This window comes from Clytia hemisphaerica, unplaced genomic scaffold (assembly GCF_902728285.1).
Source record: "Clytia hemisphaerica strain Z4C2 unplaced genomic scaffold, Clytia hemisphaerica genome assembly, whole genome shotgun sequence".
NCBI classification, from domain to species: domain Eukaryota; kingdom Metazoa; phylum Cnidaria; class Hydrozoa; order Leptothecata; family Clytiidae; genus Clytia; species Clytia hemisphaerica.
The window spans coordinates 90,723-162,811 of record NW_027103656.1 but is presented as its reverse complement, the minus strand read 5'-3'; the positions used below and the strand labels follow the sequence as shown (position 1 = coordinate 162,811).

General features: G+C 35.4%; 2 protein-coding genes across 2 annotated transcripts; both read right to left on the bottom strand.

The window, feature by feature from the left end:
- Nucleotides 1-37,815: 37,815 nt before the first annotated feature.
- On the bottom strand, nucleotides 37,816-41,973 carry LOC136803178 (zinc transporter ZIP10-like). The gene is made up of 4 exons (XM_067059916.1): nucleotides 41,615-41,973; nucleotides 38,440-38,626; nucleotides 37,931-38,100; nucleotides 37,816-37,827 (listed from the first exon to the last, which is right to left on the bottom strand). The coding sequence occupies exons 1-4, from the start codon at nucleotides 41,939-41,941 to the stop codon at nucleotides 37,816-37,818; spliced, it is 696 nt and encodes a 231-aa protein (XP_066916017.1). The 5' UTR covers nucleotides 41,942-41,973.
- A 5,787-nt stretch (nucleotides 41,974-47,760) lies between these two features.
- Nucleotides 47,761-62,047, bottom strand: LOC136803181 (splicing factor 3A subunit 1-like). Its single transcript, XM_067059918.1, is given in 19 exon segments — nucleotides 47,761-48,047; nucleotides 49,670-49,741; nucleotides 50,033-50,247; nucleotides 50,467-50,924; nucleotides 51,244-51,380; nucleotides 51,383-51,486; nucleotides 52,283-52,431; nucleotides 53,387-53,535; nucleotides 53,718-53,828; nucleotides 55,669-55,745; nucleotides 56,013-56,084; nucleotides 57,664-57,754; nucleotides 58,040-58,102; nucleotides 58,370-58,529; nucleotides 58,808-58,905; nucleotides 59,108-59,157; nucleotides 60,452-60,589; nucleotides 60,763-60,801; nucleotides 61,859-62,047. Coding segments are annotated over 19 exon segments (2,424 nt in total). The 5' UTR covers nucleotides 61,998-62,047; the 3' UTR covers nucleotides 47,761-47,945.
- Between the last annotated feature and the right edge of the window lie 10,042 nt (nucleotides 62,048-72,089).

The window sequence follows — 72,089 nt, the reverse complement described above, 5'->3', positions numbered from 1 at the left end:
AAAAACGTGGTCTGCAAAAAAGCTAGTTTTTCGGGAATTGAAAAATTTGTGTGTTCATTCTTTAATCTCGATCAATGATTGATTCTTATTCATTCAGTTTAAACTATGAATAATATTTCAACTTTTCCTTTTTCATATAAATAGGCACTTCAGTCACGTGACTAAAACCTATTACCGAAATTTAGTTGAAGCACGATTTCAAAGTTGAGACGGGGTTTAGTTTATTTTGAAAAATGTTTGCATTTCTCAATCAAAAATTCAAAAAGTCTCCTTCTACCTTTTTAAAAAACCAAAAACTGCCTTGAAAGCCTTGATGATTGACTTAGTTTCTCCTGAGTGTCCTAAATTCACGTTGTCCTCCTTGACTTCCAAGCCCGAATGGCTACACTCAAGACTCCTGGATTAGAAATCCAGAACGCCCGTGCGTGGTTTTTAGACACCGGGTTGAAAGTAAAATCTATTGCTAGATTTAAAAAAATGCAGTCCTTCGTCATGATTTCGGTGCGTTCTGGATGGAAAATAAGTGCCTGGGAAAGGTTAGCGATTCTACTCTAGCCCTTCGGTCTTTAAACTCAATGGTTGTCCTTACACTATAAGTATTCAATCTTATATTTTAGTACGATGATGATTATAATGACTGTCTTCTCCTTAAAGAGGATACCCATTGAGTGGTCCAGAAGTCGTATTTTTAGAAAGGTTTTAAGCTGTAGTTTAAACTACCTGCCCGCCTGCAAAATAGAACACACAAAAATCGTACATTAAACTGAAATTGTGAAGTGCAAATTAAAGGGATTTTTTACAAAACTGGCAGTTTCTCTTTTGAAAGTTATTCATAATGATGTTAGATCGACCAGAGGGTGATTCCTTTTTAAACTTTGGTTTAACAAATGAAGAGCGTATTTCAATGAAATAGGAGATTAAAGCTCACTTTCACACGTGTAAAGTGGGCGCACGGGACTTCCAAATACTGATAAACACACATAAACATTCACCGATAAGCCGACAACATTTATCCTCTTCGTCGCCAACACCGACTTTTTACTCTTCCTTCAAAGGGTATATAACTTTCAATAAGGCAAACTGCATGCATCCCCGAAATTGTTAAAACAAAACTATCCCGTCAATTCCCAGTCTATGTAGGAAAATCATATTCGTAAATATTTTTGTGTATTTAATAAAACCAGTAGTGATTTGACTCTATGCTCTTGAGTTCGCAAACCATGAATTTGGTGTTTGTGCAATCGCAACCTCGTCTCCGTGTATCCCAGGCTTTATTTGCGTTACTGATTGACGTCAGAGAATATTATCTAGCGCTATCAGTAAGCATTAAAAAGCTGATAATATGCAGGGAACGAGGTTGGCGCAATCTTGTTAATTCTTTTAGCTCACCTTCATACACCATCGTACAATCGGCGTCGAAATATATTGGCACTTTTGCGTATTTTCAGAATTTAAATTTTGTTTCATTGGATTCTTCGATTAGTGAGGGGTTAATTGGCTTCTACGGAGGCCGAGGAGGGACAAACAAAATAAAAAAAGAAAAACAAAATAAAAAAAGGAGAAAACAGAAATTAATATTTCCAAAAACTATAAACACTTTATATCTAATGATCATTTAGCCCTGCGAAAGTTCACTTTTATGATTTTTAAATTTCCTACAGAGCCCCCGTCTTAGTTTTACTATCTTTTTGCTGCGGTATCTTTTGTGAATTTGGAGAGGCGGGAAAATCACAGTGGATAGGAACTGAGAAAGTGGTACTACAAACTGATGGCATCCGATCATGGTATCTTATTTGATAGAATTGTGAAGCTGTATGGTTGCATTTTTGGGGGTAGTTGAATGATAAGAATTTCACCATACATACATGATAATCTTGACCTATTTCTTTTGTTTATATTTACTGTACTTAGTTTGCCTCCTGTGCTGCTGCGTGCTGGTTCTTGATCACAGGAAAAAATTTTCGATTTCCAAGGTTGGAAATTCAATAGTTTTGGGTTTGAAATTTTGGTTTTATAATTGAAGGTTGGAAATTTGAGCGATTACCTTAAGCTGATTTGGAAAACGTAAATTACCCATAGGTTTTGTAGAATAAACCAATGCCCTTAAAAAATCAAGTGAAAAAAACCCATATAGAAATGACAATTTTCCATGGCTGGTTGGAAAACATGACTTTTTGGGTGGGAAATTTTTATTTTCCAAACAGTTTGGTAATTGAAAAAGAGGACAAAAATCGATGTGAAAATACTTATTTTTGTAAATTTGATACCTCGGGTCTCGGGTTGAAAAACTAGACTTTTTAAGTCGGAAATTTGTGTTTCTCCAAACAGTTCGGACATGAACTTGGTTCGAAAAACATTTAAAAATCCATTTGTAAATTACATTTTTGTGAAATTGAAACTCTTTTGATTGGAAAACTAGACTTTTTGGGTTGGAAACTTGTGTTTCTCCCAAACAGCTTGGAAAACGTTAAAAATCCATGTGGAAATTACATTTTTTTTGAATCGAGACTCTCTCTTAGAAAACTAGACTTTTGGGTTGGAAATTTGTGTTTCTCCAAACAGTTTGGAAAACATTTAAAAGTCCATTTGTAAATTACGCTTTTGTAACCATTTTCTGCTCATGTCCTTTGAGAAAACCACAAGCGATTTTTCGCTCAAAACTGTTTTGATGTATAGCTAACCTAGATATTAGGCTATAATGTGAGCATTCAAGCTGTAAGTTTCCGTCAGGCGAGGCGTCTCTTCGGAGCGGCCTCGGTCAATCGCAGTGAGCTTGCACAGTGAAGCACATAGGGTACTTGTGTCTTAGTTTCAAATAGTGGCATGCTGAGCTGTGTGAGTGATCTAAGATCAACCGCGTATCTGTGCGATCAATAGCGAGAGATTGACCGGAAGCCATCGAGCCTAGGCTAGCGAGTGACTGTTCACAAAAACAAAAACCTTTTTTAAGATCTCTTTTTCCACAACTCTGCCATCACTTTTTGGATTTTGGCTTTTTTCAACCTGAATTTTTGAAAATTCCAACCTTTTTTAGCTTGAATTTTGGCCTTATTCAATCTGGATTTTCGAAAATTCCAACCTTGTTAAATTTGGATTTTGGCTTTTTTCCAACTGAATTTTAAAAAATTACAACCTTGTTAAATTTGGATTTTGGCTTTTTTCAACGTGGATTTTTGAAAATTCCAAGCCATGGAAAATGCAAAATTTCCAACCTTGGAGAATGTCCCACATTTCCAGGTTGGATTTTATCTTTTTTCCAACTAAAAAAGTTGAAATTTCCAACCTTGGAAATCGAAAATTTTTTTCCTGTGGATCTTGTTTCATATATTCTTTCATTTTCTTCAATCTGTCAACCATATTGAAAAGTCAAAAACAAGGAGCCTATTTTGTTTTTTATCTTGACTACAAGCCTGGGTCTAATGTGCGTGTCTACTGTATGAGTATGAGGCATTTTTAGTTATAATATATAGTAATCTAATGAGACGTATTATTCTCCTTTTGACGTTAGTTACGTAATACCCTCAATCCAACCATCTTTAGAGGAATTATACGGTGTCAGCTGATGTCAGCAAATTTTAATGAAAGAGTCCTTTCAAATTTGTAAATAAAAGGTAGAAAAAAATCTTGCTCCACATTTTTCTTAATTCATTACAAAAGATTCTATTTATTTCAATCTGCTGAATCAATCAATCAATCAATCAAGGTCAATGGCTTTAACAACCGGGTGGGTTTTTGAACAATTTGGGTATCATATTACTGACATTAATTTATATGTCTCGATAAAGAGGTCTGGTTTCTTTGAAATAATTCAATACGCGCTGAATGAAATCAGGTCTGATTGGCTCAAAAACGACATGTCCTTTATATTCTAATCTCCTTTTGAATTTAACAAGACCAATCCATTACAAATGCTCTTCTTGGTAAAATATTAACAATATCTTCAACATCAATAGGTACATTACAAATAGAACCTTTCAGTTTGGGGAACTGACCTTTGGGCATGGTTGTAATTTTTGAATAATATTCTGCGAGAAATCAAAATTTTTTCAAGTCTACGAAGAGTACGAAATTCAGCAGGTATTTCATCAAGGATAAGTTTATTTTTGACAGATTAGCACTGCAACTTATTTTTTTAAGTTTGCTATGGCATGCTTTACAAATGTATAGTTGGCCGTCAAATGAAAAAACTTCAGAATAATAATGTTCTTGTGGGATATTATACTTTTCAGGTGAATATTTGACAACTGTTTTTCGATAGAGGCATCTGTTACAGCAAACACAAATGTAAAAAGGAGCTTCCTAAATAAGTTTCAAAAATGTTGACACTAGATCATTTTGCTCATTATTGCCCTTTTTGTTTGCAGTTGTGTTATTTTTCTCATAGCGTGATTTTTTTGTTGCACTTACCCGTTCTTTTTTTTTTTATTCTATTTGTTTTGAGAACAATAATCTTTTTGTTTTTCAGTTAATTCCTCTTTATTTTGGGAACGATAATCTTTATGTTTTGCAGTTAATTTCTTCATATTTTGGGAACTATAGGTTTTACTGTTTTCAATAACTGTTTCTTTGTTTTTTTGTAATATTTTTGATTGATTTTTTGACGCTTAATAAAATTGTTTTCATCACTGGCATCACTTTTACGCTTCTTATTTGAAGAATCTCTCATGAAGACTGAAATGTCTCTTTTGTAAAATTTCTTTAAGCTTTTATTTTTTTAGTTAATCCATAGCCTCGATATCCAAGCTCAAAATTTTAGAAAAAATAAGTTTTACCTCAACCAGGCAAAGTTCTAAAATTATAGAGCTTGGTTCACCTAGAAATCAGGTGAACCCATCCCACGGCTGCAAATAAATATAATGCGCATAATGACATGCATAATTTTAAGATGGTACCCCAGCAGTGATAAATCAATTTCGAATGGCAACCTGGACTATAAAATATAGACAGTGTGGTGGAAAGTCTGTTAGACAGAATAGAAACAGCACTACAAAATTGGCAGAAAAGAAAAATTTAAGCAAAATAAAGATATACCTTTAGTTCTTTACACGATGCAACTAAGTCATTAAGAAGATTAAAACAAGAATATCTAAGCAAGTATGAAAAGAAAACAACCAGAACATCTAAAAATTCCCATGTTTTAATATTCCCATGTTTTAATCTTCCCACTTCTTCCCTACCATTATTGTTATTTTTGTTTGGATGCGTGGTCAAACACCCAAGGGAGATTAGGCATTCTATTGTTATTTGCTTCGAAAAAGAAAAATCAAGGAGATTTGTAAAGCAGTATACGCGCCTTGCTGATCGCCCATGCGATCCATCCAAATATTTAGGTGGACACCTCATGTCGGCTTGCATAATTTCTTATACGCGCTCCACCATTCAGATCTCTGATTCGCTTGGACCCAACCAATCAGAATATATGCTATATCATCCTCAAATCAGAATGCAGACTATCTAGGTAAACCAGACCGTAAACATAAGAAATCAAAATCAAACAAAAAGTTTACGGGCTGGATATCCAGGCTAGTTCATCCACTTCAATAAATTGAATTAAAAAATTAGATATATTTCTCAAGTTCAAAAACGTTATCAAACTTTAAAAGACATGATTTTCCATTTGAGGTATCAAGTAATCCGAGTTCATTTCGACTATACGAGTCAAAGATAAAGTAACCCTTGAGGTCGACTCATAATGGCGATAGTAAAACCGTTTATGATCATTAAGGCGTTGAATTCTAGACTTTCACTCAGAGGGATTTGAAGGAAAGGATAATCATTGATCAGGTTCGCTTCGCCGTTTACCAAATTCAAAAAATTGAAATTAATTATGACACCGTTTATTTCAATGAAACGTAGCATTTCATCAACATAAAGATGAGAGTTTGTGACAAGCTGTCTGTATAACTAATCACCTTCGATTACGATTTTGTCAAGGTCGGTAGTCGCCAAAGATTAACGCGTCGAAAATTAGACCAAAAAATAGCATACAGGCAGTTAACGCTACATTAAGGGCCAGCAGTTTGGACCAATAATTCCTCGTTTGCTTGATTAAAAGAGCCTAAAACAAATTTTGAAACTTGGTACGTTGGCAAGTTTGTCATGTTTTTAAACTGAAATATTCTGCTTGTCTGATGTATATCACAGACAAGCCTAATGCTATCTTTTTTATATCTAGCAAATGAGGTGAATGTACCAGTGTACTTACCCTTGCTGCCATCTTTTTTGAAAATAACCTTGAAAAGGAATCAATAAATATTGAAATAAATCAGTAACTCTCACCTCAAGATAATGAAAGTTTAGATTACTTGGAATCTTCTTCTTGTCCCAAAAGTCAACTATCACATGACATGAATGAGATGTGAAAGAGCATAGCCAGCTACTAAAAAAATTTAAATCCAAATTTGAATTATAGCTAAAACATGCCAAAAATTGAGTTTTTTCTATTAAAAAATGGACGGGTACAAAATGCATAAAACATAATGCATAATGCATAATGCATAATGATAGTATTGTGTAATTTACAGAACGATTTTATAATTACTAAAACTCTCCTTTGTAGAGGCTAAAATGGGGAAAGTCTCTTTAGAAGAGTTTCGAAGTTTCTTAAAGTAAACATTCCAATCAGAGGGATTTCCCCGAGACATGATTTACTTTTCGAATCCGAACGAAAGAGAAAACATTCGAATCATAACAACAGAAAGGGTTTTCCCTCAGCATAAATAATTAAAAAAAGCAACAGATCAGAAAGATTTCCCCCTTCTTTCTTTCTCAAAAAAGGTAAACACACACAAACATGCGAATGTAAAAAGATTCCAAGTCTATTTTCTTTGATCTAGTTTTCACATGGTTAATGCTTTGTAAGGGAAAACCCGTCGAAATTCATTAGCAATATTGTTTGTTCGAAAAGATCTCTGAGAAAACCCAGAGCCAAAATAAAGATCTTGCTATAAGACTATAAAAATTACGTTTTCGAGTTAAAAAAATAATATACGGAGGAGATATTTTCGTGTCTTTTCTACACTATACTACGTTCTGTAAAATACAACTATGAAAATCAAAATGGCGACAAGCATTTTCAGTGGATCATATAATTTCTTCATCATCCAAAATTTCAATTTACAGCTTTCTAGCCTTTATTTTCTGGTAGAAAATGGTATATTTGATTTGTTGAAAGTATTATCTTTTAAATTATCCTTATTACAGCCTCTAAAATTGACATTTTTCAAAATTATGCATTATGCAATATGCATTATGCAATATGCATTATGTACCCGTCGATTAAAAAATGCCCTTTTTGGTCCACTTTTTGGAAGGCCCTCTGCAATTGTTGAAGTTGGCTAATTTTTGCTCCAATCAGCTTCACCAAAAATCCCATAACTCTTTTTCTATAAATGCTACATAGGTCAATGACCCCTCGTTGAAACGGGAAAAGATAGAGCTTTCAAATAAACCAAGTGTGATAGGGGGTTTGAAAGTTTGAAAATCGACCTAAAGTGCCTAATTCAAGAGAATCTTGCCGCGGTCTTTGGGCCAATATGCTTCACGTGGTTGAGCATGAACGTAAAGAAGCAATTCAGGACGGTGAGGAGGACCCGTTGGCTGAACTTTGTCGAATTTTTGACAAAGGAGTTATCCGACTTGCTCAGATATTTAACGGCATCTCATACCAGAGAATATAAGATTGTCACTGCTTTCAAAAATGATAACCAATCAACAGACTGTCAAAGATATCTTGAAGAAACAGTCTGAGACCATGGATAATCCAGGCAACCAGCAACTTTTTGGACCATCGTTTGATGAAACTTTGCAAGACCTGTCTATCCGAACCAAGGCAAGGTCAGCATTTACTGCTCTTAAACCAGATAGACCAAATGCACAAACAGAGTCAAGAGGTGGACGTGGAATGAATGAAAAAACATATTGGAGCTAAAGGCTGCACTACTGGCAATCCAAACCTTTCAAAAAATGTTTCCTCGTACCCGGTTTCCCCATCTCCAGATGGACAACATGAGAGCACTGTCCTTCCTACATACTTTAATCGTAGAAATTTTAGCGAGACTAATTTTAGCGTTTTAGCGAGTTTTCCCTATTTTCGCTAAAATAAATCTCGCTATACCACGCCGAATCGACAGATCGCTAAAATTTATCCGCGCGAAATTTCTGGTTATATTGCCTTGATACATTTTTATCAATTAGAAGGGTTTCAGTGCAAATAAATGCTAGAAAACGAATTCAGTCAATGATGTTATACAAGTATTCGCTAAAATTTATCCACGCAAAATCTTTTGAAATCGTCATTCGCTAAAATAAATCCAAAAAAAATCAAGATTTTCCTGACTCGCTAATATACACTAAAATTAGTCTCGTTAAAATTTCTACGATCAAAGTAGCCAAGATGGGGAGGACCCGGAATGCCGTGCTCTGTCAACTGAGCAGGGAGATTTGGGATTTTCTTTTTTCAAAGGGGATCACAACACATTTTCTTTTCTCACACGTTCCTTAAAAGGTAATTCATTAATCGAATAGAGAAGTGGCCAAGACTTTGAAGACGGGAGCTCTGTCTGTATTCCAAAGAAATGAAATTGATTCACGTTGCTTGAAAATTACTTATAAAGGAAGCCATCATAAATGTCACTTATTCCCGTTGAAATTCTTTGAAATCGATGGCTGAGCATTTCAAGCATGCCGGCTCTCTGAAATATGGACTTGATCTGATGCTGGATGTCAAATTCAAGAAAGTGTGACTTTTTGAAAGCAGTATCTGATGCTGGTGTTGATGATTGTTTACAATCAGGATTTATCGACTTTAATGAAACATTCTTTACAAAAGTAATGTAGTTTTGGAGACGGTGATAGGAGGGTGACCAATTTTTTAAAGTGGTAAAGTGATCGTGGTAGAAGATGGCCAGTAGGCAAAAAGATGTTCAACATTTCAATAAGCATTGATAACGCAGCCCAAGTACAAATGAAACAGCAGCCCCAAAAGTAATTTTTGCATTGTGATAAAGTGGTTTGACAAAATCAGAAACTGTGGATCATTTTCTAAATACCCTATAACAAAAGATTATGGACTGTGAAACAGCATTTTAACACCTATGTATATTATTTGCACTCTAGATGACAACTGTCAAAAAGCTAGTGCTGAATTTTTAGATACTTTGTACGTTGATTCTTAATACTGACTTTGACAATCAAAAAATCATTATTGAATGCCTATAATTTTGGCAAGAACTATAATTGAAAATTATTTTTAGGAATAAATTATAAAAAGAATTGGCTAAATTTGAAAGGAAAGAAATCGAATTTAGATGAAATTTTGAATTAAAGAGTTGATCAAGATTAGGATTAAACAGGAAAAATTACTTTAAGATTAGTAGCAGTAAAATTGGTATCGTAACTTTGTGTCATGCTGACACCTTAAATTAAATTTAAATTAAATTAAACCTTCTAAATAAGCTATTTGAAAAAATCACTCTCACTACTTTACAGACCAGATGGTTACTAGTGCAATGAGAAAAGGTATGTTAGTATTACATGAAGTAACTGTATAAAAGGGGTTGCACAAGCTCCATATTCTTGGGTACCTATATTAAGCCCCCTCTATAATAGTTGTTTTGACGAACGCAACTGTCTTTTGAATGATTTATTACTCTACAGCAGTTACCTAGAGACAAGATAATTTAGTATGCTTTTATTGGCTAAGGAAAAGTAATGTATGTAATGTATCTTTGTAACCCCCTGCTTATTAAATTTTGAGAATTTTTCCACCCACCCCGAATATAAACCTCCCGTGGGCCTATCTACATCTTGAAATGAGAGAATGACTGAACAAATTCCTTTAGCATTTTGATCCTTCTGATAAAAGATACCTTTACTTGACAGATCTTCACAATTAGAAAACTCATCATAATCAGCCAAAAAGTTATCTGTTGCATCGTCTTCTAACGACTGCAATGCTTACACTAGATCAATGTCAGCAGAAAATTGTGGGTCACGTAGAAGTTCTATGGATGGAAGAAATAAGGATGAAGTTGTATTAATTATATCCCAAAAATCAATTTTACTTAAATCTGATTGAAAAAGCCTGGTTCACACCCCTGCTCAGATTTAAAAAAAATATATAGCCATGAAGGGTTTACACCAGTGACAGACATTGAGACATATCAATGTGACAGACACGGACATTTGAATGTAAATTTTTTTGACCTACCGTACACAACCATCTTGCTTACTTACTTCTAAAGAATTCACTAAAATCATCCAAGTCATATTCATCGCTGTTGCTTTGCATGTCATAATCTGTATCCACCTCAACAGACTCACTGTTTTCGTCAAGTGGTGTAACTGGCAGTTCTTCTGGTTCAAATACAGTACATTCTTTGAAAAAATCACAATCCTCCAATGATGTATTACAAATTGTATCCCTTTTTCTGTAAAAAGAAGCTTTTGATTTGTAACTTTTGGCATCCATATTCTTTAATTGTTTTCCCGACTGTTCTTATACATGTCCATACATTTGTTGGGTGTTCAACAACATTCAAATATATCAAAAAATATTCAATTCATCAGCACTGGTCAATATTTGGTTTATAGTCCGATGCTCGCTTTTGTACCCAATAATAATGTCTGACTTTCATGACGTAACTTAAAAGGCGGATGCGGTCCAAAGGGAAAATTACGTCATCTTTAATTACGTCGAATTTATCACGTTCGAAAGTTTCCCGCTCTTTCAAAAAGCTTGGGTCCAGTCTTAAAACCGCATCGAATAAGAAGAATAACATTCGAAATCTTCGTCAAACACTTTCGGGATTTTGACTCAGAGGACAGACCAAAGAAAAGAGGCATCTTGTTATTTTCGTCAACAATTTAATAGAATTGACAAAATGGAACGTACCGCCGGCCAACGCAACAGGAAGCCTTCCAAACGATTCGCAATGTAAGACAGAATTGGTAAGGTTTACTCCCACCATAATTTATTATATAAAAACCTGAAGAGTTTCTTTTGAAAAAGAGCGTATGTTGCAAACAGGCGATTGAGAAATTACCCTTCTTTATTGTCCTGAGCAATAAGAACGTATTTTTCTACGACACTTCTAACTTATTTTCACAGACTCAGGAGTGTTTTATGGGAACCAACTAATTTCCTTAATTTTATCAGGCGAAGATGAAGGCCCGGTAATAATAGTCGTGTTTACTCAGGCCGAGCAAGATGGCTCGCACATGCAGATGGTGTTACCTTTCAAAAAGGCGCAGCCGAAGGATGTAGCCACAGGAGAAGCGCTGAGTGCAAACGAGGTCAAGGAGGGAAAGGCCTTTTTTTGCTACTACGAGCATCACAGAGCGTACTGTCAAGCGATAGTGAGCAAAGTAAACCGAAAGAGAAAACATAGAGGTAGAGGTTGAATTTTATATTGATTAAATACACTATTTTTTAAACATATATATTTCATATACCAAAGTTGAAATACTTTTGATGTGCCTTTTTTTTCAAATCCGATATTGGGCTCTTACAGAAGATTTTTGTACATGAGGGTTGGATCTGCAGTTGCTCTGATTAGGGGTGGTGATTTTGAATGTCCAGGGGGCCAACTAATGATTGTCCAAGGGGTGAGATCTGTTGGAAAGAAAGGTATGAATTTGTGAAATCAAATCAATCAAATCCAGTATTACAAACATACACACAGTGCATCTCCATTGTAAAGAGTTAGTATAAGTAAATTCCAGTCAATCGAAACTTTAAGAAGTTTTTTTATCATTTAGGATGGTGAAATTGGTAGAGAGTTATTCAGCACACCTAAATTTCAAAACCTAAACAAAGTATGATAATTTTAATTTTATTCAGAAGGAGTTTTGTTTTACATTGATTGAATCTGATTGAATTTTGAATTAAATTGAATAGTAGCAGAAAAACTTGACGATTTCTATAAAAAACACTTTTTGTTAAAAATAAACAACCCCATCTTGTGGCCACGTGATGTGAATTTACTTTTCTTTTCGAAACAAAATGTAAGATGTGAAGCAAAGAAGTCCCTAACGTTACATAGCTACAGTGATAAAAAAACGCCAGTAAGTGTAAATACTCAAAAATATTTCATAATTGTCTCAAAGTCTCAAAGTGCTGTAATAACCCAAAGTTAAACAAAACGAACACATACAGTGAAGGATTTGATTTGATTCAAGGTTCTCATATGCAAGATTCTGTAGACAACTTCGAAATGAGCTTTTTCAACAACAGTTGAGCAAAAACCATTACCAGCTGATAACTTCAAATAAAAGAGTACGAAAGAGATTCCGAATAGTGAATTCATTATCATAATCTTGATCAGAAAATTGACAACGAATTGATGTTTGATAAAATATCTATATTTCAAGCATAACTTCACTCATCTTTCAGGATTGTAAAATGTAAAATTACCAGAGGCGGATCTGGGGTTTTTCTGAGGGGGTTCAAAAATCTCTTTTCAAAAAAAAATTTTCGGAACAAACGTTTGGGGCGTGGATTTTGCACCCGCCCTGTTTGGGCGGTATCACCTTTTTTCCATTCAACATGGGGGACGTTAATGAGCGCCTGCACGTTTGCAGTTCCCATTACCTATGAACTCCAAACATAGGCCTCAGCGGGGGACCATTCAAAAAGTATGTTCGTAAAGTATGCTCGAAAATGGCAAATTTTTGACTCCCCCTCCCCCTTGTACGCTTTATGTGTACCCCCCTTCAGCGTACGTACGCTTTTTAGTACACCCCCCTAACCAAAGTCGAAACGTGTAACTCTTGTAACAGTAGAATATGTCCATCGTATTTATAACAAAGTCTCAAGAAATTAAAAGAATCTATAAGATGAACAAAAATACCAAGGGAGAAATGAAAAATAACAATCGCAAAAACCATTTTTTGATGTGAAAATATTGCGTTCTTCTCTCAAAAAAGACAGTTTAGGAAAAATTACGAGCGTACGTACTTCTCCTCAAGGACCCCCTCCCCCTCGTACGTTTTTAGGAGTACCACCCCCCCTCTCGAGCGTACGTACTTTTTGAATTGTCCCATGCGTTGAAAGGAAGGCGGCAGGCCAATTTTTTTTTGACCCGGCTTGAACAGCCAGATGCTGAACGTGTAATAATCGTTTGTGGTGATATTCATATATACATTGGGAAATTCCCTAACTGCAATTGCGCACATCTAGTTTCTTCTAAAGGATAAAAGCAAGTCCGAGAAAATTCATCAAGCCAAGATATTCAAAGCAAAAGATGAAAATTTTGATTTGAAAACAGCTATATTTCGTATAGTATCATATACATCATTCAGGCAAATGATTTCTGTAAAAGAAAGTTGAGCTTAAAAACGATTTCAAAATCTAAAACAATTAAATGACTAATTAAAATGCAGTAAAACTAAGAAAATAGATACAAATCTCTAGAGGCTTTAAGGCCACTATTCAAAATAGGAGAATGCCTTTTGATATAAATTGCTTCTTTTATTAAAAGAATATTCCATTTATCAGACCTATCAATAATACGAGTGTTATTTTCTATTGTGTTCAAAAAATATTCATTTTGTTCTTTTTTGTTCAATGGTTCTTGTTCAAACAAGAGCATTTTGTTGATGTCGTTATCGTTTGTCGTTTGTCGTTGATGTAGTTTCTTCTTTTCAATCTTATCACACAAAACGTTCATAGAACGCAAATATAGTTAGTATTATATTTCTTATAATTCTTTGGTTTAACTTTTTATTTTAATAAAACAGACACCCAGAGCATGCTCAGAACTGCTTGTTGGGTGTATATTCTTTTATATATTCATGGCTCTTGCAGAAAATGTTTTTGAGAAAGCCATAGATAAAAGAGCAAATAAATGGTTTTGAAGAAAAGTTTGAAGAAAAAATAAGACAATTTATAATATTAAATACTTTACACACTTCAGTTTCATTTCGTGAATATTTAAAACATAGTAAAAAAGTTCGATAATTTATTCTTATAACCATTTTTTATGGAATTTCTTTGTAGCGAATTAATTGGCTGACAATCAAGCAAAAACTCTTCATGTTGAGTATGTTTATATTATAAAACCAGAAATGGATAACATTTTGAAAACAGTGATCAAGTTAAAAAATAAAGGAGATTATTTATCTAATGCATATAATACAAGGGAATACAATAAGATAGAAAAATAAAAGATTGCCAAAAAGTGGAGTACACCATGAGTACTGATATAATGTGTTTTATGTGCAAATAGACTCAAGAAATTCGAGCTCTCAAATTAGATGAATAATCTCATAAAAAAGTACTTTTTACATTCAAAGTAAAAAGCTTGATGTTTTTAAGCATTATTAAAGGTACTAACAGTAATCATCAACAACCTGTAGGAAAGCACTTTTTCAACTTTCACAATTGTATGGAGTGTTGTTTATAATTATTTGGGTAGAGATTGTTGTTATATATCATTTCATAAATTCTGCATTCAATCGTACTCTTCTATGCTTATTTGTAGGGGGTGGAAGATGCAGGGGCAGTACTCTCAGAGAAAATTCATAAAATGGGAGGTCATTATTAACTGATTTTGGGGTGATTTTCCCAAAAAACTGAAGGAAAATGAAGGTTTGGCCCTTTATCAGGAAAATGCTAATTGGGTGATTTTTTCCAAAAAATTGCAAAATGTCCACCTAAAATTAAGCAAAAGAGGGTAATTTTTTCAGAGGCCACCAATGTCTCTTTTTGTATAAAAGTACACCATATTTTCATATGACCACGTAAAAGTAATCTTAGTTTTGTTTTGCAAGTATAAAGTGGTATGAACTCTCTCTTCTATGGTGGCCTACAGAGACATTAGCGATATAATGAATTAGCTGATCGAAAAACAATAAAAAAGCTCAATTAAATTTAATTTTACTTTCATTTTAATTCATTTCAATTTCGTTTCATTTTAATTTAATTACAATTTGACTTTCATTTCATTTTAATTTCATTTTAATTTCATTTCAATTTCATTTCAATTTCATTCTCAAGTGAGTTATGGCATGTCCGAAGTAAAAGTGAAGCAGTTTCACTCACTTTCAAAATGTCAATTATAGCTGAAAAGAAGCGCCTTATGATGTAGATTAACGCGATAGCTGTATGAAAAATTTAACTTGAAGCTATAAGAAGTTATAGCCCAAAAACCTCTATTATGACGTCATAAACATTACGTAACATTACGTCATTAAACTAAAAATTTGAATAACTCAAAAACTGTTTAAGATATCAATATGAAATTTTGACAGAACAAAGATATCGTAATTCTCTAGATTTGAAAATTTCCAAATCTCCTGAAAAATGATGACATCAGCGTTTTTAAGCTATTTTCGATTTTTGGCTCTAAAAAATGACGTCATCATTTTTTTTAAAAAATTTTCAATTCAAAATTTTTCTTACATCGATATCTATTTATGGTCAAAATTTGACGTGTATATGACTTTTAGTTCACGAGATATTAAGACAAACTTTGACTCAGCTGGAGAGCAATCCAAACAAAAATGTCTCTCTTCATTTTCAACAAATCTGTCATTTAAACATTTCAGATGAGAAACACTTCCACAAGTAAAACAAAACTCTGAAGCTTGATTCTTCCTGATAGTCTTTGTACAGGAATTGCAAACCAAAACAAGAAATAACAAAATAAAATCCAACAGCAAGCACACGTCTGACCGCACTGCTGCCATCTTTCATCGTTTCATATAAGCCAAAACAAGTGTATAAAAATCGTAGAATTTCCCAAAAATACAACGTATAAACCGTAAGAAACTAAGTTTAATTTCCTCAAAATAAAAAAAATAAATTCGATACGTTTCGTCTACGATTGAAATATCCATCAATTCGGGATTCTCGGTCGCGGTACTTACGGAATCTAACGGCTCAATGAGTGACATATCTATCACGTTGGCATTATCAGTCACGGTACTAAACGAATCGGTTATTTTGTCTGCAACTGAACAATCTATCTCATCAAGATTCTCGTTCGCGGTACTTACGGAATCCGCCGGCTCGATGATTGACATATCTATCGCGTCGGCATTTTCGGTCATGGAACTAAACGAATCCGTCTCAAAATCAACTTTTGAACTATCCGCATCTTTGGCGACAGTGTCACTATATTCACCAAGATCCAAATATTGCTTACAAATGAATTGTCTTCTTTTGGTAAAAACGTTTCTTTCGACAAGGACTGCGATTTTCACTTTCGAGCTTCTCTCAGTCACTATATCAATAACCCTAACCCGTGAATCGTTTGGTGTGTGCAAGTCACATTTGCATTTTCGTTCAAAGCGCTTCTTGACAGACTTTTTACCATGTCTTGTCAACATTTCATGGTGGTTTTCAGGATTTTTTCTTTTAACTCCTTTCGTTTTTTTAGCTCCCATTTTCCTTGAGCTAAACTGAACAGGCCAGCCTCTCACTTGAATCTACAATATTTGTAGTTGTGTTAAATCTGCAAATCTACAATATCTTTTGATTCGGGGTTATTAGAATCTACTTGTTTTGTAGATCGCTTCAAACTATAAAGTCTGTACTTTCGGTTAACTAAAATGGTAGACGAAGCAATGGCAGACTAGATTTCGTGAATTTTGATTTTGATTTGGATTGAAATTCAGGTACATTGGTTTTGTTTGGAAAGTGTCAGTAGACTGAAATCAGATTGCAACATGAACAATCTCTTGTCATACCTTGTACAATATACAATACAGCTGACAGTCTTTTTTATTAGCTTATAACACAGGCTGCTTTACTACTGGATTGCATCGCATCGTGTACTAGTCACAGCCACAGCACAGGCATTTACATTTAGGCAGTGGTGCGTGCACTCTAGGCTCCACACACAGCGCATCATAGGAGGCAGCAGGGCAGGGGTATGTACGTTTGTACGGTGGTGGTGCAGCATTCTTACCCAGCAAATATAGTGGTGGTATCAAGGTGAGGGGGAGGGTGTTGACAATATCTGGAGTATATATATAGTCTAGAAGTATAAAACCTTCAACTACTCAAAATGGAAACAATAAAGACAAAAACCCACAAAACAAAAAGACAATACAAATACAACAAAAATCTAGAATGAACATTCACAGAAAATCAATCAGGTTGGAATTGAAAAGGAAAAAAATGATGACATAGACATCCATCAATGCAAAACTAGTGATCTAAAGTGACTACAAGGAAGAAAGCGACTCAATATGAGTTAAGATGGAAAGAAGTAACTCAATATGAGTCAAAAAATATTTCAAGAAAACACATTATCTGTTCCTCAGTTTTCGACCTACACAGGATTTCGGCCATTTATGAAAATATCTTTGTTGTTTGTAGGTCTGACAGGAGAAAACATTTATATTTTCATACTATATATATTTGCCTAGTACATCAGGATGTGCGAGGATGTCCCCTGCCTGGTGTCTAGTGCAGTCGGCTCCAAAGGAGTCTAAGGTGTTTACACCTTTGTTGATTCATTTTTTGTTTTCTTCTCCTGTCAGTCTACCTGGAGTTTGTTGTCATCTTGTACAGGCCGCTGGGGTAATGTCGCCTGACTGTCTTAAATGACAGTCAGCCTGTCCCAAGCCAGGATAAAGACAGAGGGACCCAGAGAAGATTTGCTACCTTCTCATTGTAACATCGTCTCTCTAAGAGGAAAAAGAATTCGGCCACTCTTTGTTGTTTGTAGGTCTGACAGGAGAAAACATTTATATTTTCATACTATATATATACATTTCCTACTTTTCTTTTCCCTGTGCAGTCCTCCCGTCGCGGCACGCCGAACCGGGTTCGCGTCCAACTTACGATTCTGTTCTTTTCAGTTTTTGTGTGATTTTTTCCATTTTTGTTGTGAGATTGAGATTGTGTTTGTTACAAATGTTTGTTTTACCTGTAGTGTACGTCTTTCTGCCCTTTTGTACTGTATTTTGTTGTAGTGTCTGTTTGTTGTCTGTTATTGGTTTGGAAGCTGCTGGTCAGTTCCTTTTTCTATTTCTGAAGGTGACTGAGTGTGGGCCCTTAAACACGTGGAAAGTCACTATGCCAGTCACAAGTCTGGGACTTCGGGTTTTTGTTTTGTGTTTGTATCTTTTTTTAATTCATTTGATGTGTTTGCTTTTGTATTTGTCCCCATTTTATATGTATTTTGATGAACTTGTGTAAATGATTGTACGGAAGTGTGTTTGCAATTCATTGTTTCTCCACTATTACTTTTCTTCTATCTTCATTTGGATTAGGTTTTTCTTTCACATACCACTATTTAAATTCCCTTTAACATTTTGCTAAATTACCCTCTGTTTCGGAATGATTAAAAAATTAAAAAAACCAAAAAAATCGTAAATATACACAATTAACAAAAATATTCTTAACTTTTTTTCGTTTTTATATATCAATACTTTTCTTTTTCTAAAATGACAGATATTACATATCTTCACTATATATATAATATAATCGAGTCATTATATTGTTGTAATCTATCGAGGCAGGGGGGCTGCTCTCCTTCTCCTACTATTGGCGGCCTTCAGGCTGCATTTATTTGGCAGTACGTGTCTAGACTAGGCCGAGATCATAAATAGCTTGTGTTCACATCATTTTTGGCTCTGAAATATGGGTCGGTCGGTCGGTCGGTCGGCAATAAAAGTGTCGGAAAAACACACTCTGGCAATAGGCTTGTTCAGGCGGCAAGAATCATCTAGCGCGCAGTCTGCAGTATGTTTATTGTTACATGCGAAGCGGCAAAATCAGTTATTTAGCGCTCTAAAACGCAATAAATCTTTGAAAAATTGCGAGTAGAAATCGTTTTAAACGCTTGATGATTAAAAACTAACTAGCGCTAAATCTGCAAATGTTCTTTGGAAAATATCACTTAAAAATCCGACAGATTCCCCGACCTTCCAACTAAAAACTATCGGATTTTTCAGATCAAATGTGAGTCGGTCGGACGACGCGAACACAAGTTATTTGTGATCTCGGCCCTATACACGCTGATATTAGTGGATAGCAAGAAAGCTACCCTTGAACACCCTCGAACATTGTGTGATGGAGGTAAAATGGTGGTACTGTGGGTGGGATTCCAACCAGCTGGGCATTCATAGGTTAAAAGAGAACCTGCTGTACACTGTAATGTTAGGGCTCAGCCCCATTTTAGCCTTAAAATGCTTGCTTAAACTTTTGGGTTTGATTGTTTAAAAGTTTTGGATAGCGTTTTGAGCATCGTTGCACTTTTAAAACATTGACGTTCCCTATTAAAATGATACGTTTTTGACGAGTCATTATACCAGGCACGCGACAAAAAGTTGACTTAAAATTTTCTGTAGAGACAGGGGCATTTTTCTCAGATGTTAGTTTTTAGCGATCTTTAGAGCTTCAGCGTGTCGCGTTAAGAAAACTCCACAGCTGTTATGAGGTTAAACGGGTCAAGCTGGAGTTTTTACAAGTTCTTTGATGACTCTGTCGGTCGTAAAAATGTTGAGACAAACGATTTTATTACTTATTTTAAAGAACGCGACATCCCTATTGTTTAAAATAACCAATCAAATAAGCATCTTGTAAAAACTCCAGCTCATCCCGATTAAACCGGTCGTCCAAATTTTAAAGGACCAATCAAAGGAGAACAAAATGCAGGAAGAATGAGCTCTGCCATCAACTAGGAGTTCTGAGCCGTCATTATTATCAGATGTCAACTTCATAAAAAATAAGATTCAATTTATGTCCACATCTCTACACTCTATGAAGAAGAGACTTACACTAATATATATAAATGTCATGTATTAAAAAGTGTCACCTCATTAATGACCTGGTTATTAAAACCTACTTTAAGAAATTTGCATATTTATCTAATAAATAGCCATAAAAAACGAAATAATATTCTGTTTTTGAATTAAATTCTTCTTATTTTCTTCTTAGTTTAAAAATGACAATTAACAATTAAATATGGATGAATTAGAGATATTATTAGGTTTCAGGTGTTACCCGATTCCGCAATTCCCCCAATTTTTTCTCCGATTTCCATCAAACCGTCTTAAATTGAACAAAAATTCCGTCACCGAAAATTCCGCAAATTTTGAATATCTTTTACCAATTCCGAAATTCCGCAAATTTTTTTGCTAAATTCTGTTTTTCCGCACTAAATTTGTCAAATTTTCCGTCTCCGTCAGAGAACCCAATTTCCGTAATTCCGTCTAAATTTTCGCCACAAATTCCGCCACTCCGTCCGAAAAAAGGGCCGATTCCGCTCCTCCGCCAACCATGAAACCCCCCCCCATATTAGAGAGAGAAATAGAAGTTAAAAAGAAAGCAAAAGACTTTGAGGAATTCGAAAAGGAAGTGATAAATGACAAGAAAAGCAAGAGAAAAACAAAAGCAAGAAGAGCCACAACATTATAAACGTTGAGCAATAAACCTAAAAGGAGGAAGGAATATATTATATCTAATTGTGCTAATTTAAATTTAATTCCAGCTATTCATTATGATGACTTCTTACTCAAAACTATAGACGAACTCGAAAATATCGTTCCTGATTCATCTAAAAAACGATCATGGGCAAAAAGGATGGAAGTTGGGATGACACAATGGGGGCAAGCAAGGGGTGAATTGTTGGAACTTGTTCTTCAAAGGGAATCAAGTCCTTCACTTTGCATGACATGTAACCAACAAACAGCCTGCATTAGGTGCTTTTCTTGTTTTTGGAGAAAAGATTTGTGTGAAGTATGTGACAGAGACATCCATCAAAAATTTCCAACAGAAGCTATTGATGAGGGCGAACTTGTTGATATTGGTGAGTAGTAGAGTGTCAGTAATATAATACAATTTATACTGTTTCAAGAACGTTTTTGATATCTATTCTAACAGATTCACAAGCTTGTAGCACTGTCCTAAATCCAAAGAGGAAATTCAACTTATTAGTCTTGCTGTTACTATTTTTCAATTTATGATTATAGAGAAGTATCTCCCACTGCCTTCAGTTTGTCAAGAATGTAATCATAAATGCGAGAGCTGTCTTACCAAAATATCTACAGATTCAAATTCTTCGAGCAATTTCATTAATATTTTTTTCAGTTGAGTTATATTTCAAATGATATATATAATGTACTTGTTGGTTTATTCTAATACTACACTTTAGATTTTATTTTAAAGGACACAGTTAATGTGTTCGTTCCAAGTCAGCAAAACTTGTGCAAAGTTATACTGTCGTCGCCGGGATCAATTGTTACCCAACGTTCTGTGCGTATATGCACTACTAAAAACATTCGACCATATATTATGGCACTGGAGTATCAAAGATGCTGCGAGTATTTAGCCAAAGAAGGATACGGTCAATACTCTTCTGTGAAAAATGGGCATCGAATGACCCATGTGTTTTTAAAGAAGGCGCCTGAGCTTTTGGACGATTCTTTAACCACTGGTAATATAATTCCAATGGATTTATACGTGCAAAAGTACAACCAGAAGATACACTCAACCATCAACGCAAGAATTATCGAACACTGCTCACGAATGATTTGAATCGTTTCCATTTTAATGATATTGAACTTTGATGATCGGTTATGAAATTATTTAAGCATTACGCTATAATTCGGTTTTGGATGATTTACTATCTACAGTAATATAGACATTTCAGAATAAATATTTAATATATGATTTATAGTGGTTACATTGTTATAATCTAATTATTTTTGACATTGAAGGGGTCAGTTGTTATCAGTATCAAACTTAAATTCATTATTGTGTATTGTCATGAATTACAAATCTGAATACTTAGCCCGGGCTATTTTTTCTGTTTAGGGGATGGAACGTATTGCTGCAATACGTATCTAAGTAATAACTTTTTTTGACTAACTGAATGTTACATCATGCAATTTATTTATCTGATTCAAAGCATAAAAAGCAAATTTTCCTATAACGAGGTTAACCCTCCAATTTCAACTCCATTTTTTGGAAATCTCAATAAATTCTCATGAGTATTATTACGTTACCGGGTCCTCAACACATCATTGAGAGAGGAGTGTTTAGTTATTATAGGGCCTTGTATTAATCATATATTTTCCAGAACGTATTTTAACGTATTATTATCGTTTATTATCGAAATATATTTTTTATTTTGCCCTTGAATATCAAAGATACATCATTACTAAGAAAATTGGTTAATAGAACAATAATTCATATTTCTTTAGATCAGAATCATGTTAAAAAGAGAGCGATCTACTCAAGCTTCATACAGCAAACGACATTTTCGTTGGCTTCTTAACTTCCCAATACTTTTCTAGTTACATATATTACGTGGAGGCCTGATTTCACGTATCTTTCAAGTATGAAATTTCGACTTTTCCAGGTGCCCGTGGAGAAGCGTGATAGAAAGACATTATTACCGATTATTCAAAAATTCACAAAGCCAGGCACAACTATCATAAGTGATTACTGGAAAGCATACGACATCCTATCCAAAAAAGATTATAAACATCTCAAAGTAAGTACTTACTAAACTGAACGAAATATAAGTATATGACTGAAGCAGACCGAACAACTAAGTCTAAATAATTGATTAACTCGGAAGGTGTTCGATTTCCTTACGATCAATCTCAAATTCAACTGAAAAAGGTATGTCATTATGCTTAAATTGTTAAGCCAAACATTTGATAAGCATTTGTCAATGGGGCAGCGTAAGACACGGTTAGTGCAAGGATTTGTTTTGCTATTGAATTTTTTGGCTTTGCCATAATCTAAACTGTAAGAACAGTCTGTCTCGTCGATTTTGTAAAATACTTTCCCACTCTTTTTGGAGGACACTTTCATTTTTACCACACAAGTGTTTTTTCCGCAAAACCCAAAAATTTCACTTACAATTAGAGGCATCTCATGCCTGAAAGGGGGATCGATTTTCTGCAGTATGTACACCGCTTATGTCTGACAGAACTGCCAATAGTGGATGTCAGCGGCTCTTCTTGTTCTTGCAGCTGAAGGTGGACACCCATGTCTCTTAAGGTCGCTACCCACTCAGCATTTTATGGTCGTCGAACAAGGCGCGACTTAATTATTGCATAAATTACATAGATCAAGCCTTCAACGGCTGTCGCTTTGAGCGCAAAAAGAGTTGAAACTTTTCAACTTTTTTTTTGATTAGCCAATCAGAAAGAAAGAAAATGTTCAGACTGTGTGTATTTTTTAAAGGGAAAAATAAGTGTGTGAGAAAAATTTTTCATCACAAGAGAAAAAAATTGTGTTTTTAAAACGAGAAGAGTGTTGGCAAGTAATAAATGGATTCACATGAAAATGAATACAGAGAAGAAGATATGAATTCGGCATGGGATTGGATCATACATAAGAATGAAGTCACTGCATCTTTGGAACGTGGCGGTTCTGCATCTTTCAAGGCATCAACCTTCGATGGATCTGGTCGAACTCTATCTTTCTAGATAATCATTCCCCAGAATGGGATTTCTTGTTTGCCAAACACACATTTCTCCGGATTTAATGTTAGTCCCTTTTGTGTCAGTCTGGTGAGGACTGAATCGATTACTTCATAGTGTTGGGAGTCGGTCTCTGTAGCGATGATGACATCATCATGGAGGACATGTGTGTCTGCGAATATTGGTTGGAGCGCTCTATGTAGCTCACCAGAAGCTGATTTCGTACTCATTGTTAGGGGTTTGTACCGTATGAGTCTTCCATTTGCGTGGAACACTGTGATGTATCGACTTTCAGGTGATATCTCGAGCTGGTGGAATGCAGATTTGAAGTCTAGTTTGGTGAGAAAGTTACTGCCGGAGAGCTGGGCTCTGATGTCTTCCTCTCTGGGAATTGAGTTGGAACGTCGGTGTCGATGATTGCGTCATTGGCATTACACATGTAGACAGTCAGTCTAATTCCATCGTCATCTTTGGGAGCAAGGACAGCATTGGAGACCCATGGTGCAGGGCCAGTGTGTTCTTCGATTATCCCCTGTTCTTCATTTCTCTCGTTCTCGTTTTTAAATCTCTGGCGTAGATGGAACGGGATTGGACGGGCTGTTCGGCTATATTTTGAACATCCGTATTTATGTGTAGTTGTACTTGGTGGTCCTTCAATAAGCCTATCCCATCAAAGACAGTTTTGTGTGTACTGGTAACATGAGGGCGTTTCCTGTTCTTTTTGACACCTGCGCGGCGGACCAGGGTGGATTTGCTGATCGGTTTTGGAGTGGGATTAAATTTGATAACCCCAAGGTCCTCTGCGGCGATACCGCTCAATAAAAACTCTTCATTTTGCTTGACAACATATATTCTGACGTTTGCCACCCCTTCAACACACATGTATGTGCCTTGATATACACCAACACAGTTAATAGATTTCGAACCACATGGTTTAATTTTCATTTTAGTTTTTGAAAGGGGTAAAAGTTCATTGGCAAGTTCTTTGGACATTACACTGATGTCTGTACCTGAACAGAATTCTGAGGACAAAGATGAGTTTGTACTCAACATTGTGGGGACATTTTCTGTTGTGGGGACAAAAAATCTTGTCCCACAACTTTTTATCCTGCAATCGGTTAGATTTTTGCTGATTCATCTATTTTTAAGTAAAGTGTCCCCATTACTTGTGTTTTCACAGTTTTGTGTTTCAACATGTGACTTACCTAAGTGGGGACAAACTAAATATTTTCACCGTAAGCATTAAAAAAAATTGAAAATGAAAATCCAAATTTTCGTCAGGTGAATGAAATGGTGTAATTTTTTAAAAGCTGACAAGCTGGCATGTTGTTTCCCAGTCGTGTTATGTGGATATTTTGACGTCAATAGGCTGAAAATTTGTTACGCTTTTAGTGAGGACATACATTTATATTGATAACTGCCAGTTTTGTAATTTAAATTGGAGAGTATACAAAATATTTTCCCTCGCTTCATGCTCGCTCATCTCAAGGATTCTGGTACACCCGCATCTCTATTATCTATTCTTTGTTTGTTTCAACTAGAAAAGTTTGGTTTTTTAATAGTTGAATTATTGTCAGTTATAAAACATGATTCATTTTTGTGACTTGTTTCATCCAATTAGACTAAATGGTCATATAACCTTCATCTTTTGTCAAGGCCATACTAATTGACTGAATATACTAAACCCATCTACTGCCAATTAAGGCTATGAACCTGACGATACATGTTTTTTTTTACATTTTGGATACCTTAAAGGGAAGAAATTTTCGCTGGATTTAATTTCGCGGTTTAAGGCTCAAAATTCCCGAGTTTCGCAGAATTTAATTTCGCAGTTGAGGGGACTTTTTGTCTTATTTTGTCCTAAAAAGACCAATTTTAGGGGGTGATTTTTTTATTATGAAAATATTCGTACTTCGTGGAATTTAATACCGCGAAAATTTCTTCCCTTAACGCTTAAGGTACCTGATTTCTCATGCATCTAGAACTTCACATTGTTCTTTACCAAAATAGCAAAATTCAACGTCATTTCCTGAATGTCTTTTAACCCCCCCCCTCTAATTGAGAAATCGCACCTTCTTTTGTTATCAGTATGACCTGTTGGTGATCCTCTGAAAAAGAGTTTTTAAAATATGAAACTAGATATTGTCCCTATAACCAGTATTAACCTGTTGGTTGTCCTCTGAAAGAGTGTTTTTAAAACACGGAGCTAGATATTAGTCAAATAACCGGTGTTTAACCTATTGGTGGTCCTCGGAAAATCTTTTAAAAAACATAACGCTATATTTTCTTTCCATAATTAGTGTATGATTTTTTGTCCTCTGAAAAAGAGTTTTTAAACCATGAAGCGAAATATTGTCCCCATAACCAGTGTTTAACCTATTGGTGGTCCTCTGAAAAAGAGTGTTTTTAAAACATGAAACTAGATATTGTTTCCATAACCAGTGTTTAACCTGTTAGTGGTCCTCTGAAAAAGTGTTTTTAAACCGTAAAGCTAACGCTAGATTTTTTCTCCATTATTAGTGTGTGATTTGTTAGTCCTCTGAAAAAGAGTTTTTAAACCATGAAGCGAAATATTGTCCCCATAACCAGTGTTTAACCTGTTGGTGGTCCTCTGAAAAAGAGTGTTTTTAAAACATGAAACTAGATATTGTTTCCATAACCAGTGTTTAACCTGTTAGTGGTCCTCTGAAAAAGTGTTTGTAAATCATAAAGCTAACGCTACATTTTGTCCCGATAATTAGTGTTCGATTTGTTAGTCCTCTGAAAAAGTGTTTTTAAACCATGAAGCTAAATATTATCCCCATAACCAGTGTTTAACCTGTTAGTGGTCCTCTGAAAAAGTGTTTTTAAACCATAAACGCTAGATTTTGTCCCCATGATTTGTTGGTCCTCTGAAAAAGAGTGTTTTTAAAACATATTGAGCTACAATCGAGGACATAAATATTGGAATTTTCTTCTATGAACTAACACTTGCTACTTCCCTTCTTGCTACTTCCCTTCTTTACGCAACCAACGAAGTCCGTAAAGACGCTCCTGAGGATGAAACTGTTGATATTGGCGTGTCGATCGACGCATCCTGGCAGCGCCGTGGATATTCTTCACTAAATGGTGTAACAACTGTGATTTCCATTGAAAGTGGGAAAGTTATTGATACACATCCCCAAACCAAACACTGTCAACAATGTGCTCTCAAGGAAAAGCTCAGAAAGACTGATTATAAGGCTTACGAAGCCTGGAAAAGTACCCACATTTGCATAGTAAACCATGTTGGATCTTCCGGAGCCATGGAATGTGAGGGTGCTAAAGAATACAAACTTAGAAAACACAGAATTTTATGGAGATGGGGATTCGAAAAGCCACCCTACAGTTGAGAACACGTATCCTGGAATAAAATTTAAAAAACGAGAATGTATAGGCCACGTTCAAAGACGCGTTGGATATCGTCTTCGAGAATTGAAGAAACGCATGAAAGGTCTGGGTGGTAGAGGAAAGTTGACAAAGCGTGTTATTGATAAGCTCCAAAATTATTTTTGAATTGCTATTCGTTCCAACGATGGTAACCTTGATGGTATGAAAAAGTCGGTTTTGGCAAGCCCTTTCCATGTTGCGTCGTCTGAAAAAGCTTCATACCACAGCGCCTACTGTCCAAAGGGTCCAGACAGCTGGTGTGCTGCACAAAGAGACAAGGCTAATGGAACTCAGTTGTATAAACCAGGACATGGTTTGCCATTAGAAATTATTAAGCACGTAAAGCCAATTTACAAGAATCTCAGTGAGGAACACAGATATCTGTAAAGCCCGAAGGGCTAGATTTGCAGCTTTAAGCTTTCTTCAGCAAAAAAAAGTGAAGCACAATTTTGCGACTTTGTGATTTTGGCGCCAAAAGTATTTTCTCCGAACGATGGATTGAAAAGTACAAGTTAATCTTTTTCGAAGAAGGAGGCAGTGAAAGGATTTTTGGTTTTTGGCAGGTTCTTTATCAAAGTTCAATCTTTTTTATCAGGTCAAGCCATTGCAGCTAACCAAAATATAGTCGAAATGATCACAAGAGATAACTACTGGCTAGTGGATATAGGGTTTGAGAGAAAGGTGAGTAAATTTACCATGAATTTAAGGGTTATATGTTGTCACAATCACAACACAACAATACACAAACATTTTTTTTGTTTAGAAACCAAATTTACAAAGCTATAGATCCTACATCCTGTAATAAGTATAATTTACAAGGTGAAAATAGCCTGAAATAAGCCAGCACATTTATTTGCTCTTAAGAAATTGTTGTTTGAAAGCTTATTTCTTGTATACACGCCAAAACACAAAAACAAAACACAAAAAGGAATTTCATTGGCACTAGGCATATTATCATGAGCAAAACCTGGCAAGAAAATTCTCCTCAAAATTTTTAAGAAAAGTTGGAGTGTTTAGTAGACACTAGAGAAGAAAGGAATGCTTCGAAGATATACCAAGGCAAGGAAGGCAAGGTCTGAAAAAGACATGCTTGTCAGACAAGTCTGTATAATTTATATAAAATAGTAAAAAAATATCTGCATAAATTAAATTCAAATTGATTAAAAACGAAACTGTGTATAAAAAACTGTAATCTGGGATATGTATTAAAAAATTCAATAATTTGTGTTACATTTGTGAAAACTTCAATTTGTACATAGAGAAACAAAATTCATGTTCAAAGGCCTTGAAAAGTCAATAATTTTGTTGCTTGCTGGCGTTTACCAATGTTGTCCTTATGGAGCCCATCTTTGTTGTGTGTAGGGACGTAAGCAAAAAGTCTAATTTTCAAATGATATTCAATGATCTGCTTAATCAATTGTGTCGAATGGAGCTCTTCTGCAATAGCTTCATTTTGTGTATCATGTTCATTGAGATCATTGAAAAAATTTTGACCACTGACTTCTACATAAATTGAGTGGGCTAATGCCTTTTTGTTGATTTTTCTTGGATTGAGAAGAGCAACTCTTACATATCTTTCAGCTACTTTGACAATTCCAATAACAGATTGAGAGGGAGTTATCAATCCACCACGATCCTTTGAAGAAATCAGGGAAATACTGACTGTTGCATTTGAATAGTTATGGTCGTGAAAGATTGGACGATGTTGACATCTTAGTGATTCGAAACATGGACTGCAGGTAATCTTTTTGCTGATTTTGCGTACGATAAAACCGGCAATGTAACCAAGTATTGCCTCTTTGTATGAAGAAAATTCGATTGAAGCGACAAGATTGTTATCAATATCTGCAAACAGCTAAGAAATAAAATAAAATATATTATATTAAATAAATTTTTTTCAATATAGACCTTTTTTCAACGAGGATACAAGTTGAATAACTTAATAGTTCATTGAAAAAACAATGATATAGACATGCATAATATTTTTTAAAGCATGCATGGTGCAGTAATTAATCATGTAATTATGTCTGTATCATTGATTTTCTACTGAACTAATAAGTCATTCAACTTGAATCCTCATTGAAAAAAGGTCTATATTTTTATGTTGTGATGATTAAGCCCACATGAGTTACAATTCAAAATTGTTATTTTTACCATTTTGTTTAGAAGAGCTACATGTACTATAAAATCTTATTATTATTACAAGCTGCTTCCTCTCTAGTTCCTTTCAAATTTCCCATTTTAAACCAACCTAAACCTTTTTTTATATTACCTCATCTTCAACAGGAGCTGGCTCACCCAAGGGACTACTTCTTTTATTCCATTTCAGTGAAAAGATCGAACCACAGCCCTCATCTTGAAAACGAGCACAATTTGAATGCTTAGAAGAAACGATGGAATTTCTCAGGAGGATCCTCTTTAGACTGGATTTGAACATTCGGACATCTGGGTTACTGTTGAAACCGTTCTTCCCTCGAATACAACCAAACAGCAATTCCAAATGGTCTTGGGACATTTTGTAGGTTAAAATGAATCGAAATGGATCAACAGCACGTGTCAACAATCGATCAGCAATCTTTTCGATACTCCGAGCGCAAACAGTCAAACCAACGAGAAACGTCTTTCTTCCATGTTGTAGTAGGCTCCTTCCATCAGTAGTTGTCAGTCCTGAACATTGGAAAAAATACTTTATCAAATTTGTGTCCTTAGAATATCTGCATCCAACACTTCAGTACTAATGCTTGGTCTTATTCTCAATCCATGATCAAGAGAGATTATAAAAAATGAGAAAAAAATAGTATCTTTTTTTTTATTTTCTTGTTTTTAAATGCAACAGAGTTCAAAATGCAAAAAATTGGAAATGTTTAGTTTATATAAAGTGTGATAGTTGTTTTTTGGTAAAATTACTAATCAGATGATATCTACAACATACATAATAAGAAAGGCCAGTCTATCATTAAAAATGAAGTGTTGGGTACATATTTTTTAATGGCACATTGTATATAAAGAAGGATAATTATTGTTTTCCAAATCGAAAAAATACTACAAAAAAAAACCAAACTTTGGAAGTGACCCCTTATCAAACCTTTGAAGTATGTAACAGTTTTGGTGATTGTTGATGTCCAAAGTGCACGATCTGCTAAGGAGAATGGCCGTTTGAAACCTTTTCCAAAAGCACTTCGAGAATTTAGCAAATCAAAGATACGGTCAATCACACGGAGAAATCTGACCGTTCCATGTGCATCTTTAATGTTTGGGCTGCAATTTTAACATTCATTTTGTGGCGATGATAATTAACATGACCCTTGGACAGTTTGTTAGCAAACTTCAAGCCCTCTTGTTGCTGAACATTCTGCAATTATTTAATGTGTTCCCACTTGATGAGTTGACCATCCTTGATGGTTTTTATTTCGGCCAATGCATTTCTTGCCAGCTTCAACATATGGCATGCATCAGGTGTAAAGAAAATTATGTAGCCCATGAATGTGAATTCACCAGAGAGTAAGTCGAATGAATTTCCGAACTTGCAGCCAAACCTCTTCATGCAGTCAAAATTAACACTTGTACCATCTGCAGTCACAGCATGGATTTGGATATTGTGGTCCAACGTTGACTTCATGAACCTCGACGTGATTATGTAAAGATTGTTGCCAGTGATACCATTGATTAGCACATATCCAATGGGGCATTTCCAGTGCCCTCTCAATCCAACCAACATGAACACCAAGGCTTCAGTTGCCTCTTTATCGTTGTCAGCAAGCGCAATATCTTCTCCATAATTGACATATCCTTCGAACACTCCGGAGCTTGGATTGTAGACTAGGCCAGATTTTATGTAAATGCCGTCTAGTATCAAACAGCAATCTTTATAGTTAGGATCATTTTCACTTTTTTTCTGTAGATACTCGAAAACATCTTTGAATAACCCAGGTTCACATTCAACTGATGAGGTCCAGTAGGCCAGGGATCTTTCATGTGGTAGAGTTAAGTATTGTTTGACGAATTCATATGCCCTTGGGGAATAGAAATGTAGTGTGAGTGCAAACTTTTTGACATCATCAGAGTACCTTCTGCCAATGTTTTTTCTACCTTTATTACCCAATTGGCATTTGATTAGCTCCTGGGTTATGCCTTGAAAGTTTTCATTTATTAGTTTATTTGTACTTTTGTTAATTAATTTTTTGTCATTCAATGTTTTTAAGAGCGATTTACAAAGTTTAATACGTTTGTTTTTTCTTCTCACTTTCTGTTTGAGGGTCCTAATTGTCTTGTTCAATTCGTTCTTTTTTTTAGAGTCAAGGGTACGAGTGGTTCGATGTTCTCCTTAGGCTTTCGTTATTTTTTAGCTGGGCGTTCAACTTCATCTTGAATTGCCAGGGGTACTGCGTCCACCTTCAGCTTCGGCCTATCTTCTGTCTTTTGATAGTTGTCTTCAACGAAATGTAGTGAGCACACACGTGAATGATCTTTTGGGATAAAATTAGATTTTTTGAATTTCAAATTTGCGGTCCATTTTTCTCGGATGGCTTTGTTTTTCGGGAAACAGTGGAACGATATCTCATGGTCATTTTTAGCATCTTCATTGACCTTTGAATTTTTGCTGTCGCAGCCGAGGACCACACATGTGGTCACTATGTTTGAAAGGATTGCGTAATATTGCGTAATTCAATCTACCATTTTTGTTTCATCTTGCCGCTTTGACGTCATAACTAATCTCCATAAAACCCAAATTTTCGCACGGCCTAGAGAAAATTTGATATCTGTGAACGCTCGTGCAATCCTTCAAACGGTGATTTTAGTCACGTGACTCTGGTAGGAAATCCTTCCAAAGATGAGCTTCACTTTTTGAACAAGGCTGCAAATCTAGCCCTTCGGGCTTTAGAGATCTGTGGTGAGGAATCGTTACTTTCAAAATGCCTCCACGGGAAGACGCAGAACGCCAACGAAAGCTTCCACGGAATGATATGGAATCGTATACCGAAAACATGTTTTGTCGGTAGAAATGCTTTTGAATTTGGAATATATGATGCAATCTGCCATTTTAATATTGGCAGTAAAGCAGCAGTTGAAATTTTTAAGGAAATAAACATTCAACCAGGCCAAAATAACATAAATGGTTGTAAACGTATAAATAAAGCTCGTATTTCACGTGGTAACGATCAGGCAAAGGAGTCGAACAAGAAGCTCCGAAAGATAAAACGTGGACTTAAAAAGTCAAAACAGGACAAAATTGACCAAACAGAAGAGTCAACTTACGAATCGGAAAATTTTGAGTGGAAACAGGTTCTTGTTAGGAATCGTAATGATATAATGTAAAATATTCAGTTATTTTAAACTTAAAACGTTGATTTTCTTCATTTTCTGTTTTAACGCTTTTTAAGGAACGACTTTGGTCATAACTTCCTCAATTTTAGTCCAATCTACTTGAAATTTTCACAGAATACTCACAAGCTCAAGAACTGTGCCTTGAACTTAAAAAAATCTGGGGGGAATGATTTACTCTTTCTTAAAAGTCCATAGCAACCAAACCTGATTTGAAGCATTTTTTAAAATGGCGGCGTACTCCATAGCAACCACTTTTTGCCAAAATTTTTAGTTCAAGGCACAGGTTAACCTTTTATCTACTTATAGGCCAAGTTTCATGAGGATAAGACTCTTATTAGGTCTTGTATGATCTAAACCAGCAAGTATATAATTTTTACTAAATGGTTGCTAGGCGGTTGCTAGGGTAACTAAGTGGCCATGTTGTAAGGTCAAAAAATATATGTAAAAAAAATCATTCCAGTAATAAGATAATTTTTGACTCAAGCTAAATGGGCTCCCCCTACCTTAAAGAAATCAACTATTTTCTTTAAAGTATTTTTGAAATTTTTGTGTTGTATCAAATCTTCAATTGTTTTTTCTCAACTCATTTTCTCACTGAACAGACGACATAAGTGGAAGGAGGAAGGCTGCACGTATTGTGTTAATTCTTATCATAGTGCGGAAAGTGGTCTGATACCCCCTTCTTAAATGATCTCCCCTTCTTGGCATCCCCCAACCTTTAAATATGTCTACCCCCGAGGGTTTGGGCTAAATTTTCGAAAATATATCGTGTATAGTGCGATCCGATAATCCCCTTCTCGCTGCTACCCCGTAATAATAACTTGCTTCTTGTTGACTACTCAAACAGAAAAACTTCCTTTCATGCAGACCAAATTTCATAACAGTGCTGGAAAATAATCTACAATATATGTAAGCCCCCCATTCTTAAACGATCCCCCTCCTTGCTATCCCCCTTTTTTAATGAAAATTTCTGATCCCCCTTCTTCACTTTTTTGGAAGGTGTCATCCCCCGTTAAGAAAGGGTGTCCGAACTATGCTTATGAAACGGAAATTTCAGAGGAAATATTCGAAAAAGAAAAGTCGAGCTAAAAGATCTTAAAGTTGAGGAACGAAAAAAGTGCCTACAACAACATATTTGCTGAACTACGTGACCAAGAAGAATTTATATCTTATTTAGAGCTTATCCTATCTTTCACCCCTATCTCTTCCAAACGCTAGAAAATCCATTCATCACAAATAATGTACAGAACTATCATGTCGGTGGCTTTGATCTCGAGAGAAGTGAAGAAAAAAACTTTAAACTCTTTACCAAAAAAATGGTAAAGAATCGCAAGAAATAATTTCTTTTTCAAGAATTTATACGTCTTTATTTTCTTTAAAAGAGGGCTGTTACACTTGTAAATTTTTTAATCATAAAGACTTGATTAAAAAATTTCAGAAATTTAGAAATGAATTAATGTAATGTAACCACGCCTTTAGAGAATCTTGCCCTCCATCTTTGTACAAAAAATCAGAAAAAAGGAATGACAGGATTTTGCACAAAGTCCAAAAAACCCTATTTTTAGGTAGTTTTTGGCCCAAATAAATTCTTTCTCAAAAATCGGGCTCCGTCACATTTTGGGCATTGCCATTTTGCATCATTGTGCCAAAAATCAAAAAAAACTAATGAGCTAATCCTGAGAAAAGCTGGTAACATACGGACGAACGGACGGACATGGGTTAATTTATAGGACCTCCACCGGGGTATCCGGAGGTAGGTCCAAAAAGTTCAAGATTTCAATCTAATTTTTTATACAAGTAGATTTTGCTTTTAAGAGTTAAATATGAAAGCTTAAAAAACAACAAACAATTTCAGTATTTTACATATCTATTTTCAAAGTATTTCATTTGCCTCATTTAAAAGCATATGACTGGAATTCCAGATAAATGCTGAATTTTCAAAAGTAAAAAAGCTATACCTTTTAAAGAGAAGAAATTTTTGCGGAATTAAATTTTGCGGTTTTTTAAGAGCTTCAATGTTAAAAGTTTCGCAGAACAGTATTTTCATTTCAAAATATACGCTAATGTTGCTCAAAAAACACATTTCGATTTCTCTATCTCTTTTTGCTAAAAAGCTCCCTGTGAGTACATAGATGATCTGAAAAGTTAAACGCGTGCGTCTAGTGTTAAACGCCACTTTTTTTAATAAGTACCAAGCTTTAAAGGTTTGTTTTGATTTATGGATAGTTTTATACAAAAAATCATTCCAAAAAAGTCACATCTAAAATAGTTGAGACATGTGGAAAGCTGAGCTATGAAAATCGAATTCAAAGAATCGAAATAACTAGTCTAAAATACAGACGCGAGGTAAGTGACATGGTTGAGATCTTTAAACATCTAAACTACTATGACAAATCTTGCATCCTTAAGAAATGTAACCAGCGAGGGAGACCTATGAGGACGCACGACTCTGAATTAGTAGTAATCTTTGGGAACGATGGTGTTCGCGGTCCGCAGAGTAACTCCCTATACTATCGGGGCATTAAGCAGCGGAATAGTTTGCCTTCAAAAGTAGTCAACTCATCCTCAGTGGAAGAATTTAAAGAGACCCTTAGTGTGGCATGGAAAGATAAAAAGTTTGAATATGTCACTATTGATGTTGCAAACCTGTCTTTATTAACAATGTAAATAATTAACCCAAAATGTATGAGCGATTCATAGAGGCCCATGTGTCCGCACGTTGGCCTGCAAATTTGTAAAACAATATTATTATTAAAAAACACTTATTAGTATCATAATTTTTTCTAGATTACCATCATTCACAAAAATTATAGTGTTGCAAAAATTTATCCCACAAAAGTTAATACAAATATGGTAACTGACTTTGACAAGAAATACCTCCCTTTTGATAATAAACACTATACTCAAAGTTTAGTTATTTTGATAAACAATTGTCACATTGTTATTTTTGGAAGCATATTTTGATGCTTCTTTTTACAATTTTATATTGTATTTACTTGTAAGTCTTTTGATTTTACTTGCTTTTAACAAAATTTTAAGTTTCTTGTTTCTTCTGTCCTTTAATACAAAATATGTGACTCCCCAAGCGATTTAAAGTACCTGAAAATGGGACCGGTCTCTAGACGGTCTTTTGAGGGCCGGTAAATGACCGGTAAAATTTTACCAAAAGGCCGCTACGAGTTTAGGGGACCGGCCCCGATCGCTCGGTTGACATCCTTTTACAAAATTTTTCTGATGTAATTGTTACTAAAAATCACTAACTAGTGGCCCGGACCGGTCTAGCGAACGGTCCAACGATCGACCACGACCATTAGAGATTACATTTCTAGAAAGTCTGGAGGCCGATCTTAAACAAAAATTTGACCGCTACTAGACCGCTCGTAATACCGGACCAAGACCGGTCTGATTTTCAGGTACTTCAAATCGCTTGGGAAGTCACATATATTCTTAGTTTATGTTAATTTTCCTGACTGACATTTTTGTAAGTTTCAAAGTTTCCCGCTTGTGTTCTGTGCTGTTTTTTGTGATAACTTGGCATGTATTTTTATTTTATTTTTTTTTTCATTTAGAATTCAAGCAAAAGTAACAACACAAATACTATCAAAAGAAATTTTGCTTAAATAGGAAGACATCATATTACATCATCGAATGATAATTTATTGAAATGCACTGTTTGTTTCCCAATACCTTCGCTGAGTTTCTTTTTCAATTTTTTCATCAAAGACATACAAGTACTTCAACAGCTTTGCATCACATAAAATTTTCCATCTGAAATCGACTATTTCTATGCATGGCTGACACCTTCGACACCTGACAATTTTTTAGATTTCAAGTTCTTTCTGTTTCAATGCAAATGAACAGCATGTCTCCTGAGGGAAGAAGTCAGAAAATTTGGTACGAAATTTAGCATCTTGTATTGAAAAGGTTATGAAGTGGTCATTTGCTTGCACACATAGTAGTAACTTTTTGGAGCTTTTCTTTTGGAGGGGATTGTTGGTATAGGTGGAACACAATCTTTTACACAAAAATTGAACAAAGTTGCCGGTTTGATTCATTGTTCAAACAGAATCTTTGATGTGAACTAGTGGAGTAGGTACGTGGTGTTGAAGTCTGCAATGACACATAATTAATCAATTGATTAAATATCGATAAAAACGATGATAAACTGCAAAGGCAGACATAGAAAATTTTTACAATTCCCGTCTCCCGCCCGCATCACTTTTTTCTTTAAAAACCCAGTTCGGAAATGCGGAAAAAGACCAAAATCAGAATTCTGAACGTGTTCCTTCCAATTAGGGGTTACTGATTAGAAAAATCCGGCTTTTCGCCGACAGACCATTCCATTCTGAATTTTTGTACAATTATTGTCACTTTTTTCTTATTTTCATCTGATGTTAATCATTAGGTAGGTCCATTCAGCATGTTGCTTGTTGAAATTTGAATTAGTTGGAAATTTTGTTTTTACATGGAAGAAGACTAATATGCTGTAACATCATTTTAATATATTTAATATATGGAGGTCCGGCATCGTTGACAGCAGATGTGGACGCTTGAGGCCGCTGGTGATAAAACCGACTGGTGGTGGTTGTGGTACAAGGCAGCAGCGATCTGGGTAGCTGTGGAGGCAAAGATGCAACAAGTGCAGGATCATATCGTTGGTGTTGGACCGGTGGATCAGTTCCAGAGGTTGCGAGGGGAGGTTAACCACTGTTGAGTTTTCTTTTAACACAGACGGAGAAATCGAACGAGATAAACAGCAACACATTACCAGTGTTCAATATAGAGGTTGTGAGATAACGATAGTTAATCGAAATCTACCGAATGATGCAGGAGATAACAAAAGATCTAAAATCTTGTGAGAAGTTACTGACTCTGATAGCTGTTTAATCGAAAGAGGCAGCAAAAACAAAATGAAGAATATCCGGAGGGACAGGGCCCCGGCGGGCAAATGGATATTGACCTTTAGCAACGCGACTGGAAAACACGAGGACGGTGTCTTGGGGTCCACCGTCTTTCAATTTCCTGTCGTATCTTTTTTTAACTTTAGCAATGTCAGCAGAAATCACTGCGAATTCTTTAAAAATGGTAGAAAATTTAATAAACAAAGTGGGAATTTTTGCAAGCTGAAAGTTTGGATTTTCTCTCTATTCTGTTCGCCTGTATTCTGTACTTTTTTTGTCTTTTTTTGTCTTGATAAAAGTGTTATTTTTTTTGAATTTCATAATAAAAATTTCAGAATTAAAATGAATTTAAGGGAATTGCAAGAAGTAACAGTTATTATGCCTAATGGCGGCACTACTCAATAGCGGTGTAGATGCATCGAAAGCGCTAGATCTACTTTCCCTCAAAAACTTTTGATGATGTAGCGCCGTTAGACGTTAATTTTTACCACTGCAATGGCTTCTTTACGGGTACCAATTCAAAAAAAACTTCTATCAAAGATGGCAGATATAGCTTGGTCCAGGGATATATAAAGGTCAGTGATAGTAGTGCCCTAATCTAATTCACCGACAAGTCAAAAGTAGCTGAAATATCTTACGATTTGAAAGCGATGAAATTAAGACATTTTTAGTGCAGGAAGGAAGGAAGCTTGATCCCGACTTCACCAATTGGCATTGAAAATAGAAATCTTCGTAAGATTTCACCGGTGTAATGGAAAAGGGGTATTATAAAACGATTTAGAAAGATTCAGCCTTTCAACTAAAAGTAGTAAGGAAAAGTATCCATGATGAAAATTAGACAATAATATAGAATTTAGAGCAGAGGAGAAAATATGATAGAAGCACGAGTTTTCGTCACTCACATGAGGGATCAAATGGAGCATGGCATCACCAGCCAGAGTTCCAACAGCCAGTGCCATAAGATAAGCCATGATTTTATGGTAAAAGGACTTCTTTAAACATGGGATCATGGTAATGACAGCAAGTGAAAGTAAACTGATAACTGTGATGGACAACATACCGTACAACCAAACTAAAGAAGAGATAGGATAGTGTACAAAAACCAATTAGCAAATACTTTAGGTGTACAAATTTTCGCGAGCAAAAGCTTTTGGGTAATATTCGCGAAAGTTTCTGTTCGCAAAAGTTTGTACGCCTGAAGTACGTGCAAAACAACGCCTTAGTTTTGAGATATAGGTTTATCATTTTTATGAATTAAAATTCTTAAAACATAAAATATGCATTTTGATATTTTGGTGATCATATTTTTAGTTGTGAAATACTCATGACATGGAAGAAGATTTTATTCATGCTCTCATGTAAACATTTTACTTTTATAAGGTGAGCGGTTGAAATTTCCTTCATGAAATACCTGACTTTCTGTTCGGAGCATCATCGTGTCCGAGAACGACTTTCGTTGTCCGATGAAGGTGCAAACATTTCTTGCTATCGATTTGTTGAAGTATGGAAGGACATAACTTGACAAAATCTTCACGTGTAATGGATGTTTTGGTTGAATTGATTTCATTGCGACGAAGTAGTTCACGTGGCTTCAAACACTATGAGTTTCAAAAGTGAAAATAAATGACTCAATGACATTCGAGAAAAATTTAAATTACTTTTATTTTAGGGAGTAAAAATAATATTCGGGCAACATTATATATCAAAATATTGCATTTGCGAGTCAGCATAACTCGAACACGCATGGGAACACAGATTTGTTCGAGTTAAGGAAATTTCGAGTTATAGAGTAGGCATTGTTAACTGAAGAAACCATGAATCCTGTTCGAGCTAAGGAGGTATTTGAATTGTAGAGGTTCGAATTAAAGAAAGAATTCCACTGTATTCTTAAATGGGTATATGCTATCAATCCAAAGTTTGCTATTCTCAAAATTAAAAAAACGTCAAATTACTCATATTATACTTGGTAAATGTGTTTCAGATATGTCAAGTTTCGTACCCTATGTTCTTTGGGCACTAGATAATAAGGAACGTCCAAACTAGTGACTATTTGATAACACCTACAGATGTATTTCTGTCAGTTATTTCAAAATCTGGTTGACCTTTTTTTTTGATTGACGGATTTAGCTTGATTGAAACAACGTTCTACCTTATTCTTTGGACACAACAATCATTCGTGACCTCAAGGAGGCGACAAATCAAATCTGATCATGTTGGTTGATATCTAAAATCAGTTAAGTATGGCGGTTTTATCCGCACGCGACTAAATATAATCCAGATTGAAATCTATGCAAGATTGAAACAACTTTAAGCTAGAATTTATCAAGTCTTGCCTACATAATTCAGTTAGAAAAATAATTTTAAATCCAGAAGATTAGTTTTCAGTATTCAGTTGTGTGTTCAGCTAAAGATGAATTTTTATACATTAGAGTCTCTTTAACTCAAATATCTCCTTATCTCGAACGAATTGTGTTCCCAAGACGTGTTCGAGTTACGGAGACGCAACTGTTTCAACCATTTTTAACACTGGAATCGGACGATAATGGTTTGAATCTACAGGTCTAGTAGCTCCAAAGGGATCTGAAAACAAGCTACATTTTACAGAATTAAAAATATATAATCCTAGCATGTGCTTGATCAAATTTGCAGAGTTTTATTGGAATTTGGAGATGCTCATTAAAAGATTTATAATGCATTGAGGAACATTGTTTTGCTATTTTCCGTTTAGGGACGGTTGCAAAAATACATGCGAATAGTTAGTTTGAATTGAATATAGCATCAATGTGCAAAAACATTACCCCCTTTCTGGACACCTAATCTAATATGCCAAAATCGTAGGAAATGGTTTTCCTGTTTGTGTAATGTCAGAAATGATATCAAGTTAAGCCAAAATAGCTTTTGACATTTACGTAACAATTTGATGGCAAGAGGCTACCTTAGAGAGGAGTGCAAAAAAGCTGATTCTTGTCTGTAATAAAGCTGTCAAACACTGATCAATTTACCGATACTGATCTAATTTTGATTTGATAAATCTAATGCTAATCCTTTTAGACGCGACAACATTATGAAAGACCTCAGATCATTTTGTAAAAGAAAAAAGACTCAAGACTCAGTATCAGGCCGTGGTCATAAACGCTGCAGCAATTTTAACCTTGTAAATAACACTTAGGAGTAAAATGTTTATAACCACGCATTCTCGTATTCAAAATGCTAGCTAGAGAAGCCAGTTCCAATCCTCAATTAAGGTGGTGCTTCTAATCTTAATGACGAGGCAATTATGATTCTCTCACGGTCCTTCTAACGACATGTGTGCAAAGATATGACCGTCTTTTTGCACACCAAACAAATATGAGCCTGAGAGAAATCTATATATTACTGCGTGGTATTCTTTTCTATGAAGACAATTCTAGCTCAGGTTTATAATAACTAAAGATTAATGATTACGAAATCTCATTTAGAGTATCCGAATCTCAGCTATATTTAATTATAACGGTTCTATATTCTATAGAAGTCTTTGTTTTATTAAACACAACGGAGCCTTTCCGTCGGGACTGTTAGAGAACGGAACTCAAAAGCAGAAACTAATATGGATTTATGAATTAAAAGAAAACCAACTGGTTCCGTTTACACGGACGGAGTTTGATACTAAGAAGTAAAACAGTAAAACATAAGATTCATAAAAGCTACATTTCTTAAAAGAAAAAAACTGAGCCATCAGTGTGGATAAAATTCTATCATCAAAATAGTCTAGGCGTGAAAACTTTGAAATAGGTAGAATCGAGGATCTTGATAGAATATTCTCAGGATATTATATCACGAGAAATCAAGATTTAAGACTTGTCTCCAAGAGATGACTGAATTTTGCGACTATTATAAAATTGTCGCTACCGTTCTCAATGTTATTGAAAAAAGTTCCTAATTTTTAAGTACTCTTTAGAGAAACCAAACAAAGGGTACTCAGTTCTTTAAACAAAAAATTTTTTCCAAATGGGTTTTAGAGACCTGTTAAGAAAATTAGCTTGGAAGCAAAAAATTCGTACAAAATGGGGCTATAAAAGTAAAGATTGATTATAATTAACTATTTAAAAATTGTTTTTGCTCAAAAGATAATTCAACAAAGTTATAGAGATTTCAGGTTGTTTAATAATTCAGAATTTTTTTCGGTGACATTGAGAGTTACTGAATGGACTAATATGAAAAAAGTTCTGTGAATTGACCTAATTCAATAATGTTTCATAAAACATTGATTAATAAAACGATTAAACCAATTTATAATAAATTTGAGGAAGCTCAGTTCAATGACATGTCAAAATAAAGATTCCAGATATCACAAAATGATTTCCCTGTCTGACAGAATGAGAAAAATATCAGTAAACAAAATAGAACTGAAAATTAAGGAGGAATTTACATAAACCGTTATTTTTTATTAAACCGCAATTGTCCCATATATTGATAGCCTCATAAAAGGTTCTGCATATTGTATACGAGAATATGAATCATTGCAAACAACTAAATCAGTTCCTGAAATAAATGTTAATTCCCTTATTAATTTAAAACACAGGCTGAAAAAAGAGAGAAAAGTATACCTTTCTAGCATGGTCATTCCAATGACTTTTGTGTGATGATGAATTATAAGCATCTGGCAAATTTCTTCTTCTCCTTTGAACATTGTGTGATTCCTCCATGCAGTGTGGGTCGTTTTTATCACATGTTATCTTGATCTCACCAATATCAAATTTTTTAATGAATGTAGAAAATTCGGTGATTGTCATCTTATCGTTGGTAGCATATTTTTGAAAAATCTCATCGAGAAAATATTTGGTCCCTTTACTGTTTATCACTGTTTTTAAACAGTCTGAGCTCAATACAACTACCACACAACAAATCCCAATTGCCAATTTAAGAAAAAACATAATTCAATTAAATTATTCTATAAGAAAAGAAATGAAACACATTTTCACCAAAAACTGAAAGTTAGCTTTAAATAAAGTACCTATAGAAAATAAAAGGTAATTTTGGATGAATATCTTACTTGTTAAGCAGCTACACCACTTAAATTGTGGTTTGAATATTTTTCATGACAATAAAAATACAGTCTAGTAATTGATATTTGTTGATATATTTGATATATTTGTTGTACATCGCAACTGAGGGAATTCCCTGACTGACAACGTCCTGTTGAATAATAAAAAATTCCAGCTGGCAAGAAACAATCAAGTAGATTTCTATACTCATTATAGGGTCAGTGTATTATTGTTTTAATTAATGCTGGAGTTTTCAATCATTCACTGTGACAGGAAAATGTCTATGATTCAGAATAACATTGCAGGACATTGCCTTAAAAAAAAGTCTATACAATGGTGCAATCAAGATTTAGACATTCAAGTAGCTACCACCAACACTGTCCTAACTAAGTGGCTAAAACAACAACCATTTCACCGTGCCTCTAAAGAGTAATTTAAAATTATAGCAAAAAAAGTAATCAAAAGATCACAACTCGTACACAGTTAGATGGACAAATATTAATCCTTAATAACAGTGTTTTCAGTGTTTTTCAGCCAGACACAGCTGTTTTGTCCAGTTTTTGCGCTTTCGGAAGCTCAATATCTCGAGTTAGGTACTGAAATCACCTATACTCGCAATATATCACTAATCTTAATTTTTTGAGAGCTTTCCAAAAATCTGGTCTTCGTTTTCTCAAGCTAAAATTTTCATTAATTTTTCACCCTATGATTTTGGCCTGAGACTGTTGTATTTGTCCGAAAATCACACCAAAGTGTCCTAAAAAAAATTGGCACCCAAGTTATTTTGATTCCCCTACCCCTTAGCTTTCCACAAATGTATAACAAGTGCTTTGACTAAAAAAATCGAGCGATTCTACAAATATCCCACTACTACTATTTCAGGTCTTAAACCAGATTTTTTTGCTTAAATTTGATAACGATTAATTTGGCCAAAAACATCCTGCAACCACCAAATTAAATTCCCTTCAATTTTAATTTTTCCAGCCATTTGCCAAATTAAATTCCCTCTGAAAAAACTTTTTCAGCCATCCATTAAATTAAACCCCCGCCAAAATTTCTTCTTTTAAGGTATTGTGAGTAAACTTTTGGAATATCACCATATCTATTGATATTAAAACCTGTGCAACTAAATAGCCTCCGAAAAAGTACTGAATTTTATTGTGAAGCACTTTTGATATCATTGCCTTGGAAATGTTAAAAGACATGTTACAAGGTGGTGGGTGAAAGATGTGTATTGTTACAAGAACTTACATGTGCAAGGTATGACCCAGACATACCCAATAACATTTTCATCGAAGCATTCGACAGGTTTCAGGCCAAAATAGCAAAATATTCTCTTTTGACCATACATAACATTGCATTGTATTGATGCACTGGCAAAGGACCTTCACGGCGCTCTGGAAATGTCCAGAGCAAAACGTGTCGTTTTTTCGTGCGCCGAGTGGCCCGAAAAGAGTTCGGGCATACTGTGGGTGTGTGTTTGTTTGTAACAACAGCGTCTGCGCGAAAAATGGAGCTTCAAAAATTTAATAATCAAAAAATAGTTCCTTGCATATTCCATTTCATAGCTCCGTTTATTCTTCAGAAGATGAGAGCTTTATATACACTTAGTTTGTATAAATTACGAACAAGTTAACAATTTAGCTAGCTAATCTAATAAACTAAATACTACCATATCAACTTCACCATCAAATTAACATTGACGATAAGATAATACCTGGCTCCTTCACAGAGTTGATGATGTGTGTAGCTTGAGTATAGATATAGTACACAAGTGAAACATAAAAAGCCTTGTGTAGTTCACATAACCCATTCATCTTGATTTTCCAGGGTCGTGTGCAAAAAGATTGATTTGTTTTGATTTTGCTGACTTCTTCGTACGGGTGGAAGAATTTTTTGTTATTCAATCCGTACGGGTGAAAATCGTTTACATCGGGTTAGGGGTGAGGGTCGTGATTGGTTAGGGCCCAGGGGGGGGGCTACTAGGGTTGCGAGCTGACGGGGGGGATGCTGCCCGACTTTCGAACACCCCCCCCCCGGGGTTAGGGTCAGCACTGGAGCTCGAGAGTTAAAATAGGATTGGGAGTCTAGTACTTTAGAATTCTACCCGGAACTCAACTTTAGCAAATTTCAAAATATCAAGGTTGAGCTCTAAAAATGAACAAGTCTAACTTAGAAACATCCAGAAGGTTCAGAAACTCCAGATCAAAGATAGAAAAATACAAGATCTACTCTCACCCGTACGAAGAAGTCGGGACATTTTCGAAGATCGTCAAGAACTACTGCAAATTAGGATAAATTATCCAAATTAGGAGGCTTTTATCCTAAATAGGCCGGAATATTTATCCTAGTTAGGATAATTTATCCTAGTTGGGCTCTGTGAAAAATTCAAACTGAAATGTCATATTATATGCACATAATCAAATATATGAACTTCTTATTAGGGCAGAGTCTGAAAATATAAAACATTTATCCTAACTAGGATAAAATAGCCTAATTAGGAGGCAAAATATAATTTTTTATGTGTAACGCGCTTTTCTCCCGTCATGAATAATAAAGAAATTTAAAACAAGTTCGAGTGAATGAAAGCGTGTCAAAAGTGTTCATTCTCCTTGAAGCAAATGTAAATTACACTGTGTTATATCTTATTCTGTTTATCTAATCTATATCTCTATTATATTAGAACTTTAATAGTTATCATAGAATCACAGATCATAGTTTTACTTATCAGTGCCGTAGCAACTGGGGGGATAATTTTTTCAAAAATGGTTATTTTGCAAAATGCAAAGTTTTTCTTTTTTAATTTGTCATAATTGTCACAATTGAGTGCATTTTCAAGCAATCTATCTAGAGCTCAAATTTTCAAAATTTTCCCCCTCGGGCCAAACAAGGTTGGCCCTCGCGGTGTCACTAAACTTCAGCCCCCCCCCCAATATGGAAATGCTTCCTACGGCACTGCTTATAACTAAGAAAGTTCGATGCTTATAACATTTGGAGTTTGTAAACTACTTCTTAAGAATTGAATAACTTCTGAACGCACGCTAACTCTGAGAGATAAGAGCATACTTTGCTGGCTCTAACTTTCTCAAATTCATACAAATCTCGACGCGGATCTTAAAGTTTATTCAATAAATCAAGTTTTTCTTCCTTTTATCCTAATTAGGATATAGATTTTATCCAAGTTAGGACAATTTATCCTTTTAAGCTAAATACTCGCATTTACCCTAATTTGCAAATAGTTCCTGACTGGTAAAATATTCTAAAGCATGTGTTACATACAGGCTAGAGAAATAACGCGTTTCTGATTGGACAATTACCATTACCTTGAAACTCTAGGTATTAAAACTTACACTTAGTCTACATTTTACGAAACTTCGGTAATTGCGGAAACAACCTCGTCCCCCATGTAGTCCAGGCTTTATTTACGTTAACACTATGATTCGGGTGCCAGAGAATACCCTGCCCCGGGGAGGCACTCAGGCAAAATTGGGAACGGGGACGTGCCGCTGGTCAGGGTCCCTTTATTAGGCTTTGAAGATTTGACAGGGTCCCCAATTTACTAATTTTCAACATTCGTACCTGACAGGGTCGTCTTTTGGTTATTTTGGACAATTTTCAGAGTGGAAATTCGAAAGTTTTTCAATCTTTTGCCTACATTTCGTCATTTTTGCCACTTTTTAGGGTGAATATGCGGGAATTCTGTTTTCAAATTTCACTCCGACAGGGTCCCAAATTTACCAAACATTCATACCTGCACTTTTCAAACTCCAGCGTACGTTCCCGTCGGCCGTCAAGGTCAGTGTTCCACCCCCCCCCCGACCCTGCTGGTAAGGCTGATGCGCCGAGTCCCCCTCTCAGGAGCACTATCAGTAAGTAGCAAAAAGCTGATATTACGCAGGGAACGAAGTTGATGCAGAAATCGACCGTTTTTACTTCGGGGAATTTCGTACCCTGAGTATCAGAGGTTAAGTTTTCAAAGAAAATAGTAACCTCTGAAGACAAATAATAGAAATTTTATCGCGCATGTGTCAATCTAATCACTGTAGAAAAAATCAAAGATGAAGAGCAAATATTACCATATTAATGTCTAGCAGACTGTATCAGTATGCAGTTTACTATTTACGAATTCCCCAGAAACCTCCAAGTGTAGTTGAAATGAGTTTATTTCGAAAGAAATCTTTTACATGATCCCCAAATGTATAACAGTAATTACTAAACTTTTAATTATGGAAATGTCACTTTAATCGAATCGAAATAATAGACAGACTTTATGTTATGATTCTCTATCACCGACTCTTTTTACAAAGCATTGATGACTTTTTGTAAGTTGTGTTTTCAACGACGGGAATAAAAATATCGACTATGACGCTCATCCAAGATCTTGGATGGTCGTCATGGTTACTTTTGTCTTCGCTGATTGCGCGATGAATAGAATCTCGATTCGTCGGCACAGCGTGATTTTGAGCTGTGCTTTTCACGGTAGGAATTTCGGTAATGTTAAAAAATCCTTTGGGTACTCTCGGGGATCCTAAAACTGGTTTGGTATCTGAAAAAGCCTGTCTTTTGTTTATGACCATACAAGGCTGAAAAATGCTGAAGGATGCTTATTATCCCAAGCAAAATTTTAGAAAAACTCTGCAAATCCCAGCCAAAAACAGCAAAAATCAGGAATACATTTTTCGTAGGCTCAGGTAATGCTTAGTATATCTATATGCTTAAATTTTTGCCATATCTGATCCTGGATAAGCTTATAAAAAAATAATTTATCTTTACGTCGACCAAATCTCTGGAATGGGCGGATTTCATTATTAAATTTCGTAATTTTGGCATCGATGGGTCAAAAACAAAAACCGAAGCTCGCCAAAACTCTTTTAATTTTGGAAATCGAATAAATAGGATATCAATGAGTGTCATTAATCAATAATGGGCTAAATAACCGATACGGTAATCTTCCTATTGCTGTTATTTTCTCTGAGTCAGCATATTATTGGTCAAGTGCACGGTCTAGCATGCGCAGTTAAAAAAGTTGAATATTTCTCGTTTCAAATCTAATCAAAGATTCCTGAAAAACGCTTAAATTTCCTAAAATAGATTTTGAAGAATGCTTTCAAAAATAAGTGAATCTGGCTGAAAATAGGCCAGGGGGGGTCATGCAGTTATTATATAAACACTATGACAATTACTACCGTGGTGGTATATAAACCAAAATTTGGGAAAACAGTTACTCCACCAGTGTACTAACTGCTACATGGGTGGTGCCTAAGCCCAAAATTGTCGATTTTGGTAGGGTATGGTGTACTAAGTGAGCACATTTTTCAAGTTTTCACTTAAAATTTTAGGTTGTTAAAAATTCCGGAATCAAAAAAATTCAAAACTTTTTTTTCAAAAGTCAAAAAAAAATCACAAATTTTTTCTTTAATCAAGGCATGAAAGATATTTTAACAAACTTGGAAAATGATTGAGATATTTAACTCTTGAACTGTCGTTAATAACACGTACCCAGTAAAATGGTATCAAAAATGAGGAATTCAGTGAAAAAATTGCCAAATTTGGCATTTTTGGGGGTGGTATACACCAATTTTGAGGGTAAAATCAGTTAGTACACTATGGAATAACTGCAAGGGTGGTGGTGTCTGTAGAAAATGTCCAAAATTGCAGTTATTCCACATAGTGTCAAGGAGTAACTGCAAGACCTCCCCTGAATAGGCTTAAATTTGCTTTAGATTGGAATTCTTAGATAAGTTATAACAAAAGTGTAAAGTAAAAGATTAAGTCACAACTTTTTTTTTAAGATATTTACACTTCATCTTTGAATTTATCGACTCTATTCAAAGTACAAAATTAAAAAATGGCGGGGTACCTACTTATAAAATAAAATTTTAAAAATATTGATCTATTTTTTACGACCACCTCTTTCCTTGACTTGCAGTTGTACCAAACTTGATGATGTGAAATTATAAAATGCCAATGTGTTCGAGTCCTTCACGAATAACGACTGTAATGAAAAAAATATTGAAAATTGAACTTTGCAGGATATTTTATGAACGTAAAAAGAATTTCTTGGTTCGAAATACTTCAAAACGACAGACATATTATTTACTCTTTTTTAAGGATCAAAATAAATTGCTGATGTAAAAGATGCGATTGCTTAAATGGGTTATTCCATTTTATATCCATACAGGTGGACGACAATTTCCAGAGGGTAATCTGGACGAACATTTCCGGAGGGTAATCTGAAAAAAATTTCCAGGGGTTGTTTTTTCATTTTTATAAGGGGGTAAAAAATCATTCTAAAATTTCCAGGGGGTAATAGGCTAATCGTCCACCCTTACTTTAAGGTATAATTTTTATATTTTTCATAATAATTTTTCGAAAGGTGTTTTAGTACATTTTGCCATTTTCCAGGGGGTAACTACACATTTTCAATAATTTTTTTTTGACTTGAAAAGGTTCGTCCACCCTCGTGTGATTTTTTACTGGAATGGCCCAATAAGCGAGTGTTCTTTAGGGTCGACTGCGGAAACAATTCCAATAATTTGTTTCGAATATAAACGGATTTAAAGTCTGTCCAGATATAATTGGCAGTGGAAACAAGAATGCCTGTAACTTTTGACAGTCAAATATAATTATGGAAATTCTTTTTGCTTGTTTTAGAGAATCAAGAGCGCTATATTTCAATGTATTCTTTGTTGAAAAATTCGCGACTTTTAGCGGTTAAATTTGCTATTGCAAAAATTGAGCTTTTTTTCTACTTATGCTATAACGTTCATTTTTACACCAGTGGTAGTTCAACCTTAGGTTAAGAAGGTTGTCAAATTTCAAGGCAAATAGAAAAGTCCTTCGGAAGATATGGGACCCGAAATACCCCTTAGTAGCACTTTTCTGTGAAATATCAAATCTCCAACTTATTACTAAAAACGGGGGTTATGTTATCTTTTTTTAACAGTGCAATTAAAAGTTGGAAAATGTTAAGTGTTGGTGCATTGGTTTATTGGTATCATTGATTATTTCGAAACGAAGTCACAGTATAATTGTTTTTATTGAAAAGATAAGCATGAACTTATATTGTCTTTGTTATTTTTAAGTCATTAAAGAACTTTGCTTATTCCCAAAACACTAAACACAGTATGGCTATGAGGTCATTAAAGAGATCGTAAAATGTATTATGATCAAAAAACTGTGTTATCAATCATATCACTACCCCCGTTTTTAGTAATAAGTTGGAGATTTGATATTTCACAGAAAAGTGCTACCAAGGGTTATTTCGGATCCCATATCTTCCGAAGGACTTTTCGGTTTGCCTTGAAATTTAACAAACTTCTTAACCTAAGGTTGAACTACCACTGGTGTAAAAATGGACGTTATAGCATAAGTAGAAAAAAAGCTCAATTTTTGCAATCGCAAATTTAACCGCTAAAAATCGCGAATTTTTCAACCGAAAATACATTGAAATATAGCGCTTTTGATTCTCTAAAACAAGCAAAAAAAAATTCCATAGTTATATTTGACCATCAAAAGTTACAGGCATTCTTGTTTCCACTGCCAATTATATCTGGACAGACTTTAGTTTTTCTTTTATAGGAGGAACACTACTACCAAGCCAAAGGGACTACTTACTCCAAGTTGCAGTTTCTGTTTGCCAGCAGGCATTCCGATCATTGCGTTGACCTTTGCTTTGATCGATGCACACTAAAGAAAACCAAATATTTAAGTTATGATGATGCCTTAGTGATGGAGAGTTTTGATGATTTGCCAAACATATTTTTTTTTCGCTCAAAGTAAAAGTAACAAGTCAACTCTCTCTCTATTTTTTCTGTAATTCGAATTGAAATATTGGCCCCTCAGCTGAAAAGTCTCTCTCTGTAATTCGAATCCTTTTTTAATACGAAGATAATTTTTGGTCCCTTGAAGATCGAATAAGAAAGAATTAACCAAAGACCTAAAAACTTTGACATGCAACAAGGATCAGCAACAACTTACCGATTCAGACAACATGGCACTGATGGAAAGAGTTTGTCCTTGACACTGCCAGTCAGATTTGTCGGGTAGATCCGGAACTTGTACGCGGAACGTGACGTTTGGTGCATTTTGTCGCATGAAAGCGTCCTCAGGGATGAGGTCGGACTCATCGAATTTGGCTCTCTTCGAAGCCGGTTCATCATCATCCATATTTTGTGGTGGAGGACCTCGCATACCTTGAAGGAAAAGAAAAGAAATCAAATTCAATTCAATTTAATTTCAAAAGGAGAAAGAATCAAGAAACCCGACTACCTATTTTACTATATCATCTTTTTTGCAATAGGTCTGCCTTAAATGTTATTTGACAACAGCTTGTATGTAATAAAAGGGTCTCAAATTTAGCAAATAAATGTGCCAAATTTTCGATTGAAAGTTCAGAAGAAATTCATATATACCTGGGTCATCCATTTGAGGTGGTCTGGGCGGCATCATTCCACCCGGTGGTGGAGGCATCATACCTCCTGGGGGTGGTGGCATCATCATACCGGGAGGTGGGGGCATGAGAGGAGGTGGTTGCATCATACCCATGTCTCCTGGTCCTGGAGGTCTCATCATGGGAGGTGGGCGCATCATCGGGTTCTGTGGTGGGCGAGGAGGCATGTTGACAGGTGGTGGCATGTTGCGAGGCGGCTCCATGGGTGGTGCACCCATAAGTGGTTTGGGTGCTTGAGGATTGTTTTTAGACGGGCCTGGACCATCACCAGATCGGATAGTGACAATAGGAGCGGGAGTGTCGTCCATTGGCCGAGAAGGAGGAGTAGGGCGTGGTGGCATTGGTCGTGGTGGTGGCGGACCAGGTCTAGGCGGTGGTTGCTTCATCGATGGACCAATACGCTCAGCGTCTTCCGATGGCCTGGATGAGTTAAAAAGAAAAAAAACATAAATGACCAAAACAGGGAAGAATATCATAAAGAACATTAATAAAGATATAAAATTATTTCAACAATGAAGCAAAACATCGACAAGGTAGAGAGTCTGTCACCATACATCCTTAACACACTACTTGGAAGTGATCAGAACTCAAACGATCTCCATTGCGGCGCAAGTATGTGATCAAAACTTTCATACTACCAATCAAGAGAATGTGATAAATTTTCTCTAACTCCATGTATCTCTGATGGAAGTATCCATTGGCGTCAAACGAGAAAAACATAAAATAACAAACCACTTACAGTAGACCTTTGGCTTTATGGATGGCCTTAATTTGATCTTCGTAAGTAATGTTGGAGTGCGCCATCTTGGTCGTTCGCTCGATACTTGCAGTATGACCGTCCCAAACTTCTTTTGGAGTCTTTTTCAACGCCTGTTCCTCTCTTCCCCCAATTTTCGACCAATCAGCGTCTCCTCTGCAGCGACTCCGAAAATATCGGAACGCCTTTCCGCAAGTTGTTTCAAAGTATCACCAATATGAACACCTGACATGAAAAAAAAAAAAAATTGGAAACTGTTCAACTGATTTATTTTCTATATATGAGCATACAAATGAAGATATTTTAAATCATTCACGTAAGCATACTTAAAATAAGATGCGCAAGGGTATAATAAGATAAAAAATACTTTAAAAGCCAAATCGGCAAGAACATTCAATGACAACTTATTCATCTGTTAGGTAAATACTATATTCCACAACCATAGTGGGCACCCCCCCTTTAAAAAGGGGGGGGGGGGTTTGAGAATTTTACTGAATTTAAAATAAGGGGGGGGGGCTTGTGAAAAATTTCATTAAACTGGGTTGGCTTGACAAAAGAGGGGGGTTAATTTTTAAGGGGGGGGGCTTGGAAGATTTGGCAATTTGCAAAAGAGTGTTTTCCATTCATTTTTAAATTTCTCAACAATTATTATATTTCCATTCATTTGAATGCAGCAAAAACTCTGTTTCTACAACTCTTGATGGAGTATGTTGCTTTTTCAACCCTTAGTTAGAGATTGTAAGAGTTTGCGCGTAAAAGGTCGAAAAAAAGAGGGGGGTTGAACTTAAACCTGGGAAAAAGAGGGGGGTTGAATAAAAAGAGTGGGGTTGAGGAATTTTCATTTTTAAGAGGGGGGTTGAGTTTAAAGAGGGGGTGCCATTTTTAAGGGGGGGGGGCTTGATACTCCTCTTCCCACTATGACAACACCAACATACATTGTAATACAATTTCGGAAATTTTCGTTCGATCCTTTCAAAACGACTAAAAGGATTCACTTGAAAGGATCTAAATAAGTAGTTACCCTCAGCAAAGACTTGTTCTTGTTGTCGCTTCTCTTCGATGGCTTTCTCCTTCTGTTCTTTCCATCGTGGATCGAGCAATGCAATCTCATTGTGAGATTCCATCGAGCCAACCGGGATCTTCTCACCCGTCAACGGTGAAATCAAATACCTTGAAAAGAGAAAATAATTCAAACATCAATTATTTAAAAAGCCAGTGCAAAATTGGCACGCGTGAACGACCCTTCTCTGATCTGTACAATCAATTATGTTTATTTAGACGATTTACTTTACAAGGTTTTAGGTATAAGTATACATTGAAGTTCGATAATTCGTTTTTTTTAATTGGTCTAAACATAGTATAAGAAAGCCGCGGCTGGAATATGTACCACATTGTCTTCTCAGTTAATTGCTGTTCTATCTCTGTCTCCGAGCTTTATAAAAACATTAAGATGCTCAGTTTATTATTGGTAGATAGTTTTTGAAATTTTTCTCTTCCATTTTCCTTCACAAAAAGTTTTTTTATTGCTAGATATCTTTGAATCTGTACCCAATAGAACACTTGAACTAATTTGGACATATTTTAGGGGTATTTTGTGGAAAAAATATTTTTTCGCCAAAATTGAAATAATAAGAACTATATTCAAAATGACAACTTTCTTGGCAGTTTGAATGATAAATTTTGAAGGTGCTGGCTTGAAACTTTCACAGTATTATCTAGATGTACCTTTTCATTGATTTCTAAAAAGATTTCACTGAAATATTGCGAAGGCATACGAGGCACTTTGTTTATTTTTGAGTTCTTTCAGCCCAGCCATTTTGTGCTTGTTTAAATTTCTTATTGTTGATATTTTCTTTACAATTATCAATGGTATATCAATAATGTCTAAAACAAACTGGGAAGTAAGTAATAACGACAAACCAATAAAATTTACCATTAAAGATGCTACATTACTGATCTCTTGATAAAAAAATAGTCATCAAATACGACAGAGATAGAACAACAGAAGTTCAGATGTTATCATTCCAGCCGCGGCTTTCTTATACTATGGTCTAAATGAATTTGAAATGTTTATGATGAAAACGTAAAATAATTTGTATGTGATCGAGAGATGCAGGAAACATACTTCTCAGGCACACCACCGGGTGTGGGTTGAGGTTGTTTGGAAGCTTTCGGATCATATTTTCGAATATTAACAGGGCCACTTGGCAGGGGTGGCATCATAGGCGGTTTGAAAGCGGGCGGTTGAGCCTCTTCTTCGTCACTTTCCTCATCCTGGATTGAAATTAAAATTTCAAAATTGATTCTCGATACAGTATCGATAAACTTATAGCTCAAAAGAAGATCCACAATCGATATTCAACATGATCACTACGCTTCGTGAAGATGTCAAAATGTTTATCAAAATTAAGAGCTCAACAAAATCCGGAAACTACAATAGCATCAAATCATCTCACCATATCAGAGTCCGCCTTTTCTTTTTCTTGCTCTTGTTGATAAGGCTGATACAGTTCTTCTTCTTCCTCTTCCACGTCCATTTCAACTTGTTCCGCGTCCTCACCCGTGGCCTGGAAAACGGAATCGGAAAATCAGAGAGGAAAGGAACTAAAAAATTTTTTTAAAAAAACTGACCATTGCTAAGAAAATCACTTCACGTGATTAGACATTGTAAATTAATTTCTACGATCCAATGTAGTTTCATAGTTTCGTGAATTGATAATATGCGAGTTGCGAGTTGGTCCTGCGAGTTGCGAGTTGCTATCAAATATGCGAGTTGCGAGTTGGTTTTTGCGAGTTGCGAGTTACGAGTTGATATTTTAACCAAGTAAAATTTTTGAGCAGTGGAATGTGGCTAGCCGTGCAATGTATTTTTTTACTTGACCACTTGCAAACCTTTTTTGAATAGAAGAGATTGGCTACTTGAAAAATATTTCAGGCTAGCGTATATGCTTATGTTATGCTTAGGAAATCTGCAAATCTGAGCCTTCATATGCTTATAAGCGTTATGCTTATAAAAAAAAAAGCATGTATATGAATTTCGCATTTTTGCAGTTTGTTTATTGTCTTTATTTTGCAGAAATACGGTATATTTTGAGGGTAAAGAAATATTTTTTTAGACCATCAAGCGTCTGGTTTTCTGAGTTACGATAGTGAATAGTGCTTATCCATATGAAATAATGCGCGCGAGTGCGGGGTTTAAAAAGCAGCACGGCACAGCACAGGGCGGGGGTTTATTCGTGAGTGTACGTGTGTGTTGATAGCTTATAGCTTAAGGTTAAGCAGCGTCCAGCGCGGAATTCGAAGGTTAACTACTGGTTTTCCCAGAAAAAAATCCAAACTCCCACTGTTGAGAGGAAGTCGACGCCACTCTATTTTTTTCGGTTCAAAAAAAAATTATTTTTCCCGGTATTTTGATTTTATTACGGGTAAACACTCAACTTTCTCAAACATTATTTTATTAAGGCCCGTTCTACACGACACTTTCGAATGTTCGAATGTTTTCATTTCGTCATTTCGAATGTTTTCGTAATTCGAAAAGTAAGTGGCTTTATAAAAATCGAACGCTCAAAACGTTCGAAACCAGAGCGGGGCGGGTCATTGAAGTGAATCAAAACATTCCTCCCACATTTTTGAACGAAACGGGATTTGAGTTAAGCAGATCTCAGTGTGCAGTTCCACTGTTGCGATAAAAGTCTCGGGATTCTCAAAGTAGCGCAAGGACATGACAGAACGAATGAGAGCTATCGAGCCAATGCTCACAAATGAACGAGTACAACTATTATTTCCAATCTAGGATTTTCTTTCTTTATTCTATCGTAAATATTTATTTTACCACCTACTATATGAAATTTTAAGATTCGAATTACACGAGTTTCACAGTATAAATAGTTTTCTATCAGCTTTTATGCTTCCAATACAAAACTTGTCTCCAATTTTGAACCTAGACATGTCGCCCTAACAACAAAATTCTCCACACTGGTTGAAACTCACACATTAATTAAAATTTGCAACTCGCGATTTTAATTTTCAACTCGCACTTTTGATTTTTCAACTCGCACTTTTGATTTTCCAACTCGCGATTTTAATTTTCAACTCACGATTTTAATTTGCAACTCGCGATTTTAATTTGCAACTCGCGATTTTTATGTCTTAACGTGAAATTTTCAACTCGCAACTCGCACTTTTATTTGGTTAAAAAAACAACTCGTAACTCGCAACTCGCAAAAACCAACTTGCAACTCGCATATTTGATAGCAACTCGCAACTCGTAGGACCAACTCGCAACTCGTTTGTTAAAAATCCACTTTATCGATAGCGAACTTGTCCCACAGCAGAAAAAAATGTAAAAGCTTCATTATAATATGTACTATGGTTTAACAAAAGAAGGATAAAGAGAATTTAAATTACCTTCAGTTTTTCAATACGTTCTTCTTGTAACATTCTTGCTCCTAGTTGATCTTTCTTCACAGGAGGTGGAAGATTGGCTGAAATAATTATAAGCAAACATTTATCATTATTCTTAGCCACGGAAGGTCCATGTGTCGTCGTCATACAGTTGTCGTGGCAAATAGTTCTTCATAGGCAAAGGGACAAAAATACATCGTAAAAGCTGAGTTTTTTTTCTACAGTATTTGGACTTTTAAATGGCTGCCTTCAGTTAATTTTTGTATGCAATGAAATGTTAAAACTAAGGATAGCTAAGGATACAACATTCCATTTGAGAGGGGGTACATGATACAAATGATGGGTACCTGTTTCTTCTTCATTGAAATTTACCGTTTCCACGACAACGAAATCATGCCAATCAATAGATGCGAATGCAACTGAATGAAAAAATTGAAAGAATGAATTTGAAAGAAAATTGCCCTTATAGTTTTTTATGCACCGGTAAGAAAGAAGCGAAGCCAAAAAATACCAGGTGTTTCAAAGATAAGATCTAAAGTTTGAGATCAAATTATAATGTAATACCCAGTACGTAGCATTTTTTTTTTCTTTATTGAAACAAAGACACTTGTACACTTAGGGGTAGGGGGTAAAAGTCGGTATCTTCAGATCTTCTTCGCCTGGTGCTTTTTCTGTTCCATATAATGATAGAAGACATTTTAAAAATTATTTTTTTAATTTTATGCATTTTTAACGAATTCCAGCCCAAAAAACTTGCAACCCAATATTATTATTTTGTTGTTTCTTCATAAAATTCAGTACAGCAAGTGAAAAAAATAAGATTTGCAATAGTTTTGACATATTTACAGGCCTGAAAAGGCCAGAAAATGCCATTTTTTCCAATTTTTGCCTGTAGTGCGAATCAGTACCCCCAGGGGGGTTCGGCCAATTTTGGACTTCTGACCTTTAAGATTGCGCAGAATGCATCACAATAGGTTAAATTTTCATAAAAAACACTACATCTCGAATTTGAGCAAGTTTTGGAAAAGATATGAAGAATAAACCTCAAAAAAGCTGATTTTTATAGTATAAAAGCCCCCCGGGCAGTTTTTTGGGCTGGAATTCGTCAAAAATGCATGAAACTATTATTATTTTTTTTAAATGTCTTCTATCATTATATGGAACAGAAAAAACACCATGCGAAGAAGATCTGAAGATACCCCCCAAAAAAGTTACTCTACCCCCTAACCCTATACACTACGAACATATGTTACAAAACATTACTTAAACATAAAATATAGTCCCTCCCCCCCCGCTAGGAACTAACGTTATATCGCCAGAGGTACTAGACTATGTTAAAAAAAAAAAATAAGTAAATAGGCAAAATAAAAAATAAAAAAATCTTGGAGGAGGAAGCTACAATTGTTAGGTAAAAGCCTAAAATAAAGCACCACTAAACCTTCCAGTTTCGTTAAGAAATTCAACAACAGAACAAAGAATAGATTTATTTAGATTTGAAGTCAAACTTTCATCCCCATATAATAAAAGCCGACAGAAAAAAGGAGGGTTAAGTGGATGAAAAACAATGCCTAGGGTCTGAAGTTTGTCGAACAAAGATTGTCTTGCATGGGAATATATAGAGCAGTGCAGAATAAAGTGCTGAGTGTTTTCAACAGAGTTAGTTTGGCAACCACAGAAAGGGCCTAAAGTGTCGCGGAAGCCATGTCTAAATTTATGCTCGTTGAGATGGCTGAAACCGACCCGAAGTCGATTAAAAAAGATTACTCCTTGAATGTCAGGAACGTCAAAAACATGAGATTGCTTGGGTCTCAAAAATTTATAGATTGCTTTTTAGAAAGTTTTAATTGAAGGTAGATCTCGTATATTACCTCCCAAAACATTCCACTGAGATATGCAGTAAGGAAAAAAAGTGTTACGGAGCATTCTCAAATGAGAGCAGGTCTTCAGCACGCTGTGTTGATCTTTTCGTAAAAAAACATAAACTTTTTAAATTCATACTTCTCTCTCTTTCTTTTTCATCTTCAACTTTCCGTTTTTCACGATCCTGATATTGTTGCCATTCTACACGATATTTTACTGTATCTAACACCTGAAATAACAAAAAAGATCTAGAAATTTCCCAAATAAAAATTTTATTTCTCAAAAAGGCACTTAAAAGTCAACCCTGTTGCAAGAAGTCTTTTTCCTTAAAAATTCTTATCCATAATAATGAAGAAAGGAGTCAGTATACTATTTCTACAGACTACAGTAGGGTTGGACAAAGAAATTGGCGGACGGTCAATAAAAAAAAGTATTTTAACACTTCATCCGAAAATGAAAACCAACCGTCTGTTTAAATTGAATATGTTGAAGTGAAAAAAATATTCATAGTTACCTTCCATTGGTCACTTAAGTCTTTTTGCAATTTCTGTGTAATATCCCCAGGTGGTAGTAATACCTAGAGGTAAGAATAAAAACATAGTTCAATGATATTTGTCTCCATAGTTTAGATATTTTTAAGGAAATTTGACACTGCAATGTTTAGTTGAGGGCACTGTTGCAAGATGAGGTGGACAAAATAGTATTGTTAAGGAAAGCAATTCAAAAAACAACTTTCAAGTTTTCAATTGGTGTTATCAGTTATCAGATATTCTAAAAGGTTACCGGTAGATTCTTGCTTTAAAAACTATATTTCTATAAAAAATTACGAACCAATAGTACAAACCTTAGTATATTGTTCAACTAAACGGGTGAAATATTGGAATAAACTGTGTTGTGGTCTCAAAAAATCAAACTGATAATTCCTCTGTTCTCTTGTCATTAGATTGGTCAGAAAACCTTTGCCATTTTTTGCAACGAACTGAGCAGTTAGTTTGACAATGTCCCTGAAAAGAAAACACGAACCAAACATTACCAGTGCTATATTCAAAACTACATTTCACGAAATAAAAGCACCACTGCTTGATGACAAAAACAAGGGAATTGATCATTTTATTAATATTATTTATTTGTTATAAACAGCAAGTCATTGAGTGGATTGTTTAATGGATAGGGGAGGTATCAGTTTGTCTAGAAAGATTGACTGAAATCTTTGTATTGTTATTTTTCTAAAAACAAACATGTGTAGAAAGAAATTAGAAAAGAAATTACAGCTTTTACTTACAGATCAAGAGCAGAAATGGTAGGTGGATCCGCAGTGAACTCGTATGCTGGTGGCGGATCTTTTGGAATGATTGTTTCTATAACTTGTGGAGCTTGTTTCTGGAAGAGTGAGTAGGACCAAGTAAGTACATATGGCATTTTTCCGAAATTCAGAAACCTTTCGTACAAAAAGTTAATTTTTTGACTGATGCAAAATATTTAAATATTTCTAAATTCAAGCAACAAGCCAAATATCTTGTTATCATAATAGAAAAAAACCTAAGTTTAGTGATGAGCTTTTCAAAATGCTTTTTCAAAGTACCTTTGTTTGAGTTTGAGGTGCTTTTTGTGGTTCCTTTTCGTTTAGTGATGCTAAAATATGAACGTAGAAATATGAGAATGAAATTGGAAACTAAAATATTGTCAGTCTACTACAGCCTTATTGGTATCACTTAAACCTAGCAGAAAGTAGACTTTTAACTTCGCTACCTTAATTCAAAAGGGGCCTAAGTCCTGTGAGCCTTAATTCAAAAGGGGCCTAAGTCCATTTTGGTCATTTTGAGAAAATTGCGATTAAAATTTTTCCTTTATTCTGAAACCATTTTTGATGGTAAAGCTATGAAGTAAATGTTTTCTGAAAGCCATAGCTTGAACTTGTTTTTTCAATAAAAAGGCATTCTTTTGGAAAGTAGATATTTTTGTACGTACAAGGTGCAACTTAGTAAATCGTGCAGAGTGGACTTAGGCCTTTTTTGAATTAAACATGAATTTTGAAAAATGTGTGAGGGTTAATTTCTGCCTTTAAAAGTTCAAAACCTGCACATATGACACTCCAAATTAAAGCCACTTACACCTAGATTCAAGATAAAGAGAAAAGACAATCTCAATTAGTTAAGGAAAAACTCAATTAAACTTTTTAGGATGCATGGACTTAGGCCCATTTGCAATTTAATTGGACTTAGGCCTCTTTTAAAACTTAACAAACTTATTTTGGTGGACTTAGGCCCCTTTTAAAACTTAACAAACTTATTTTGGTGGACTTAGGCCCTTTATTGTAAAAATATGATGGACTTAGGCCTCTTTTGAATTTAGCATCACTTTTATCAGAGCTTCAATATGAAGTTATGAGCCTTTTCAACTTTAAAAACTACTTGTTATGTACATCAAAAAAGAGCAAATGAGCCAGAGATTGAGAAAAACTAAAGATCTCAAATTTCATAAAAATGGACTTAGGCCCCTTTTGAACTGGGGGGTACCTGGACTTAGGCCCCTTTTGAATTAAGGTAGCGACTTATGCTTTGTTTGTATTTTTTGTGGTATATGTGCCTTCAACGGTGCAGTGGTCAAACCAATTTTTTTCGGATTTTTTACCCCCTAGATTGACTAGAAAGGCACTAAAATTTGTTAATTAAAAGAACTTAGAATGTTTCTAGAGAATAAAATCACTATTACTTGCTGAATTTAAAACTTTGCAGTTCAATCCTCAAACACAGCATATTTAGCGGTTGACACATTTTGAAGTGTTTCGTGAAATTTAATTTCTTTTAAATAAACCAAAATACTGTGAAATTAAATTCCTAAATATTGTTGCCAGCAAAAATTTCTTCTCTCAGTAAAGGTATCTGTTAATCCAATTTTTGAGACAAACAACACAATTTAAACCTACGCAGATCTGCAATATCAGTTTCTCTGTATTCTTTTAACTTGTGAGCATAATATGCATGGTAAGGGTCATTGGGGTTCAAGAAATTGAACTTTGGATTATCAGCTTCATTTCCACGGATCCTTTCCTCAAATTCCGGACCTGAAAAAACAACAAGAATCAATGTTCTAAAACTCCATATTCAAATTATGTAAAAAGAAAAAGCCGCACTAAAAAATTGACTTACACATTTATATATATAAAGAGATTTTCATAATTCATCTCATTTTGAGAAAAAGATATAGCAATCGTAGAAAGCGATCAAAGTAACTTACCATTTCTAGCTACAAAGTTTGCAGTCCTGTCAACAATATCTGTGAGGGAAAAAACGCTAAGGAAACATAAAACTTTTAGAGATTGCAAGATTCACATCTATAATTGTTTAGTAAACTAAACAAATTATACAAAAATTTTACAATTTTACAATTTCATTACAGATAGATTCGCTAAACTTTCTAAAGGTATCAGAAAAAATTGACTAGATTTTTAATTGAAATAAAAAAAACAATTTGATAATGATAATGACTACAATATATAAATGCTGACACATGAATAAGTTCATGTTAAAAAATTACAAGTCAAAAGACTAACGGACCCTTGAGAATAGCATCTTCTTGTTTCCTCAGGTTTCCTTTGTTTCAATGTTTTATTATAATTTTACAACATTTTACGACCCTACGAATTTTTTCCAACAAGTTAGATAATTTTGTATGTATAGCGGATGATTGTACGCAAGAAACTTAATAAAGTACTACAAAAAATGAAGTTTTGAATTTTTGTTTTAACTACAATATACAGAACAATATAATGGGATAAAGTTCTATTCACCTTATTACCTTTGACAGTCAACCCTTTTTCTACAAAGAGCGATTTTTACAAATTACACTTAAGTAAACGAGATGAATCTTGAAAATAAAATGGTATTTTCAATGAAATTTTTACCCTTTTTTCATAGAGTCTATGTGGTGATTTTGATACTAAAACAATGCAAAAAGGTTTCTAAATCTTTTATTAAAAGGCAAACAATGAAAGTCTGTTTTTCTGAAATCAACAGTTGTAAATAGTATATGTAACTGTATTGTACAAACAAATATTGAAAACATAGGTTACTATCTACCATTTTGCAAAGGATAGTACTAACTGCACTAGATCATACGTCATCTATTCAAGCAGCAAGTGCCACGGGTGGGACTGAAAGGGTTGATATCCATTGGCTTTTCCACAACATAATACTGACTTGAAGATAATATTTAAAAAAACCTTTAAATCATGCAGCCTTTAATAGATTCTTCTAATGGTACAGTGGCACTGTTAAATATATATATAATAAAAACGAAATATGGTTTTAGGAAAAACAATTTGAAAAGATACTTCTGACTTCAGGTGGTGGATAAATAATACCAACCGTAGGTTTAGAATACATTTCACCATCTTGTTGTGATCTCTCATAGATCTTTCCATCTTCTGAAGTTTCTGTTTGAGCTTGTTCAATGGGCACCGCAGGTCCCATTCTAATTTTTTACTTTCTAGAAAAGAATTTTTAAGAAACTGGAAAAAGCTACCAAGCTTTAGGAGGTAGACATAGTAGTGTAGTGGTTATCAACCTTGATTCTTGTCTGGGAGGTCAGGGTTCGATTCTCACTCGGTGCTTATGATTCACTTGGCAAGTGAATGTACCTTTACCTGGATCAACCCAATTCTGCCCAAAAAGCTTTTTTCCGAGAATCTGGCGTCATCACATTTTGGGCATTGTCAATTTGCACATATGTGCAAAAAATCATAAAAATACTTATAAGCTGCTTCGAGAAAAACTGCTAACAGATGGAAAAACAATCAGACACAGATTAATTCATAGGAGCACCATGGTAGGTTGAAAGTGTGCAGAAAAAAAACACATCTAGGGGTTTTGGCAAAAATTATGATTTTAAATTTTATGTGTAGATTATATTTTGCAAATGCAAAAGATCTTAAAAACTTCACAACATAAAATTTTGTGAATTTTTGGAAAAGCTCCCAAAACTTGCAGAATTTAATTCTCACATAAATTAATGCACTTATGTCTAAGGTCACATAGGTGGCTTATCAAAAAGCTTCACCTACTGAGGTACATACCATTTAGGCAAAAATCCAAGTGAAACAGAGGGTTTACCGAACGCATTGATTCATTCATTTAAAAGTGTACCTAAACAGACAATCAAAGCCAACGGTCCTTTTTCTGGGTTTTCTTTGTTTGCTAAACCAATGGTTTATCCAACAGACAACACCATTTGATTTTTTGTTTTGCTAAACCATTATTACATCCGGCATTTAAAATTCAAAATAGTAGCAAAGAAGTGTAAGATCTTAGAAATCGAATTAGCAATGTTATAGCTTCTTTGTTAAACAAGCCCGCACCATTTTCAGTTTGGTGAAACCGTTTGAGTTTGGTTAAACGGTTTGAGTTTGTTAGTTTTGAACATTAATAAAAGGTTAAAAAGCAGCCTGAGACATGAGGGTGTCAGGATTAGATGAGTGATGCTGAAATTAGACCAAATTACCAGTACATATCAACAAGAAGTAAGAGTATTTTCATAAATGTTTTTCCCAGAAAAAGCTTCAGAATAGACCTTTAGGAGAATGTGGCAATCTTTTGAATCTGAAAGAATAGTTTGCTTACTACATATATTAGTTTGCCCTTGCAGCCAGTACAAAGAGGATAAATTATCTTGCCCCAAAGTAACAGCTGTGTTTAAAAGATAATAGATTATATGAGGATATCACTAAAAGATTAAAGACCTTAACACTTAGCAATAGATGTATTGGAAAATGAAAAGGCGCTGTGGTATAAAAAGGCGCTGTGGTAAAGTGGTCATTGACCTTGGTTACTGCACAGGCGACTGCGGTTCGATTCCCACTCACAGCGGTTCACTTGGCAAGTGAACGTTCCTTCGCCCGGGTCAACCCATGCCATGGGAGGGGAATTGGGTAGTCAGTCCAAGGTGCTGACGGGGCGCTCATTGAAAGCGTCTATAGTTGCGAAAATAGGCATCAAAGCCTCCTGCAACTCAACCAAATAGAAAATAGAGTAGAAAAAAAGATCTTGATTCCAAAGTGGGCCAAAATTCCTAGAGTTAATTGTCTCCGTAATATACTGCCATGCAGGCCGGCAAGCAAGAAAACCCCAAGAAAATTAACATCGGGACATTTGGTTTGGTTTTAGAAACAGCCAGAGTGATCAAAAAGAAACATGGCGAATTTCTTTAAAATTGATATTATATATATCTGGAGAAAATTTCTTTACCACAAGTAAACGTCCACAACATACATCACCACCCACCTGGGAACGTCCAAACAATGTTTTTCGTGGCAAGTTTGAGTTTGGATGGCTCCCTTAAATTTCTTAAATTTGACAGACTTTGAGGCGAAATTCAAAAATGAATCATGGCAATTAGAAATACTTTTTCTTTGCAAAAAAGTGAAGGATCAGGGCCCCCTAGGAATAATAGGAAGGTTTAAATCACTGATAGAAATTTTGATAGAACCAATTTTCCAATTTTGAATGGGTGAGGGGGGAAATGAAAATTTGAATAGTAAATTTTCCAAAAAACGGACCTAATGCTTTTTTATTTGATGCAACGATATGATGGACAATGTTATGCAAGCAGACCAAAGAAGGAAGTTAGCAAATTTGAATAAATATAGGTTGTATATTTATCAAATTTTCTTGTGTTCTAGTCAAATGAGAAATGTGAAGTATTATTACTTAATGCTTGAAAAGAAAACTTTAACGATGTAGTCATCACTAAAAAACTAATTAGCATGCTTTCAACAAAGATATCCAAATCAAAACAACATTTCGCACACAAGGAAATTTTTAGTAGACCTTTTTGCCATGAACTGAAAATAAGAAAAAGAACCCGGTTAATGTGATCACCATACTGGCCATCAGGGCGTGCAGCCTCTTATAGCGCCTAGAGCGAGTGTTTGTGATAAATAAGGAAGGGGAAACCAGGCCGACTAAGCAGAGAAATTATTTTTATCACATGATTTGAAGCATAATAAAGTTGTAAAATTTTAATGATGGGCAATGAAAATGTTTGCATGCGTTTTTCATGTTTCATCAGGTTTCATATATATTGTGTAAAATTGCTTATAATTTGGCTGCTTTTTTAATTTGAACAGAATGAAAGAATTTCAATGTTTACTGAACTTCTAGTGTGATGGATGAACTTGTTTGTTAAGAATATTACGAAGGCAAGAGTTTCATTCAAGGTTTGTTTTGATTATTTTACAGATCCTGTGTGGACTTCAAAGGATGGATGTTGATATCTATTTTTCAAATCCGGCATGCAGGAATAGTGTCAGGACCTGCAGACGACCTGGTAAGGTTGGGTATGGGTGTGGTTCCATATCAGATTGGCTAGGAATTGGGTTATTATCAGTTAGGGTTAGGGTTTGAGCTCAAAAACAGCACTCTTTTGTAATTTTCTCTTAATATACACGTTTTTTTTATAAGGAACCTTAACTTTGCTCTGAGCCTGGAGTTCCTTATTTTTACAGAGAATTTCAGCCTCAAAGTACCTTATCGAGTTCCTTATTTACATAGCTGGTAAGTTTGGATAACCATCTCTTACTGTTCCTTAAAACTTGTTTTTTTATTCTCAGCCTGAGCAGTTCCTAAACAATTCCTTATTTTTTGGACCATTTTCAGCCTCAAGTTCCTTATAAACGTGTTCCTTATATAAAAAAAAACGTGTAGTCTGGTCTGTAGTTTGTACAATATAAATAGCCGTCAGAAACACTTTCCTGGCATGAATCCTTGGCGCGGTGGATAAGGTACAATGGGTTTCTAAACATCGGAACTTTGCATTTAGGCGGCCATTGAAAAATTGTTCTATTCGCGTCACCCGCCCGCCGCATCATATTTTCCGCTGATTTTCCTGTGGGGAGACGCGGAAAAAAATCTGGGAAAAGCAATTTGTTCTTTCAAAGTATAGCTTTTTTCTCAGTCGCTCTGGCGGCCATCGAAAAATTGTTTTGTTTACGTCACCACCCGCCCCCGAATTACTGGCATGATTTAAAAAAACCCGGGAATTTTGTCACCTGCCGGTCTGTCCGCATGCATTATTAACATCCTTTGCGACGCGAACAGAGCATTTTTTCAATGACTGTCTTAGCTTAGTGGGTTCGAATCCCCCCACCGGTGTGGCAATTTTTCGGTAGTCATTCAGTCAGTAAGTAAGAAAACATAGAAAATAACTCAAAAACCCAGAAAAGAGACTGGAAAGTACGAAATAAGTCCAGATATGTCTTTTGTCTTTAAGAAGAAGCCACAACCATTAACCCTAGCCTAGCCCCTGTGCTGTGCACTCTGCTGCCTGGGGGGAGCTCCTAAAATCAGGGGATATCGAATTTATTCGATTGCCGAACGGATCGAAGAGAATGATTGAAATTCGATTATCTGAATTGATCAAATGTCAATCGACGTTACATTTCCGTTCGATTGATATCCCCTAAAGCCCTGCCCTGCTGCCCTGCGCTGCGGAAACCAAATATTTATAGATAGAAAAGAAGGCCTTTACAATTAAATCTTCTACCAAAAACTTGACTCTTCAATATACAGAAAGTTAGATTTGAGAAGCAGGTAAAATTCTCTTAACTCGTTGAGATTTAATATCACTTTACACATCCATATCTCTCGCACAATCGCACATGACATGACATGAAAGCAAAAAATGCACGTCTTCATAATTTCACTTTTAGGCTACCATATTGAACGATTTTTGCGCCTTTATCATACGGAACCGAGAGGAATTCTTTGTTTGTGTCTTCCGCGCGCGGCGCGCGCAACATGTGCGTACATCAGTCAAGGACTGTTGCAAACTAGGATAAATTATCCTAATTAGGCGTTTATCTTAAATAGGCTAGAATTTTTTTTTCTCTTTATTGAAACCAAAACACCTGGTCTGGTTCTAAAAAGTCAAAAAGTTTGTTCAGTTTTGATTTGCGCAAAGTACCCTCCTGCGTTCAACATCAACACTACCGTGTGCAGTGTGCAGTGGTGGTATTAGTAGAGAGAGTGTTCGAGTCTCTTCATAATATGTGACAAAACAATGCAAATTGAAATTACTCCAATAGCTACCGTGAAAAGCACAGGTCAAAATCATATATTGACGCTGTGCCGACGAATCGAGATTCTATTCATCGCGCAATCAACGAAGACAAAAGTAACCATGACGACCATCCAAGATCTTGGATGAAGTTCAAAGTTGATATTTTTATTCCCGTCGTTGAAAACACTACTAAAAAATATCATCAATGCTTTTTAAAAAGAGTCAGTGATAGAGAATCATAACATAAAGTCTGGCTATTATTTCGATTCAATTAAAAGTGACACTTCCATAATTAATAGTTTAGTAATTACTGTTATACATTTGGGGATCATGTAAAAGATTTCTTTCGAAAGAAACTCACTTCGATTACACTTGGAGGTTTCTGGGGAATTCGTAAATAGTAAACTGCACACTGATCCAGTCTGCTAGACATTAATAAGGTAATATTTGCTCTTCATCTTTGATTCTTTCACAGTGATTAGATTGACACATGCTCGATAAAATTTATATTATTGGTCTTCAGAGGTTAATATATTCTTTGAAGACTTAACCTCTGATACTCAGGGTATCCAATAGCGTTTGTCACAGGAAAAAATCCGTGAATAATCACGTGCGTGTGAAAACCAATTTCCGAGCATGAATGTGATCCTGCAAAAAATCACATGCGTGTGAAAATGTAATTCACAATCCATCTTTTCTCACTTGTTAAATAGAATAGAAGTGAGTTACTTTTAGGGTATCAAACCTCTCTCTCTCTCTAAGAAAGATAAACAATCCTATTTGTGATTTTAGATCTAGTCAGACACTCCATTTAAGTCGAGAAAAGATGGCTTGTGAATTGCATTTTCACACGCATGTGATTTTTTTCAGAATCACAATGTGATTTCCATACTTTTTCCTGTGTGTAATAATAAGCTTTTCTTAGAAGCTTGAAAAGTTTTGTCCCAGTCTGGAATTCAGATAACTAAGGCTGAAAATCTTCGGCGTACATACACATCGAAGTATCGTTCTGGCACAGTGGCCTAAACAGCATTTTCAAAGTTTGCTAAAGCTTCAATAAAGGATTATTCACAAAAAAGCATCAAATACTCCATAATCCATCGTTTTTCGGCTTTTGTTCCGCTTCTGTTTACATTTTTCTGATCGCTGCTCCCCATCATTCTTAACCATTTTTTTGCTGTAACACTGTTCTTCAAATGTCCACGAGAATGAATCAGTCATAGCATATTCTCATTGGCATGTCTCACTCACTAAACCTTCTGTAAGAATCTCAATGTTGGTACCAGTTTTTGGCACGTTTTGGCGCAAGGCTTACTCTTTGAAAAATAACTTTTGGCGCATGCAATATCCATATAGTTACTGGGTTTTGTCTTTCAAGAAAAGTTTCAATTTAATATCCTTCAAAATGAAGTCACTATATAGGTAGACAATATGAATTAACGGTCAATTTCCTCTTTGTCTATGCCTTTATAATATCAGTAGGGTTTCAGTAGAGCAGCGAATAAACACTGTGTGTGTAACACACTGTCATTGAAGATGTCGTCCATTCTGACAGTCGTACAAGGTTTGATCCAATATCAGTGAAATCAGTGATAGTTATTCATTCAGTAGCAAACAATATCCCTCAACTAAATCCAGTTTTTAGTTTTGAGCAACTACGTTAGATGTTGTGTGCTGATTGTTGTTTGTGAAATGAAAGCTTAGCTGTGTGTACTGGCAGTGCAGAGGAGACGGGACTTTCGATTTCTCGCTTTTACAAATGCTCTGAGTAAAATGAACGAAAGTTAAAAAAATATCACGAAAAAAATCGAAAGAAACATGAATATTTTTCTGGCGAACAACTCCGCTACGTGAAGCAACAAAAGCCCCTTACGGGGCAATTACTTCCAAGTACTAAATTGATTACATTTTTTTACCACAGAACAATAATGAACAATGATTAAAATGATAATAGTAGAACAATGATTGAATATGGACAAAAGTGATTATTGTTGGTGGTTGAATTGGCAACGAAATTCCCCTGTAACTAAATTTATTCGACAATCGTCATTCAACATACTCCCAACAAGAATGCTTAAAGATCCTGTATTATGGTACTTCGACAGTAATTACAAATTTTTTTTTCTTTGTGTACTTTTATAAGACTTGGTTTTATTAATCTTTTATGTTTAACCTGTGTTCTTGTTGATACTTACCAGCCAGTCTGGATTTGGTGTTGCTTACGCCTAAGATCGGCGCACAGCTCGAAAATATATTGGCGCAATGGCGCACAGGTCGCCATAAACTTCTATAGTCGGCGTATATAAAAAATTCCAGTTGGCGTCAGCGGCGTAAAAGAAGTGAGTTCATCCAATATAAAAACTCACCTGAAATCTCACTGGCTTTCTCTGCAAAAAAATATTTCAACATGGCGAATGACGATAAGAACGAAAGCGACGAACAAAATACTTTGGAATATGTAAAAAATGTAAATAGTGTAAAAATCATATGTATAGTTTGTAAAAAAGCAGCTGGAGGGGCACGCATGTGTATAAACTGTAAATATAATGTTCATTTAATTTGTGGAGAGGGTGTAGGCGAAGAAGGATATGGCCTAAATGTGTTGTGTAATTTATGTAAACAAAAACGAAAAGCTATTTTTATTTACTTCTATTTGGAACTGGAACCCAAGCCTTCGTATTTCTGTTCTGTTATCTCAAATCAATTGACCAAATACAACAATTATTACTGTTTCGAAACAGATTATGGCATTAGGTATGCCTTCGATGGTCTCAGTCAGTAACAATCTTGCCTGCTGGCTTTCCTTCCTTTTGGCCCTATTCTGTTCCAAGGGTCGTTATTGTTTTTCTTTCTGAACAAAGAGATAGAAAATAGAGGAGGTTGCACGCAGCTGCTTTAAAGCCGGGCGACTCTTGTTTTCTATTCAATTTCCTTTGTTTTGCAACAAAGAAAAATCGCCTTTGACGCGAGCTGAGTTATGCCGCCAATCGAGAAGGAAGCAAACATGGCGGGTCGAAGCGGTGATTTTTCTGCTGTTATTTTTGTTATGTCTATTCGAGTTATGACTAAAACAACGTTTCTGAGGATCTTGAACCGCTGACGTTTGATACTACAGTTATAGAGCCAGAATACCTAAACACCAGCGACCATCTACCAGTCACCACCACTTTATACACGCCAGTCAGTAATCCACCCCAACAACCCACATCCGAGACACCAACCCTTTCCCAAGTACCAAATTACCTATGGAAAAATGATAAATTTATTAACATCTACAAACAAAAAGTGTCATCAATACTAAATATATCCCAAAACAATGATGGGGACGCTATCGTCAACTCTTTATTTGATTCACTTAAACGTGCAGCCAGCGAAAATGTTGATGATCGATGAAAATCTTCGAACAGTCGCTCCAAAAAGTTGGTGGAATCAAGATCTATCCAAATCACGGAAAACGCTGAATCAAATGTTCAATACCTGGAGAGACGTTGGTTTTCTTAAGGACTCTGAGTGTATTCAATACAATAGATATCTTTTCGCAAGAAAGAGATTCCGGTACCTAGTCAAGTACTACAAAAATCAATCCACAGTGCAATACTATGTGAACATCGACAAACTCAAAAAGCTGAACCCAAAAAGTTACTGGAAGAAAATAAGAATTCACAAATCATCTGACCAAAAGCTTTTCACTGTTAACAACAAGACTTCAAAAGAGGAAATCACAACGGAATTCGCGAACCACTTCCACTCAGTCTTAAATGAACCAAGAATACCACACATCGACAACCAGTCCACCAACAATGAACTCCGTGAGAAACTTCAACAACTACCATTAAGTGAAGATTTCTACATAACTGAAACAGAGGTACAAACAGCCATTAACAAACTAAACAGAGACAAAGCAAAAGACCCATACCTTCTAAAAGCAGAACACTTTATTCATGCTTCCAGCCCTACCTTCATCAAAATATTAACATCTATCATAAACAATATCTTCAAGAACGAAACTCCTCAAGCACTCAGTGTATCAGTAATGGTCCCATTAGTCAAATCATATAACAAATCTTTAAAAGACCCTAACAATTACAGAGGGATTAGTCTTATTCCCATCCTCACGAAGATCATCGAAAACATTATCTTACTCAAATGCCCATCACTGAAATCGTCTTCACTATCACAATTTGGCTTCACAAACAAATCATCTACGACCCATGCTGAATTCTTGATCCAAGATACCATAAACTTTTACAATAAAAACCATTCACCAGTATACGTATGTAGTCTAGATGCTACCAAAGCTTTTGACAGCTGCAACTGGCTCAAACTTTTCGAAAAACTTGATGACAAAGGAGCAGTTCCAAAATCAGTTCTTAAGTTCTTAATAGACTCTTATCTTAAGAGCACTTCGTCCGTCGTCTACGGTGACAACAAATCCACTCCATTCCACATGACCCAGGGAGTGAAACAAGGATCAATACTGTCACCCTACCTTTACAGTGTCTACACCAAAGACCTTATTGATGAACTTCTCGATCTTAACGTTGGATGCCGATTACCCGACGGAACTAATACGTCAATTGTAGTATTTGCGGACGACTTAATTTTAATGAGTCCCAACCTAAGCGATTTGCAACTTCTTCTCGATAATTGCGTGTCTTTCGGCCAGAAGCACAACCTCAAGTTTAACGAACTAAAGACTCAATTTCTTGTATCTGGAAAATACACCCTTGAGTTCCCAATTCTGCAACTAGATGGTAACCTGGTTCTACCTCAAACAACGCTTAAACATCTTGGATTCTTATGGACAAAATCTCCACACAACGGTATTCTCAACTTACAGCAACATGACTACCGTCTTCGCGAGATGTGGGCTGTCACTTCATCACTAGGGACCCTACGCCTAGGACGTCTTCTAGGTCGACGTCGCCATTTTGGATATTTTTTCGTACTGCGCATGCGCACAGGGGAATCACCTTTGATTTCATCACGTCGAGTATCAGTAGACAGCGTGAAAACAACCTTTTTGAAGTCGTCCTTGTGTCGTGAAGGTTTCAACCATGGATAATTCAGAAAAAGACCAAATGAAAAGGTAAATATCTAAAAAATCAACAACATGAAATGGACCCTACAACACGATGTCTTCCTATGCAGAGAGCTCCTTCTTATGAGACCCTATACCTTCAAGCCTGGAACTAAGGAGAGTGGGCATGCTTGGACTTCAGTAGCCAACGATTTAAATAATGTTAAAGAATCAAAATTTATGGTTAATCAAAAGTCCGTTCGAGACCACACCAAACTTTTGCTGGAAAAATATAACCAACGCATGAAAGATCAAGAGAACGAATCTGGGGGGAACAAAGAACCGACTGAACTAGACCAAGTATTGTATGATATTAAGTCTGAATGGAAAGAAGCAAAAGAACGCTATGATGAAATGACCTTAGCAAAAATGAAAGAAATTCAAAATTCGAAAGATGATGCTGACACAATTCGAACAGTAGCATGTGAAA

Excerpts from the sequence above, each read along its gene's own strand:
- LOC136803178 (XM_067059916.1), bottom strand. The coding sequence starts at position 41,941 with ATGTTTTTTCTTAAATTGGCAATTGGGATTTGTTGTGTGGTAGTTGTA. Across the intron at positions 38,627-41,614 it reads GGAATGACCATGCTAGAAAG|TGTTTGAAGCCACGTGAACT; the intron begins GTATACTTTTCT and ends TGAAACTCATAG. Across the intron at positions 38,101-38,439 it reads TGCTCCGAACAGAAAGTCAG|TTTGGTTGTACGGTATGTTG; the intron begins GTATTTCATGAA and ends TCTCTTCTTTAG.